The 72,089-nt window shown below is 39.5% G+C and overlaps 7 protein-coding genes across 7 annotated transcripts in view; 3 read left to right on the top strand and 4 right to left on the bottom strand.

Annotated features, from left to right (window-relative positions):
* The first annotated feature begins 1,699 nt into the window (after positions 1–1,699).
* On the top strand, positions 1,700–2,695 carry LOC117288004 (kappa-type opioid receptor-like). The gene has a single exon (XM_033768680.1). The coding sequence runs from the start codon at positions 1,700–1,702 to the stop codon at positions 2,693–2,695; it is 996 nt and encodes a 331-aa protein (XP_033624571.1).
* A 3,093-nt stretch (positions 2,696–5,788) lies between these two features.
* On the top strand, positions 5,789–6,781 carry LOC117288005 (melatonin receptor type 1B-like). The gene has a single exon (XM_033768681.1). The coding sequence runs from the start codon at positions 5,789–5,791 to the stop codon at positions 6,779–6,781; it is 993 nt and encodes a 330-aa protein (XP_033624572.1).
* Positions 6,782–8,497: 1,716 nt separating this feature from the next.
* On the bottom strand, positions 8,498–12,382 carry LOC117288006 (uncharacterized protein K02A2.6-like). Its single transcript, XM_033768682.1, has one exon. The coding sequence runs from the start codon at positions 12,380–12,382 to the stop codon at positions 8,498–8,500; it is 3,885 nt and encodes a 1,294-aa protein (XP_033624573.1).
* Positions 12,383–14,623: 2,241 nt separating this feature from the next.
* Positions 14,624–44,070, bottom strand: LOC117287932 (monoacylglycerol lipase ABHD2-like). Its single transcript, XM_033768568.1, has 9 exons — positions 43,869–44,070; positions 42,851–43,169; positions 39,836–39,997; positions 37,241–37,416; positions 22,425–22,592; positions 19,848–20,031; positions 18,639–18,857; positions 17,101–17,170; positions 14,624–16,632 (listed from the first exon to the last, which is right to left on the bottom strand). Exons 3-9 carry the CDS (start codon positions 39,991–39,993, stop codon positions 16,381–16,383), a joined length of 1,227 nt encoding a protein of 408 aa, XP_033624459.1. The 5' UTR covers positions 39,994–39,997; positions 42,851–43,169; positions 43,869–44,070; the 3' UTR covers positions 14,624–16,380.
* Positions 44,071–46,808: 2,738 nt separating this feature from the next.
* Positions 46,809–52,159, top strand: LOC117287933 (peptidase inhibitor R3HDML-like). Its single transcript, XM_033768569.1, has 5 exons — positions 46,809–47,023; positions 48,021–48,269; positions 49,096–49,193; positions 49,618–49,720; positions 52,083–52,159. The coding sequence occupies exons 1-4, from the start codon at positions 46,868–46,870 to the stop codon at positions 49,715–49,717; spliced, it is 603 nt and encodes a 200-aa protein (XP_033624460.1). The 5' UTR covers positions 46,809–46,867; the 3' UTR covers positions 49,718–49,720; positions 52,083–52,159.
* A 6,976-nt stretch (positions 52,160–59,135) lies between these two features.
* LOC117288007 (probable G-protein coupled receptor 83) lies at positions 59,136–60,140 on the bottom strand. Its single transcript, XM_033768683.1, has one exon. It carries the CDS (start codon positions 60,138–60,140, stop codon positions 59,136–59,138), a length of 1,005 nt encoding a protein of 334 aa, XP_033624574.1.
* Positions 60,141–71,177: 11,037 nt separating this feature from the next.
* LOC117288008 (neuropeptide FF receptor 2-like) overlaps positions 71,178–72,089 on the bottom strand; it is a 999-nt gene continuing 87 nt past the window's right edge. The window contains exon 1 of the mRNA XM_033768684.1: positions 71,178–72,089. This exon is cut by the window's right edge and continues 87 nt beyond it. Coding sequence (XP_033624575.1) covers positions 71,178–72,089 — 912 coding nt within the window.

Here is a 72,089-nt window from a genome sequence, read left to right on the forward strand (position 1 = left end):
TGTCCAGTGTCTTTAAAGAGCCAATAAAGGATGATCTCAACATGTCAACTATTACCTTTTTATGGCCAAATAGACATCGCAGATACAGGTTACTAACCATTTTACTCTCAAAATTTGCATTTAGTTATAAATAACTCGAGTCAAAAATGCACCGGGCCGCGCGGCTTTTTTAGCCGAGATTCAAAAACGGCTTATCTATTATATTGACCCTGGACGCCAGTGACGAGTTTCCCCTATTGGTTTTGAACAGAGTTCTCCAGCTTTGGCATTTCCACACCAAAATAGCCGCCACTGACGTCACGATTCCTTTGTCGCGCGGGTTTGTTTGACCCCACGTTTTTCAGAAATTTGGCTTGGAGCGTTCTGGAGAAAACACATTTTTACCATGTTTTAACGTGAGGTAAGAGACTCGCTATATATTTGTTATGTTTCTTGGATGGACCCCAGCTATTAGAAAACTGTGTAACATCTAGGTTTTCTCGGTCAATTTCAGAAAAAGAGCAGCCAATTTAACCATCAAGCTATTCTATTTCGCGCGAAATCGACAGCTACTCAAAAGGGTCATTCGATTTCGTTTTATGATTAGTCAAATGTAATGTTGCGTCATTCGATATAACAAAATAATCATTCAATTTAACAATTCATCAAAGCAGCATTCAAATTCGCAGTCGCTTCTTGAGGCGTGTGTGTCTCGAAAAAGAATGACGATACACTAAATTGAACATAGGGCTAAAGGAATTTGACTCGACTCAAAACGAAATTGAATGGCCGAATTCTGAATTTGAAACGCAGTAACAACTAGAGAGGCAAAACAGCTTTAATTCGAACGCATGAAAATGAAATTGACTGCTCATGTGCCGAATTTGACCGAGAAAACCAATATTATACTGCATGTTCCTTGGGCGTATGGTATCTTATAAAATGTTAAGTTTTTGTCTTGCAGATTATAACCACTTTGGAGGTCTTAAACAAATTTTCTTTTCAGACAGTCTGTCGATCGCGATGAAAAGCCAAATGGATTGCAATGGACATAATTGGTCCTTCAAGTTTCTTCTTTAGTATGGTATAACTTTCGATGGCGCCAAGTGACACTTTGACATTTCCATTCAACGTGATCATTTTATAATTCAACGTGATCTACATTGAGAGCGGGTTTTAACTCCCAACGGAATATTTACATAGATTCGCAAGGTTTTCTTCTTTGTTTCCGAGCTCGAGAAACAACACAAGGCTAACAAGCGGATTGGGGACATTGAATTAATACCGGCTTCATATGAGATGCCTTAACTTTTTCCCACACACTGGTGGCCTGGCCCTAAAGGATAAACAATAAATTCTAAAAGCTATCCCTGATAGAGCCATTGAATATCCTTTGGGAATATATGTTACTCTACTTAAATTCTTGTCATGTTCAGGGCGTCTTCATTTCATCTGTCAGTCTCTATTGGAGATTATTGATTGGCGTACACACCTGATATGGTCAGTCTGAAAGTTATATAAGATAAATTGATATTAAACAAAAGAGACTTGGGGTTGCTGAACCAACAATCTTTCTTCGACATATTCTTTTTGACAAACGTTTACTGTGATTACTTCTTGAATAGTTTGTTCATGTGGTGTGCATGACAGATTTATTCACACACATAAGCTACAGAGCTGTTTATTTTAAGTTTCCCTCTTCGAATTTGAACAATCTAAGATGGCATCAAATACCAGTTTAGCCACAGCGTTTAACGTCGCTATCGGATGCTCAGCCATTCTCGGAAACGGTTTGGTGATTTCCGTCATGATGGTCAGACGTAAACAGTTCAGCTCCTTCACTAACCGACTTATCCGTCACCAATCCATCATCGACTTCGTCTCTGGTTTGGTGTTTCTCCTCATGACAGGGATCAAACAAAGTTCGCTTCTGGAGAATGTGGAGAGAACATTTCTTGGTGTATTTCTTTGTAGGTTCATTTTCTCCAACTTTGTTGTTGTTGGTTTGACTGCGGTGTCCACGTACAATCTGGTGGTGATATCGCTGGAGCGTTTTCTTGCCACGTGCTATCCGGTCAAACATCGCAACTACTGCTCACTCTTCAAGATCAAAGTTTCAATGTGTGCTGCTTGGATCATCGGGTTCACGTATGCGCTGAGGTTTATTTTTGTGTACAAAATCACTGGTAATAAATGCAGCTTTGATTATTCCATTAGTCCAAATGCAATGCTTGGTATAATCAGTGTGAGTATTGCGATAGAGTACATTATTCCTGTGATCCTCATATCGATTTCGTACGTTAGAATACTCTTCGTTCTTCGACACAAACTTGACAATGCTAACGCCAATCAGCAAGATGGTGTCTTCAGTAAGGCTAAGAGAAACGTCATCATGACGATGCTGATCGCTGGTTCCGTGTTTTTCATTTGTTGGACGCCCGTTGAGATGTTTCGTCTACTCTTTGCCATTGGTGTCCTGACTGCCTCAACGCCTTCTCTAGATTTCTTATATCAAACATTTATAACATTAGTGATGTGCAACATGAGCGTGAATCCAGTCGTTTATTGCTTCAAGTACGAGCATTTCCGTACACAGCTCACGCAACTTGTACGGAGCCGATTTGGTCGAAACCGAGTGCGTCCCGGAGATGAGTCTACCGATGCGCCATCTTTATCAATTAACCCAGCACAGCAGACCGAAACCAGACCATTGTAACATCTTCATTATATGCAGCTTCATCAAAATACAGTGTTATCCGAGTCGAGTAAATAACACTAACTTGAAGTTCCGCAAATCACTGTTGCGTTTAACGGTTTCCGCAATAGTCACCGTTTTATGAAAACAAGATCTCTGAAACGTTGTACGTTAAGTTTCTTGAAACTAGAGACAGTCGTTAATGAATCTAGTCTTCAAAAAAAAAAAGAGAAGATTTACCTTCACTGCTTGTTTGATTTTGGCTAAAATTTTACGTCGGCTGTCTGTTCATCATTAATATTACGTGTCGTCGTTCACACGAAACTGATCTGTACCTGTTCCGAATTTGAGATGAGGGGAGGTTGACAAAACACATTTTTGTTGTAATTATCTTAACGTCAGCTGTTTGTTCATTTTGTTCCAGAATAACGTAACATGACAAAAAATGATTTGAAAAACGGACTGTTGAGTGTTTGACACTACATAACATTTGAGAATACCGGTGACAGAAACTGCATCATGATTAGAGAAAAAGCTGTCTGAGTAGCCCGCGAGAGAGGGCGTTAATAATATAGGTTTTCTCGGTCGAATTCGGTAAATGAGCAGTCAATTTCATTTTCATGCGTTCGAATTAAAGCTGTATTGCCTATCCACTTATTACTGCGTTTCAAATTGAGTTCAGAATTTGGCCATTCAATTTCGTTTTGAGTTGAGTCAAATTCCTTAGCACTCAGTACAATTTAGCGTATCGTCATTCATTTTCGAGACACACACGTCTCAGAAGCGTCTGCGAATTTGAATGCTGCTTTGATGAATTGTTAAATTGAATGATTATTTTGTGAAACCGAATGACGCAACATTACCTTTGACTAATCATAAAACGAAATCGAATGACCCTTTTCAGTAGCATTCGATTTCGCGCAAAATAGAATAGCTTCGTGGTTAAATTGACTGCCCATTTTCCGAAATTGACCGAGAAAAAAAATAGTTAAGCTGGTTGAAAAAATTTAAATTTGTAGTACTTTGTTCTCAAAATTCTTAACAATGTTTCGTAGAGTTCGATGAGAAAACAAATTATGATTTACATTTTTCGTCTCGAAATACAATTTTGCTAAGATATCTATATTGTGTCTAGTCGGTATAACGAGCACAGTTCTTTTGAAACAGCAGTATAAATCACGCTTTATTATTGGACCGTTTGGTGCACTACACATTAGAGAAAATCACGTGTGGAGACTCTTGACAATTTTATGCTCACCAAAAGGTTCTTCTTTAATTGAATTATTTGAAGACAATGAGCTGTTGCGGGTTGTTGAAAATAGTCCAAAGTTTTTTTGCCGGTGTGATTTTTTAAAATCAACCCGGAACGATTCGGGTACAAAGCCTTTAAAAGGATCACATATTGGTATAGAGTGTCGGGTCATTTTCCAGGATGGTTCATGTCTGGCCATTTTACTTGCCCATGGGTATTTTTTTAAGCAACAAATGCTCAATGCTAAAATATACCTCTCTTAATATTTATGCATAAGGTACGTCACAATGCTTATCCAAAACGAGGCTATGGGCGCAGTCTAGTCACTGCAAGTGGTGGCGAGCGTGCGCCCATAGCCCCATTTTGGGTAAGAATTATGACGTCATGCATAAGAGAGGCGTATATTAAAGGAACACATTGCCTTGGATCGGTCGAGTTAGTCTTTGAAAAGCGTTCTGTAACCGATTGTTATAAAATGCATATGGATAGAAAGATGATGTAAAAGCAGAATACTATGGTCTACACAAATATGCCTCGAAATTGCGTGGTTTTCTTTTTACCTCGTCGACTAACACGGTCGGCCATTTATGGGAGTCAATTGACTCCCATGAATGGCCAACCGTGTTAATTCGCGACGTAAACGGAAAACTGTGCAATTTTGAGTGATACTTGTGTGGATCTTTATATTCTACTTTTAAAACATCTTTCTAACCATATGCATTTCATAACAAACAATTCAAACGCTTTTTATAGACCAACTCGTCCGAGCCAAGGCAACGTGTTCCTTTAACAAAAGTTAAAAAACATTCACAAGTCTCTCATCAGCCTCCAATAATGCAAAAAAAAGGTTCAGCCGTATAGAGCGAAAACCAGTGACGTTTTATGAACTATAGTTTAAATGTGAGTCTAAAGGTGGTCGGACGAACACCCGGGCCCAAATTCATGGCTTTGCTTACCGCCGAATTTTGCGCTTACGATCAACATTCCCGTTTGCCCTGCAAGCACTGAATTTCTGCGCTAGCTGTGTAAGCTTAGTAACGTGGAGTACGCTAGCGCAGAAGCCAAACATTCCCGCTAACCCGTGAACTACGCTCGACGTAAGCAATGCTTTTGCAAGCGCCGTTTCCTTGCTTAGGGTAAGCAGAGCCATGAAATTTGGCCCAATCTGCTAACGAACGCCTGTGCGGCACCATATGTAGCCCGGGCCCTAAATGTAGCCTGACCTAACTGAATCGCATGGGAGAGGATTCGACCTTAATTTTTTTGTTTGCCGTCAGGTCGAGTTCGGCACGAATTGAAAAGAAGCTTACTTTTAAGACCCAAGATCATAAAATAATTTTTTTTTTTCCATCTGTCACGTTTCCAAAGCCAACAGTTTCGAGAAAGAAAAAAATATTTCGTTGTTGTACCTTGATAATCAAGGTACGACTAGAGCTCATTTCGGAAACGGATACCTTGGGTAAAGAAACAGGATCCAAACATCGAAGTATTATTTAACATGAATCTTTTGTGCTTTGAAACCCTGGATTTGCATTAAAGCCGGACGATGAGCAAGACCAAAATCGACAGTACGTCCATGAGTAAATCGCATTACATTGCGGTTGGCATTCACAATGGATGAAATTGCTTTTACTTAAATAGTTGCCTTGGCTGGGGCGGCATCATTCTCATGCAAGACGACCGAGACACACTCTCTGAATTTTATTTAATTTGAAAGCTTTGACGAACATTCCTTCGAGTGATTTCTTCAAGACGTTTTTGTCAACGTTAACGGTGAAATAACCAGACTTCGCCGTTAGAGACTCGAAAATCCACACCGAAACCGAGTTGTGTCCTACAAGTTTCTACTTCAATCTCAAAAGATGGCATCTAATATTGGTTTAGCCACAGCGTTCAATGTCGCTATCGGATTCTCAGCCATTCTCGGAAACGGTTTGGTGATTTTCGTCATGACGGTCAGACGTGAACAGTTCAGCTCCTTCACAAACCGACTTATCCGTCACCAATCCATCATCGACTTCATCTGTGGTCTGGTGTTCCTCGCAGTGACTGGAGTCAGACAGAGTTCGCTTTTCGAAAATGTGGACGAAAATTTCATGGGCGAAATGTTATGTAGGCTTATCTACTCTAACTGTATCGTGCTAGGCTTAAGTGTGACGTCCACGTACAATCTAGTTCTGATATCGCTTGAGCGTTTTATTGCCACGTGCTATCCGGTCAAACACCGCAACTACTGCTCACTCTTCAAGATCAAAGTTTCAATGTATGCTGTTTGGGTCATCGGTTTTACGTACGCGCTAGTTTTCCTTTGTGTATACAAAGTCAGTGAAAATCAGTGTAGTTTCAACCATGATATGGGAAGTGTTGCTGAGGCAACGCTGTTCTGTCTAAGTTTTGTGGTGGAGTATGCTATTCCTGTGACACTCATCTCGTTTTCATACATAAAAATACTCCTCGTTCTTCGACAAAAACTTGACAATGCTAACGCCGATCAGCAAGATGGTGTCTTCAGTAAGGCTAAGAGAAACGTCATAATGACGATGCTGATCGCTGGTTGCATGTTCTTCATTTGTTGGACGCCTGTTGAGTTGATGCGTTTACTGTTAACCAGCAATGTCGTAACGACTAAAACGCCTCAAGTTGGATACGTTCTCGGGGCATTTACTGAGTTAGTCATGTGTAACATAAGTGTGAATCCAGTCGTTTATTGCTACAAGTACGACCATTTCCGCACACAGCTCAAGCAACTTGTACGGAGCCGATTTGGTCGAAGCCGAGTGCGTCCTGGAGAGGCCGATGGGCCGACCTTGTCCGTACCCGATTCGCGCGGAACAGCACCGGTGAATTTAGATTGAAACTCTGCACTGCTTTGCATTAAACGCATTTTTCGTCGTATTTATTATACAGCACAACCTGATACATTTATCTTTTACGAAATCTTTTAACGAAATCGTTTTTTTTAATGTTATTTTCTTGTAGTCACTGTGTTGGAATGTCATAAATAGAAACACAAATCATGTACAGCTGAATATCCGTAGCACCAAAATGAACTTTACAAATATGTATGTTGTACTTGTTCTAAAAATAATTGCTCGTACTAAGTCATTTAAAAAAAATGAACAACGCCCTCTTGTGTCGGTGCAAAAAACCGGATGTCAGGACAACCAGGGCATTTCTGCTCACAGCTCAAGCAACTGGTACGAAGCCGAAAATGCCCGTTTGCGTTAATTTTGGATACCAAAAGTCCCCACTGTAAGAAAACTAATAGAAAATACCAACGAATTTTATAGGAAAGCTTGGTTTTTAAAAGCGTTCAACATAAAAAGGCTGTTTCCCGACTGCTACTTTTCACTGGTTATACGTGTGTCAGTTCATGGAGTCGGTGACGATTTGTCTAAAAGTCTTGTCGACAAGTGAAATGAGTGTTTAGCAACTCTTTCGAATGTGTGCGAGTAGTACAATTAGCGTCACACGTCCCTACTTTTCGGTGCGTACCATTATTGTCCGTATCTGTCGATAACCATTTTTTCGTGCGTAACAAAATGCAATTGAAATTATTCCAACGAGTTTTTCGAGAAAAAAAAAAAAACACCACACAGATTGTTTTGCATGATTTTAGGGGAGAAACAATACAAATTTTGACCGGTTTAAAAATACAATATATTTTATTTCTATAGAAGGCCAACTTAACTGTTTTTTAATTCGTGAATTCAAAGTAAACAGGAGTTGCCTTACATTTTTAATTTCACTCAAAATAATCGAGAAACAAAAGATTAATGCAAATAGGAATTTAAACCCGCTTTCAAACATCCGTTATAATTCTAATAATAATAAAAATTATTCTCTTAATCTTCACCAATTTATACAAAAATATGAAAATCTATTAATTTAGTTCACACTTAAATGTATAACTTATAAAGTGCATATAATAGCAGTACTGTAGTCATGAGTGTTGCCTTTTGGAAAAAATGTCATTCTGTGGTCTGTTTATCTGCTCACAGCTGTAATGTGCTTCAGAGACCCGCCATGTTTGTGTATCAAACTGTTTCGATTTATTGATCAATCTGTAATCACATTAACATTCACATGAGGGCGCTATAACAAAACTGTATACTTATAGTATTCAATAGTACATGTAGTTGAATACATGACATCCCCCTTTTACAGAATAGTGTTAACATTGAAACTACTGTTAAGTAAATAAAATTACATTTTTGACTCTCCCTGTCCTTGGATGTGCTGTTAAAATATCTAGTGTCTTCAACAAGTTTCTAATTTCAAACACTTTAAATTTCAACAATCATAATAAACAATTTTTTATGCATTTAAACAACTGGCTATTGTAGTACCATACTGTTGATTCTCCTTACTGCAACTTTAATTTAGATTTTAACATTTCTCTTAAATGACAACTCAATTTTCAATTGTTTTATCTTAACATTTAACTTTTATAAATTTCTCAAAGCTGTGTACTCACTAACAGTTACCTTGAAATCAACTTTGTTGTTGCCCGAAATGTTAACTCTGGTTTTACATAGTAGACAAGTCTGGTTTACATGTTTACTTATTTCTTAGCATTCTTCTACATATCTTCTTGGTTGTCTGATCATTCTACCACTCCTGCTCTGTTGTACAACTGTTTGGGGATTTTCGTCCAGCTGTTGTGATCTTTTGTGTGACACATGATCTAGGTCTGGCGGTTCTAGATTGGGAGGATCTTCTTTGGTTTTAAGAAGATGTTTTCTGTTTCTTCTTAGTTCTCCCATGGGTGTTCTCACAATGTACGATCTAGGTTCTTGTGTTTTCTGTGTCACAACAGCTGGTTTCCAAGTTCCATCTTTTTGTTGTACTCTGATAGTATCACCTATGTTCAGATTTGGTAGTTTGCTGGAGTTTCTGTCATGGTACATTTTTTGTACTGTTTGCCTATTGATCAGTTGTTGTTGGATATCAGTCTGAACTTTTGGTTGCAACAGTTTGGCATGTGTAGGTAGAATGCTCCTTGTTCTCCTACTCATAAGCAACTGACATGGTGACCCAAGGTGTTGATCTATGGGTGTGTTTCTGTACTCCAATAGACTTAGATATGGATCTTGGTTGCTTTTGTTTGCTTTCTTTAGCATTTGTTTCACGGTTTGAATGGTTCTTTCTGCCATTCCATTGGACTGTGCATACCCAGGGCTAGACTTCACATGATTGAATTGCCATGTATGTGCAAATTCCCTGAACGCATTGCTACTGTACTGCGGTCCTCCATCTGAGATCACATGATCTGGAATTCCGTGACGAGCAAATATGCTCTTTAGTACAGTTATGACACCTTTGCTGGTAGTGTCATCTAGCAACATTATTTCCGGAAATTTCGAATAGTAGTCCACTACTATCAAATATGTTCTTGAACCCAGATAAAATAGATCGGTTCCAACTTTGGACCATGCACGTTCTGGGGTCGTGTGCGGAATCATTGGTTCTTTCATGTTTGATTTTCTGTGTTCTAGACAGATTGCACACCTGCTGCACATGTCTTCTATTTGTTTTGACATCCCTGGCCAATATAGAGTATCTCGTGCCCTAGCTTTGCACTTGTTTATGCCCAAGTGACTACTGTGTATCTTGTTCAGCATTTCTTGCTGCAGTGCCTTAGGAACGATTAATTTGTCTCCCTTGAACAGTAACTCTTCAGCGACATGGATTTCTTCTCTAAAGTCCCAATATGGTCTTATCTCATCAGGCACTTCCTGTTTTGTGTTTGGCCAACCATTTAACACTGTGGTTGTGACCATCTGTAGTGTTTTGTCTTTCTTTGTTGTTTCTCTGAACTCACAACGTTTTACGTCACTCATTGGTAGGTTAGAGACTAGCATGTGTACCTGCATTTCTATTTCATTTTTGTCATCTCCAGTTTGTTCTGTTGGCAGGTATGCTCTTGATAGCGTATCAGCTATTATCATTTCTTTGCTTGTGCCAGGTTTATGCACAACTTTTATGTCATACTTCTGTACTGCTAACAGCAGTCTTTGGATGCGTGGTGGCGCTGTTGACAGAGGTTTCTTGGTAATTGCTTCCAAAGGTTTGTGATCACTTATTACGGTCACGTGCCTGCCATATATGTACTGGTGAAATTTTTGGCAGCCAAATGTAATGGCAAGCATTTCTTTTTCTATTTGTGCATAGCCTTTTTCCGCTTGTGTTAGTGCTTTGGAAGCATAGGCCACAGGATTGCCTTCTTGTGTCAACACAGCTCCCAACCCATCCTTACTGGCATCTACTGATAATTCTACTGGCGTATCTACATCAAAATACTTCAATGTAGGAGTCGATGTTGCAAGGTTTTTTAGTTTGTTGTAGGCATCTTCTTGTTCTTTTTCCCAGTGCCATTCTGTCTCCTTTTTCAACAGGATTCTGAGCGGAGCTGACATTGCGGATAGAGATGGGATGAACCTCCCTATGTACTGAATCATTCCCAGAAATCTTTCCAAGTCTTTTCTAGACTCGGGAGTTGGCATTTCCAGAATGGCCTTTACTTTGGCTTTGTCTGGTTTTATGCCTTCACGGGATAACTCACGTCCCAAGTACTGGATTTCTGTTTGTGCTATTTTGCACTTTGCTTTGTTCAGTTTTATATTTTTCGCTCTTGCTATTTCTAGAACCTGTCTCAACCTTGCATCATGTTCCTCCCTACTTTTCCCATACACAAGAATATCATCTATGTAGCATACTGCTCCATCAACATTCTCTAGTAATTCAGACATTCTCTTGTGAAATACTTCTGATGCACTATGGATACCGAATGGCAATCTCATAAACTTGTACCTTCCAAAAGGTGTGTTAAACGTACAGAGATCTGAGCTCTGTTTGTCTAATGGGACTTGCCAAAACCCATTGTTTGCATCCAGTATGGAAAAATACTGTGCCTTGTCTAGTTTACTGACCAACTCTTCAATCACTGGTATGTGATAGTGCTCACGTCTTATTGCCTGATTCAACTCTTTGGGATCTAGACAAAGTCTGAGCTTGCCATTTGGTTTCTCTACAATTACCAATGAATTTACCCAGTCTGTAGGGTAATCAACTTTCTCTACAATGTTATGTTCAACCAATCTGTCCAGTTCTTCTTTGAGTCTGTCTCGTAGTGCGAACGGTACTCGTCGCGGTGGATGTACTACCGGAGTAGCATTCTCATCAAGCTTGATGTGATGACATCTGTCGAAACATCCCGTTCCGTCGAAAACATCTGCATATTCTTTTGTGATGTCTGTTTTCTCCATGTTGTCTATACGCTTGATAAGCTGCATTTTAATTGCTGCATCCAGTCCAAGTAAGTTTTGTCCACTCTCGACCACTACGAACTCAAGTTTATGTGAGATTCCACGATGGCATACTTTGATTATACACTTGCCGACAACTGGTATTTTCTCACCACTATAGTTGATCAGTCTCACAGCAGTGTTTGTCACTTGCGGATTCCTTCTAATTTGCTTTAGGGTGTTCTGCGAGATGATGTTTGCTTGGGCTCCAGTGTCTATTTTCAGTTGTAGACGCTTGTGGTTCACCTTCAGATTTACGAACCAGTCTTTTGTCTTGTCTTCGTGTTTGTCTGTCTCTTCATGTGTACCCACAGGGCCTATGAAGAGTTCTTCCATCTGTTCTGAAGCCGCGTGTATAGCTGCAGTATTTGGCGTAGCCTTCCAACCACTGCGTGCCCTGCAGCATTTGGCATAGTGATTGGGTTTCTTACACTTGTGACAGGTCTGTCCATAAGCTGGACAGCTTCTTGGAGGGTGTGATGTCCCACATCTGCCACATGTCCTTTTCTTTGTTTCTATTGTGCTTTGGGTTTTTGCCTCCTTCTTCTTTTGTTTGGGCCTAACTCCAACTTTATGCACAGCTGTTGCCGCATTGTTATTTTCTCCTGTATTGCTCAGGCTTTCTATCTGTGTTTTGCTTGCTTCTGCAGCACGGCATATCTCTATTGCTCTGGTCAAGTCTATCTTGCTTTCCCTAAGCATTCGCTCCCGAACAACATCACTGGTCACGCCACATATTATGTTGTCGCGTATGAGGCTTTCTGTCAATTCCCCAAATTCACAATCTTTGGCCAGTGTTTTTAGTTCAGTTACAAAGTGGTCGACTGTCTCACCTTGATGTTGACTTCGCTTGAAGAACTGATGTCTCAGGAACGCTTGTGATGTGTTTGACTTGCAGTGAGCCTCAAACCTTTCTTTGATTTTTACAAGCTTTTCTTTGTCGTCCGGTTGTTCCCACTTGAACGTGTTGTACAATCGCAGCGCGTCTTCTCCCGCTATGGTTAAAAAGAGTGCTGTTTTCTGATTGTCAGGCTTATTGGTCTTTCCGGTGGCGAGCATGTACAGGTCAAATCGCTGCAAAAACCATTTGTAGTTGTCCGCTAGGTTTCCCTGCAATGACAACCCTTTCGGCAGCTCAATTTTGTCCATTTTTATGGACTTTTGAAGTGTTTCACTTCTGACACCATGTAATGTGCTTCAGAGACCCGCCATGTTTGTGTATCAAACTGTTTCGATTTATTGATCAATCTGTAATCACATTAACATTCACATGAGGGCGCTATAACAAAACTGTATACTTATAGTATTCAATAGTACATGTAGTTGAATACATGACAACAGCCTGCCAACCGAGTCCAATTTTATAAAGCTACTAAGCACAAAAACACGTTAAGCAGACCCCGCCTACCAGACAAACAACCATGTTAGGTATACTATTTGTCCCTGGTTCACTAGTTACGTCAGCTAAGCGGAAAACTATTGTGAATAATTTGTCATTGCTACGCGAATTTTGGCCAAGAAGTTTTTCGAGAGCTGTGAGTAACATACACTGTTGTGCTCAACTTTGTCATCACTGGTTCCCTGTGTACTTCTGCTTAGCGCCAAATGATTGTGACTTTTAACTGCTAAGCAAATGTACGGCCAAGAATTGTTTTGGAAGAGCTGTGTGTTACACTGTGCTCGTCTTGGTCAGGTCCCCTTTTTGCAGATAATAATGCTGTTTAGAAAACATTACATGATCAAGGTGTCAGACTACTTTTTGCCAGCGGGTGAGCAGATCACAGGTTTTTCATATTTGTTTCTATAAGTAATGTACAATGTACACATTATTAGGTAGAACTTAAATATCTATAAATTAAGGAATTTTGAGTTAAACTGAGTTTATAAATCTCCACAGACTGTGGTTAGTTCGTCTTAGTACTGAGTTGTAGTGTTAGTCACAAAACAACTGCGATAAACTGAATGTTTAATCAGTTATGTTATAAATGGTTAGTTTCTGATTTAACTTAAGGCACTGGACATTATTGGTAATTACTCAAAATAACTTGGTAACGAGTAAGGGTGAACTGTCGATAGTATACAGCCCGGTTCATACTTTCTGCGAATGTGAATGTGATGCGAATTTGACGTGACTTTGACGTCACAACTCTGCCCTCTCTGCGATATTCAGAAGAGAGTTGCCGACAACTCAACCCTTGCGAATTTGTGACGTCAACATTCGTGTCACATTTGCATGAAGTATGCATCGGGCTTGACACATTGTGAGAAAACGGCTCCCTCTGAAGCAACATAGAAAGAGGTAATTTCTCACTCAAATAATAAAAAACTTCAGCTAAAGCCTATTATTATATATCTGAAAGCAGACTATTCTCTTGCGAATTCGTTTACCAATTTAGCCCCAAATTTCTCAGGTTTGCAAGTGAGAACATAGGGAATTGACAGTAACCAAACATGTCCAGTGCCTTTAGGAGTACAGTGTGTTGTGTAGATAATATTAAAATGTCACCATCACTGTTTTTAAACGATACACATCAAAATTGCAGAATAATTTGGTTCGTGTGTTTTACAATAAGAAAGTCCTGAAGTTACATTCTGGAAAAAAAATGTTTCCTCCAACAAAACCCTCCTACACTTGTGACACTTTCCAGCAACTTGACCAACTATTTGAAACCTGCATAGTTGTTGTGGTACTGTGTAGGCCTATGGTGCAGCAACTATGCTGTTTTGTGGCTAATCTTTGCACAGCACTAAGCCTGTTCATGTATTTAGTACTGTTCATGTATTCACCACATGGTTGCATGTTAGTGTAGTGCATCTCTACTCCAAAACCACAGCAGATGATATTGATGGGTAAATAGTATAAGGGTTAAAAAAATTGCATTTTCAAATTTGGATTGGTAGGAGTTTTTTTTTTGGACAAGTGGATGTCTAAAACACATGGATGTACAACATGCAATAAAAAATGTTCAAATAGAAAAAAAAAAACTATTGGGTAAAGGCTACAAAAATTCGGAAAGACGCTGCATTTGTAATAAAATTGAAATTCCCTATAAAAGTAAGATATAATTTATTGTAATATACCATAATGATTTGTTCTCAATTTGTTTTCTATATAAAGATATAAATAGAAGCAGATTTTAAATGCAATTATTAATATTCACAATATAAAAAAGACAGATTTAAAGATGTGTTAAGGCACTGGACACTTTTGGTCATTACTCCAAATAATCTTCATCATAAAAACCTAGCGAGCAAATGGCGAGCAGTTGATAGTATAAAACATTGTGAGACGGATCCCTCTGAAGTAACGTAGTTTTTGAGAAAAAGGTAATTTCTCGCTCAAATATTAAAAGACTTCAGCTGATACCTTTTACAATGCATCTCTGTAAGCACACAAATTTGTGCAACAAGGGTGATGACCAATTGAGTCCACATTTCTAAGGTCTGTTATTTTATGCATGTACGAGTACATAAAGTGAGAATACCGCTCTTTGACAATCATTACCGAAGGTGTTCAGTGCCGTTAATAGTATATGGAGGTAATCAGTTAAAATTGGCAATTAAACTAACTAGCTGCAGATGAATTGCATTCTGTTCAACAATTTAAAGTACATAATTTGTGTCGTGGCCGAGTCGTCAAGCACACTGGTCTCGAGGTCTGGTGTTAATTTCTGAAAAATGGGTTTGGGAGTCTTGGTCTAGAAACTTTAAGCAAGACACTTGACCATTCATGCTTCATCATCCTTTGGATGGGACAGAAAGCCGTTGGTTCTATGTGTTGTGTAATGCCAAGTTACACTTTATCATTAAGAGAAGGGGGTTCGCCCCAGTGGTTGGCTGCAGGCTGTGCCACAACACCATGTAAATTGTTATGGTGCTTTGAAAATAAATTGGTCTTACATTTCAAACACAGCTCTGCATACCTTATAGAAAAACAATATTGAGCGCTTTGAGACAACCTCAGGTGTGATAAAGCTTTAAAAATTTTGTTTTACCCTTTCACCGATGTGTGTTAGCACTGTATACTCAGTACTTTCCCGAGTCATGTGGAAAAATTCACAGGCATGTTTTATTAAGTCATATTACTCGGGTGGGATTCGCTCCCATGACCCTTGCAATTCTAGAGCAGAGTCGAACCAACTAGACCACCGAGATTGCCCGGTAGCTGTTGGCTCGTTTGCAAAGTTCTGTTGACTTTAAACTGCAGTCCTGAATCCATCAAGCTCAAGAAAACCTTGCAGATTGATTTTATAAAAATAACTTTGAATTTGACAAAACTTGCTATACATGTTCTTGTGGCACTACTCCGTTAATTTGGCTGTGAAGTAAATGAACCATTTGGTATAAATACATGTATGAGATTAGGCAACCATTTTAAATCAACGACATTGCAAAAAATAAATCTTGTCTTATAAGAAAACTTTTAAATTTGTTTCACTTTTTTTAAACTGAACTAAAGACATGGTTTTCATCAAGTGACAATTTTTATATTTTATTGTACTGACGCAAACAATTTTTTCCTCTAAAGTTGAGAGAAAGAAGACCCTTGATGAAGATTGAAAATTGTTCATCACCACACACCATCCCCCACCCATCCATTTTACTTGCTCCATGAGCCAGTAAATTTCTGACTGCTTACGAAATTCAGTTACAATAATGGGTGTGGTGTATCGAGGCCAAGCGTGTGTAGACTCGAGCTCTTGTGTTTCTGATCAGCAGAGTGTGGATTCGAGTCTCGGACCTCACGTGTCCTTAAGCAAGACATTTAACAATTATTGCTTCATCATTAGGATGGGTTTTTAAGCCGCACGTCTACAAGTAATGCCCCTATCAAAACCCTGTACACCCAGTGTGGGTTTACTACCCCTATGCTAAAATTACTGGCTAGTGGTGGAGAGGGCTCCAATTTACACCATGTGCGTTTTGAACATTATGTATACATGTACCATGTACATATAACAAGGTATTGGTGAATTTTAAATTGTCAAATTTGATAAATTGTGAACTTATTTTTCAGGAAAGATATGTTTTTCCACAAATTTATTCCGAATGGAGACTTTTACCCTCATTTGGTCGAGCTGCTCAGTCTCTGAAAAGTACGGAGATACATTTTGCAAAAGTTCAAAGTAATAAAAATCACACACACATCACATATCTGCCTGACTTAGTTTTCGCGTCTCTATGACTGCGTTTGTGTAACTGATTACCGCCTTATCCATCCAAGACACCGTGTTTGGCACCAGGAGGCCTCCTTCAAAGAATCCAAGATGGCCGCCGTGTTTGGTCAGGACGTACAGGGCGTTGGGCGCTTCTTTTGCGTACTCGTGCGGGGTGAGGTTATACTTTTTTGGAATCAAGTGGTCATCCCCTGCGTTGAGGAGCAACAGTGGTAGATGAATCTGAAAGGGGAGGGGGGGGGGGGGAAATAGAGGAAAAATAGAGAGGAACTGGTTATCAGGAGAGAAACTAATAGATGGATTTCCCAGGGTTATGAGATGCTTATGAGGGCTTTGTGTTAGCTTATAGACTGATCGGAACCAAACTCAGTCAAGCTTCTTAAGTCTGCTTTAAGCCGCACATTCTCTCATTTTGCTCCCCACACCTGTATCGAATAACCTCTTTGTTGCTGTAAAAGTGGCCATAAAGTAGGGCAGGCTGTATGGGTGTCTAAATGCAAACAAAATTGAGGCTCGTTTAAAGGTCTTATTGTCCGTTGTAGATATAATGCCTGTCATGGTAGTGTGTTTCAGTCTTTAATAACTGTTTTGAACCCAACAGATTCCTCAGGTGGCCTTAGTATAAACACTTTAAACAGATTCCTTGTGTTTCATATTATCTAATAGATCTTCTAAACAGGTAAAAAGTACCTTTTTGATGTGACTTGCGCAACTGCATTCTTTATAAAAGTCTTCACAGCTCCTACTGCGAATCATTTTGCTGAAAGACAAATCAAACAATTAAATAATTCTTTACTTTAATAAGAATCCTTTTAATTAAATTAATTTTTTTCACTTAATTCTCTAACTATTTCTTTTTTATCTTAAAAATATTTACAGTTTACTCTAAAAGAAATACTTGTGTAAGTTTGTTTGCATTTTTTCGATAGTAAAGATATTAAGACTGCGACTGGAACCTCTATGTTTACAGTTTACTCTAATATTTACAGTTTACTCTAAAAGAAATACTTGTGTAAGTTTGTTTGCATTTTTTCGATGGTAAAGATATTAAGCCTGCGACTGGAACCTCTTAAATATCAAACAAGTTAAGATAAAGAGTTCAATAAACAAAACACAGAAGCAAAATGAACATTTTAAGTTTCAAACAAAGGGACATTTCACTTGGGGGCACTGCTTCTGCTGAGACGGTCTCTGACATGGTGCACCTTACAAATATAAGCCCATGAAAGACTTGGTAAGTTTCTCATTTCTAAGAATGAAAATCAAAGCGATCAGGCCCTTAAAATAAGAAAGTTAAACATTTTCATTCCTGAGTACTGAGTAGGTTACATGTAGGCCTACAAAAATTAAGAATATGAAACATTTATGTAATCATACATTTCAATAGTAAACGATTATAAAATAAAAAATACACGAAATGCATTTGGTTCAAACAGAGACATTTAAATTCAAATTCCCAGTCACCTATAAGAAGGTAACTAGACTTTTGTTAAAGTCTTTCCTTTTTTTTTTTTTTTTAAATGATTTACCAAAATCATGCCAGCCTGCAATACAAACAAAATCACACATACATGAAGTGAATGCATAATGAACATTATGCGAACAGTTAAATCACTCAAAAAATCATTTGCAATCTTTCATAGAGTGACAGAAAAAGGGATCACTGTCAAGACACATTTGAACATAATAAAACACATCCATAACAGTTGTGGTTAATAATGCAAGATCACCAAACAAGCAAATATTTACAAATAAATGACACACAAATGATGAGCTGTTGTTCTACAACAAAGAAGTTACAAATCTGAAAGGGGAATGTAATTTAATTTGATTTAACGTCATTGCACAAATTCAAGTTAAGCACACAAAAAGATGAAACACTACAAATAATATCAAGCAATTATGTCAAATATCAGTAATAAAAATGAGGGAAACCGACTCGGTAAATTTTAATAATTTTATGAAATTGGGCCCCAATTTTCATGGCTCTGCTAACCGCTGAATTCTGCGCTTACAATCATCATTCGCTACGCTAGCTATGTAGGCATAGAATGCCTGGTAATATGGACTACGCACACGAACAAGCCAAAATTCCCTGCTAACTGGTGAAATCTGCTTGATGCAAGCACAGAATTCCGTGCTTCTAGAAGCGCCGATTATTTGCTTATAGTAAGCAGAGCCATGAAACTGGGCCCACTCAGTGAGTACTTGTATGTGAGGAAACTTACTGCGTCAGATGTTCATCCAGGTGAACCAAACTAGTAGAATTCATGATTTTGTCCACGTTATACGTGATTGGTTCCTTGTTTCTTGACCTCCAGTAGGTGCGAGCCTGGTCACCAAACAACATGCTGCTGTTGCGTCGTATCTGCATCAACATATTCTGAGCCATCATGAAGTTATAGAGACGTCGGCAGTTCTCCCATTCATGTAGTACATCCGTTGCTCTGTGAAAAACAGGGTTGTGATGGAGAAAACAAATGAAATTGACTATTTCTCAAACATGAAAATAAGGCCAAATCCGAATTGACGGCTACGGCTTTGGCTACAGCTGTTGCTAAGGATGTCCTATACCTCAACACATGGTGACGCGGAAATCTAGCCATAGCCGTAGCTGTAGCCGCTAATTCGGACACGGCCTCATAACAGTGGCTTCTTATATAGTGTGCATATCCGTCACTCAGTGAAGCTCAAGGTGCTTTCTGTACACATGCTGTAAGGTATGTGGGACTATGTTTGAATTATGAGCTCAACTCATTTTAAACTAGCACCATGCAATGGCAAGGTGCTGTGACGCAAGCCAGGAACATCGTGGCTAACCCCTTCTCTGTTCGATAAGTGCACTGGATTCTTTTTTTGTGCATTACACAACACACAAGACCAACAGCTTTTAAGCTGTCCCATCCGAAGGACGAAGCATGCAGTGGTTACATGTAAGTGTCTTGGTTAAGGCCACAAGTGACACGACTGGGACTCAAACCCACACTTTGCTGATCGTAAACACCGGAGTTTGAACTCAGTACTCATAACCACTCAGCCACAATACTTCTATGTGAAAGGCATCGTCAACTCAATTAATATTTTGCTCACAGGGCTGTTTTTCTTTGAAGGCAATTGCTTGAATCAAATACATGAAAATCTTTGTATTTAAAGCAGTTGCCTTTTGTTTTTGGAACCGTTGATTATTTTTCTTCCAATAAATGTAGATGTTAACAAGAAAATTTCATTCCAAAAGGTGGTCACGTTTCTGAATAAACAAAAATCCAGCGAATTATGTCCGTATGTCACTAAACACCCACTTGTTAACCATTATCCCTGCGAGAACTTGACCCTGGGTTTGAGTCAAAATAATCAACCATTAGTTAATCGTGGTCAACACTCAAACTTGCTCCTTGCTTTTTGAATTCCAATGAAAATAATAACAAACAGGAGCTTACTTTGTAATGTCGTATCCCTGGCAGACAGACACCCCACACAGGAACATGTTCTGCCTCTTTGGTTCCTCCCCCAGGTACTTAACGATGATATTAGCTCCCATGCTGAATCCTACACTGATGAAACCACTGTGTGGAAACTTCTCTCTCATGTGGTCTACCATTACACTATACTCCTCCGTGTCTCCTATTTAACGCAATAATAATAATAATAATAAAATAATTATAATAATAAATCGGTTTTTATAAAGCACTTTATACACCCGAAGGGCATCTCAAAGCACTTCCCCTTGTACTCATCTCTGCCATAACAGGTACCCATTCACCCCTGGTTGGAGAGAAGCAATTAAGTGTGTTGCTCAGGGACATAAGTGTCAGAACTGGGACTCGAACCCATACTCTGCTTGAGTTTGGTGCTCTCAAATAAGTTTCATGCAAAACATTATTTTAAGTAATTACCAATATGCCAATAGGGTCTAGTGCCTTTACGTCACACTAAGAGAAAGTGATCCTATAGCATCCACAGATCAAAGTAGACCGAATCAAGACTAATGAAGCAGTTTTGTTTGCGGTCTCTGCTGCTTATTACAACATTAAATTTAGATATCTGTTCATGGTGAAGGTGGGGGGGGGGGGGGGGGTAGTCCTGGGCTCAAATCCCACACAAGCAGTCTGTGGGTTTTTCCATTTCCATACGGGACCTGAAAAGTAGTGATCATTAAGCCTGGCGAAAAGAAAAATTAACTACTCGAACAGTGGTGCCTCAAATACATTCGCTTTCAACACTGGTCACGAAGGAAAGTGTCACTCATGTCTGATTGTGTTTCATAAGTAAATTATGTCTTTGTGAATAGTCGTGGGCGACAAAATTAGTTCACCAAGCAGGTCGTCACCACTATGTTTGGAGTCAAGGTGGCACGTTAAATCAAGTAGCTGCATTACTCAACTTTAAGCAATCAATAATTGCGACTTTGACATTAGTCGCACTAGTCACCCAGGCTTTAGTAATTAAAGGAACACGTTGCCTTGGATTGGTCGAGTTGGTCTTTGAAAAGCGTTTGTAACCGTTTGTTATAAAATGCAAATGGTTGGAAAGATGTGTAAAAAGTAGAATACAATGATCCACCCAAATTTGCCTTGAAATTGTGCGGTTTTCCGTTTACTTTGCAAACTAACACGGTCGGCCATTTATGGGAGTCAAAAATTTGACTCCCATAAATGGCCGAACATGTTAGTCGACGAGGTATAAGGAATACCACGCAATTTCGAGTGAAACTTGTGTGGATCATTATATTGTACTTAGGCCTGATTCTACTTCTAACTTCTAATTTTATAACAGACAGTTACAACCGCTTTTCCTAGACCAAGTCGACCGATCCAAGGCAACATGTTCCTTTAAACAGTGCTTATAACATTGGTATGAGGATACAAAATATTCTATATCCCTGACCCATCCTTGATGCAAACAAAACCTCAATCAAAGTTGCCTTGATGGGTAATTCCAGGAAGTTTCTATATCCCTGACCCATCCTTGATGCAAACAAAACCTCAATCAAAGTTGCCTTGATGGGTAATTCCAGGAAGTTGTGACAATACCTTGCTCCCCATTTACAATTTCCTGATTGACATTTTGATAAAAAAACAAACCTTACACAGTGGTCAAAATTTGGTATATTTCATGGTAGTCAGGAGGGCTAGTAGCCCAGAATTTGTCAGTAGTTTTGATGATTGGTAGCCCGAAAAACATTACGCCTTGAGTCATTGGTCACCGAAAGTACTTCATTTTACAACACCACTAGCCCGCCGGGCTATCAAACTGGTAAAAATGGGTAACATGGCTGTTAAAGGAACACGTTGCCTTGGATCGGTCGAGTTGGTCTTTGAAAAGCGTTTGTAACCGTTTTTTATAAAATGCATATGGGTAGAAAGATGTTGTAAAAGTAGAATACAATGATCCACACAAATATGCCTCGAAATTGCACGGTTTTCCTTTTACCTCGCCGACCAACACGGTCGGCCATTTATGGGAGTCAAATTTTTGACTCCCATAAATGGCTGACCGTGTTAGTTCCACAGTAAGGAAAACCACGCAATTTCGAGGCTAACTTGTGTGGATCATTGTGTTCTTCTTTTAAAACATCTTTCTACCCATATGCATTTTATAAAAAACGGTTACAAACGCTTTTCAAAGACCAACTCAACTGATCCAAGGCAACGTGTTCCTTTAATCTGGTAGTCCCAAGCTAGCAGGCAAGTGGCAATTTCGACCCCAGCTTTAAGCAGGGGTAGAAGTTAAGCGCGCTTTACGCATTTACGCTGGTTGAATTAGGGCACCCCATACATCCAGTAACTACGCTTATCTCACATTATCTTGAATTATTGTTCACAAAATTATTGTTGCCAAGCTTAAATAAGGCATGTCAAGCTGATATAAGGAAACGCTTAAAAAAAATGTGGGAAAAAAATTATGAAAAGAAAAAAAAATAGAAAAAGAAAAAAAAAACGGGAAAAAAAATCAGCCTGATGAATAAAAAAGCAGATCTGTTTTAAAGCTAAGATTTCCCAGGCCTGTGTGCTTACCGTAAGTAAAAATCCGTGGAGACGTCAAAGGCACATTAGGTAGTGATCCTAGATGATTGAGGACTGCTAACCGGAAACCATTCGATTGTGCATAATCTACAAATGTTCTGATGTAAGCTTTCTCGCTGTTGTTGGCAATCCCTGGCACTACACATACTGTATAATCCTCTGCAAAAGACACAAGAACTCAAAGTTACTATCATCATCATAGTGCGCAGACAGCGCACAGGCGTTAGTCAGTGCTTACAAATTGTTTGATTTGTAAATAGACCCAGTTATAGTCAGTCCAGTATTATGGGGATTCAAACTGGCTAATAGAGTCACAGCCGGTAAAAATACTGTTTTAATGTATACAATACAGGCCATGGTACATGAGACCCACAATGGTACTCTAGAAAATGTTGAGGTTTATAATGCTCTAAGGTGCATTGTGAGCATGTACTAGGCTCATTTTACATGATTGTAATTGTACATTGTTGTTGCCAGGCATATATTAGGCTAACAAAAAAATAAAAGAAAAAGAAGACTATTTTTTTAAAAATTGTTTTTGAGTAGCGGTTATCATTAATAAAAAACGTGGAATTCCGCGGAATCGCGGAAGAGTTGCATGCCTGTTTATTAGGCTTCAAAATGGCTAACGTACGTAGCCAAAGCTGCTAAGGACCCTTTATTTATCTAGTCCAGTGTAGACAATGGTAGAGATTCAAACTGGCTGATTTATGTGTTATTGTAATATGGAGCTTCAAACTGGCTGATGTAGCCAGAGCTGCTTAAATTAAGAGCATTCAGTTATACAGTCTAGTGTAGAGATTCAGTCTGGCTGATAGAGCCATGGCCGGTACGGATACTGTGTTATTGTAATATGGACCTTTAAATTGGCTGATGTAGCCAGAGCTGCTTAAATAAGGAGCCTTCAGTTATTCAGTCTAGTGTAGAGATTCAGACTGGCTGATAGAGCCATAGCTGATACGGATACTGTGCTATTGTAATATGGAGCTTCAAACTGGCTGATGTAGCCAAAGCTGCAAAGGACCTACATGTAGCTGTGTTTAAATCCAGTCTCGTGTAGAGATTCAGTCTGGCTGATAGAGCCATAGCCGGTACAGATACTGTGTTATTGTAATATGGAGCTTCAAACTGGCTGATGTAGCCAAAGCTGCAAAGGAGCCTGTGTTTATCCAGTCCAGTAAATAGATTCAGACTGGCTAATAGAGCCATAGCCGGTCGGAAAAGATACTGTGTTAATGGAGCTTCAAACTGGCTGATGTAGCCAAAGCTGCTAAGGAGCCTGTGTTTATCCAGTCTCGTGTAGAGAATCAGACTGGCTGATAGAGCCACAGCCAGTAAGAATACTATGTTATGTAATATGGAGCTTCAAACTGCATGGCTGATGTACATGTAGCCAAAGCTGTGGTTACTGCAGGCATGAGAATGGGTGATGATAAAAAAAACAGGAAAAAATTCAGTTGATTGGAAATGTCAATATTCCATCATTTTTGTGTGCGAAGCGCGAAGTCCCTTATGGCCGGGGTCCAGGGCCCCCTTAAGGGCCCTGGGAGCTCTGGGTACTTTAGAAGCTCTGTGGTGGTCTCTGATGCATTTCTGACACCTATTTTTCCAGGTAGAAGTGAGCTACTTTTGTGTGATTTTTCCTTCTTTTTTTTTAATAATAGGTTTAAGGGAAAATAAGGAATGTAAAGCTCAAACAATTCAAACAATTTTGGGTTCGCCTGCGATTTTGTTACAATTCCGGAAAAAGAAAGGGGGAAAAAATAATAGCAACAATATTTTTTTATTTGGACGATCTTATCCCTTATTTCTGCCCTTGAAAATGCTTTTTTTCTCACCAAAAACCATTTTTATAGGTTCTTGATTTGAAATTCGGTTGTGTAAAAGAAATTCTTTTGCAATTAAATGTTTGCGATTTTAACGATCCGTCGGCGACGCACATTTTAAAATATATATAGGCCTATATATTTGGCGAGAGCGATGTGTTTTTGTGAAAGAGGTTGTTATTCAGCATAGGGTATAACTGGAACGAGGTTGAGATTAGACCCCAACATAGAAATAGAACCAATGAAGAAAGCACGTCGTCCGGATGTACAGTGTGTTCGCTGGTTCCCAATATATCTTTCGCTGGTTGTGAGGCAATAACAGGTACCAGTTTACCACGACCTGCCGGCGATCTCAGATTCGTGCCGCGTCGCTCATTGGTTCGTGTGCAAACCTGCACGTACACAGTACACAGTACACAGTACACATGGTGCAAACACGTGCATTGTTTTTTCAGTAGACTTTCAAAAGTCTCCACACGTGTTATCTTTGCTGCACCAGCAAGCGCATTACACGCAAACATTATTGAACCGTACCACTATAAACGAAGCAAGGAATGAGGCAAGTTTATACATCTGTCGCTGCTGCTGCATGCATGCGCGATGCCAGGAAGACAACAAGCCGTAAATTGGGCCAGCTGCTGGACGGCAATTTATTGTTTAGGTGCCGGTATTTCATGAACGACGTGTGGGGATCCGCGATAATAACAATTACAAAGGTAAACTATACATTGTCTGACTAGAGAAGAGGGAGTAGAGAAATCCAAATGTATACCCCCAAAAACCTACCCCCCGAATTTTATAGCAAATTCACATCGAACTCGGAGACCACAATTTTGAAAGGAAAAAAAAACGGAATTCCGGTTTAAACCGGAAGATTCTCATGCCTGTTACTGTGGTTACTGTGGTCAAGTGGTTAGACTGCAGGACTTGCAACCACAAGGTTGTGAGTTCGAATCCCCCAGCTAACCACTGATTTCACAATGACTAGAATAAATTTTGTTGTCTAGTAGGCCTAATGAATCACAATTTTTTGATTTGTGTATTTCATAATCATAGCGTAAAACCAATGTTTGTGAGAGAGATTGGCTGTTGCCAGCTTGGTGTTTATATCCCTTGTGGGAGTTTGTTGAGTTTCCTCGATGGGAAGATCATTCAAATAAACAAACAAACAAGCTGCAAAGGAGCCTGTGTATATCCTGTCTAGTATAGAGATTCAGACTGGCTGATAGAGCCATAGCCGGTACGGATACTGTGTTGAATGTAATAAGGAGCTACAAACTGGCTGATGTAGCCAAAGCTGCAAAGGACGTAGCTGTGTCTCTCCAGTCTAGTGCAGAGAGTCAGACTGGCTGATAGAGTCAAAGCCAGTAAGAATTCTGTGTTAATGTAATAGGAGCTATAACTGCCTGATGAAGCCAAAGCTGCTAAAGAGCCTTTATTTATCCAGTCCAGTATAGAGATTCAAACTGGCTGATAGAGCCATAGCCGGTACGGATACTGTGTTATTGTAATATGGAGCTTAAAACTGGCTGATGTTGCCAAAGCTTATAAGGAAACTGTGCTATCAAGTCCAGTATTGAAGGGATTAAACTGGCTGATTGAGGCATATCCACCCAGATAGCATCACAACATACTGTAGAACCAACGTTGGGCCAACGGAACACTTTCATTGGACCAACATTGGTTGTCAACATTGGTTGTCAACATTGGCCCAACATACTTTTGCTCAACTAACTTTTGCTCATTCATTGTCATTGGTCCGATTAGGCCAAAGTAAAAGTTGGCCCAACGTTGGCCCAATGTAGACATTGGCTCAACATTGGGCCAATGTCTTGCCCATGTATGTTAACACATTCAACCAATATCAGGCCAACGTAATCAAACATTGAGCCAACATCATTCTGCCAACAGAACAGTTTCATTGGGCCAATGTTGGCTGTCGACGTTGGCCCAACATACTTTTGCTCATAGGAGTTCCGTTGGGCCAATGTTAAAATTTGGCCAACGTTGGCCCAACACAAACATTGGCCAATGTAGAACCAATGAAATGTTCATGTTTGGCCAATGTTGATTACCAGTATTGGCCCAATGTACTTTTGCTCATACATGTAGGCATAACGTTGGGCCAATGTTAAAGTTGGCCCAACATTGGCCCCACTAATAATCTTTATGTAGGCTAAACATTGTCCCATCGTTGAGCCAACATATCATTTTTCAAAAATATTGACTTTGAGTTTATATTTCTGTTCATGAACTGAATGATCTGATTAATTCAAGTAGTAAGAGTCTGTAAACATCTACTTTTAAGTTACATTACTTATAAATACCAATAATCAAGGGAACTCGGCAAACTCCCACAAGGGATATCACCACCAAGCTGGCAACAGCCAATCTCTCTCACAAACATTTGGTTTAACGCTATGATTATGAATTGCACAAATCAAGAAATTGTGATTCATTACTAGACGACAATATTTATTCTAGTCATTGTGAAATCAGCGGTTGCAAGTCCTGCAGTCTAACCACTTGACCACGGTAACCACAGCTTTGGCTACATGTACATCAGCCAGTTTGAAGCTCAATATTACATAACATTGTATTCTTATTGGCTGTGGCTCTATCAGCCAGTTTGAATCTCTACACTAGACTGGATTTAAACACAGCTAGGTTCTTTGCAGCTTTGGCTACATCAGCCAGTTTGAAGCTCCATATTACAAAAAAACAACACAGTATCTGTACCGGCTATGGCTCTATCAGCCAGACTGAATCTCTACACTAGACTGGATAAACACAGTTACATGTAGGTCTCTTGCAGCTTTGGCTACATCGGCCAGTTTGAAGCTCTATATTACAATAACACAGTATCCGTACCGGCTATGGCTCTATCAGCCAGACTGAATCTCTACACGAGACTGGATTTAAACACAGCTAAGTTCTTTGCAGCTTTGGCTACATAAGCCAGTTTGAAGCTCCATATTACAAAAAAATAGCACAGTATCTGTACCGGCTATGGCTCTGTCAGCCAGACTGAATCTCTACCCTAGACATGCTAGACTGAATAACTGAAGGCTCCTTATTTAAGCAGCTCTGGCTACATTAGCCAGTTTGAAGCTCCATATTACAATAACACAGTATCCGTACCGGCTACATCAGCCAGTTTGAAGCTCCATATTACAATAACACAGTATCCGTACCATCTATGGCTCTATCAGCCAGACTGAATCTCTACACGAGACTGGATTTAAACACAGCTAGGTTCTTTGCAGCTTTGGCTCCATCAGCCAGTTTGAAGCTCCATATTACAAAAAAATAGCACAGTATCTGTACCGGCTATGGCTCTATCAGCCAGACTGAATCTCTACACCAGACTGGATAAACACAGCTACATGTACATGTAGGTCCCTTGCAGCTTTGGCTACATCGGCCAGTTTGAAGCTCCATATTACAATAGTACAGTATCCGTACCAGCTATGGCTCTATCAGCCAGACTGAATCTCTACCCTAGACATGCTAGACTGAATAACTGAAGGCTCCTTATTTAAGCAGCTCTGGCTACATTAGCCAGTTTGAAGCTCCATATTACAATAACACAGTATCCGTACCGGCTATGGCTCTATCAGCCAGACTGAATCGCTACAAGAGACTGGATTTAAACACAGCTAGGTTCTTTGCAGCTTTGGCTACATCAGCCAGTTTGAAGCTCCATTATTACAAAAAAATAACACAGTATCTGTACCGGCTATGGCTCTATCAGCCAGACTGAATCTCTACACTAGACTGGATAAACACAGTTACATGTAGGTCTCTTGCAGCTTTGGCTTCATCAGCCAGTTTGAAGCTCCATATTACAATAGTACAGTATCCGTACCGGCTATGGCTCTATCAGCCAGACTGAATCTCTACACGAGACTGGATAAACACAGCTACATGTACATGTAGGTCCCTTGCAGCTTTGGCTACATCGGCCAGTTTGAAGCTCCATATTACAATAACATAGTATACGTACCGGCTATGGCTCTATCAGCCAGACTGAATCTCTACACTAGACATGCTAGACTGAATAACTGAAGGCTCCTTATTTAAGCAGCTCTGGCTACATCAGCCAGTTTGAAGCTCCATATTACAATAACACAGTATCCGTACCATCTATGGCTCTATCAGCCAGACTGAATCTCTACACGAGACTGGATTTAAACACAGCTAGGTTCTTTGCAGCTTTGGCTACATCAGCCAGTTTGAAGCTCCATATTACAAAAAAATAGCACAGTATCTGTACCGGCTATGGCTCATCAGCCAGACTGAATCTCTACACTAGACTGGATAAACACAGCTACATGTAGGTCCCTTGCAGCTTTGGCTACATCGACCAGTTTGAAGCTCCATATTACAATAACACAGTATCCGTACCGGCTATGGCTCTATCAGCCAGACTGAATCTCTACACGAGACTGGATAAACACAGCTGTACATGTACATGTAGGTCCCTTGCAGCTTTGGCTACATCAGCCAGTTTGAAGCTTCATATTACAATAACATAGTATACGTACTGGCTATGGCTCTATCAGCCAGACTGAATCTCTACACTAGACATGCTAGACTGAATAACTGAAGGCTCCTTATTTAAGCAGCTCTGGCTACATCAGCCAGTTTGAAGCTCCATATTACAATAACACAGTATCCGTACCATCTATGGCTCTATCAGCCAGACTGAATCTCTACACGAGACTGGATAAACACAGCTACATGTACATGTAGGTCCCTTGCAGCTTTGGCTACATCGGCCAGTTTGAAGCTCCATATTACAATAACACTAGTATCCGTACCGGCTATGGCTCTATCAGCCAGACTGAATCTCTACAAGAGACTGGATTTAAACACAGCTAGGTTCTTTGCAGCTTTGGCTACATCAGCCAGTTTGAATCTCCATATTACAAAAATATAGCACAGTATCTGTACCGGCTATGGCTCTATCAGCCAGACTGAATCTCTACACTAGACTGGATAAACACAGCTACATGTAGGTCCCTTGCAGCTTTGGCTACATCGGCCAGTTTGAAGCTCCATATTACAATAGTACAGTATCCGTACCGGCTATGGCTCTATCAGCCAGACTGAATCTCTACACTAGACATGCTAGACTGAATAACTGAAGGCTCCTTATTTAAGCAGCTCTGGCTACATCAGCCAGTTTGAAGCTCCATATTACAATAACACAGTATCCGTACCATCTATGGCTCTATCAGCCAGACTGAATCTCTACACGAGACTGGATTTAAACACAGCTAGGTTCTGTGCAGCTTTGGCTCCATCAGCCTGTTCGAAGCTCCACATTACAAAGAAATAGCACAGTATCTGTACCGGCTATGGCTCTATCAGCCAGACTGAATCTCTACACTAGACTGGATAAACACAGTTACATGTAGGTCTCTTGCAGCTTTGGCTACATCGGCCAGTTTGAAGCTCCATATTACAATAACACAGTATCCGTACCGGCTATGGCTCTATCAGCCAGACTGAATCTCTACACGAGACTGGATTTAAACACAGCTAGGTTCTTTGCAGCTTTGGCTCCATCAGCCAGTTTGAAGCTCCATATTACAAAAAAATAGCACAGTATCTGTACCGGCTATGGCTCTATCAGCCAGACTGAATCTCTACACTAGACTGGATAAACACAGCTACATGTACATGTAGGTCCCTTGCAGCTTTGGCTACATCGGCCAGTTTGAAGCTCCATATTACAATAGTACAGTATCCGTACCAGAGCTATGGCTCTATCAGCCAGACTGAATCTCTACCCTAGACATACTAGACTGAATAACTGAAGGCTCCTTATTTAAGCAGCTCTGGCTACATTAGCCAGTTTGAAGCTCCATATTACAATAACACAGTATCCGTACCGGCTACATCAGCCAGTTTGAAGCTCCATATTATAACACAGTATCCGTACCATCTATGGCTCTATCAGCCAGACTGAATCTCTACACGAGACTGGATTTAAACACAGCTAGGTTCTTTGCAGCTTTGGCTACATCAGCCAGTTTGAAGCCCAATATTACAAAAAAAATAACACAGTATCTATACCGGCTATGGCTCTATCAGCCAGACTGAATCTCTACACTACACTGGATAAACACAGTTACATGTAGGTCTCTTGCAGCTTTGGCTTCATCAGCCAGTTTGAAGCTCCATATAACAATAGTACAGTATCCGTACCGGCTATGGCTCTATCAGCCAGACTGAATCTCTACACTACACTGGATAAACACAGTTACATGTACATGTAGGTCCCTTGCAGCTTTGGCTACATCGGCCAGTTTGAAGCTCCATATCACAATAACATAGTATACGTACCGGCTATGGCTCTATCAGCCAGACTGAATCTCTACCCTAGACATGCTAGACTGAATAACTAAAGGCTCCTTATTTAAGCAGCTCTGGCTACATTAGCCAGTTTGAAGCTCCATATTACAATAACACAGTATCCGTACCGGCTACATCAGCCAGTTTGAAGCTCCATATTACAATAACACAGTAACCGTACCATCTATGGCTCTATCAGCCAGACTGAATCTCTACACGAGACTGGATTTAAACACAGCTAGGTTCTTTGCAGCTTTGGCTACATCAGCCAGTTTGAAGCTCCATATTACAAAAAAATAACACAGTATCTGTACCGGCTATGGCTCTATCAGCCAGACTGAATCTCTACACTACACTGGATAAACACAGTTACATGTAGGTCTCTTGCAGCTTTGGCTTCATCAGCCAGTTTGAAGCTCCATATAACAATAGTACAGTATCCGTACCGGCTATGGCTCTATCAGCCAGACTGAATCTCTACACGAGACTGGATAAACACAGCTACATGTACATGTAGGTCCCTTGCAGCTTTGGCTACATCAGCCAGTTTGAAGCTCCATGTTACAATAACATAGTATACGTACCGGCTATGGCTCTATCAGCCAGACTGAATCTCTACACGAGACTGGATTTAAACACAGCTAGGTTCTTTGCAGCTTTGGCTACATCAGCCAGTTTGAAGCTCCATATTACAAAAAAATAACACAGAATCTGTACCGGCTATGGCTCTATCAGCCAGACTGAATCTCTACACTAGACTGGATAAACACAGTTACATGTAGGTCTCTTGCAGCTTTGGCTTCATCAGCCAGTTTGAAGCTCCATATTACAATAGTACAGTATCCGTACCGGCTATGGCTCTATCAGCCAGACTGAATCTCTACACGAGACTGGATAAACACAGCTACATGTACATGTAGGTCCCTTGCAGCTTTGGCTACATCGGCCAGTTTGAAGCTCCATATTACAATAACATAGTATACGTACCGGCTATGGCTCTATCAGCCAGACTGAATCTCTACACGAGACTGGATTTAAACACAGCTAGGTTCTTTGCAGCTTTGGCTCCATCAGCCAATTTGAAGCTCCATATTACAAAAAAATAGCACAGTATCTGTACCGGCTATGGCTCTATCAGCCAGACTGAATCTCTACACTAGACTGGATAAACACAGCTACATGTACATGTAGGTCCCTTGCAGCTTTGGCTACATCGGCCAGTTTAAAGCTCCATATTACAATAGTACAGTATCCGTACCGGCTATGGCTCTATCAGCCAGACTGAATCTCTACCCTAGGCATGCTAGACTGAATAACTGAAGGCTCCTTATTTAATCAGCTCTGGCTACATTAGCCAGTTTGAAGCTCCATATTACAATAACACAGTATCCGTACCGGCTACATCAGCCAGTTTGAAGCTCCATATTACAATAACACAGTATCCGTACCATCTATGGCTCTATCAGCCAGACTGAATTTTTACACGAGACTGGATTTAAACACAGCTAGGTTCTTTGCAGCTTTGGCTACATCAGCCAGTTTGAAGCTCCATATTACAAAAAAATAACACAGTATCTGTACCGGCTATGGCTCTATCAGCCAGACTGAATCTCTACACTAGACTGGATAAACACAGCTACATGTACATGTAGGTCCCTTGCAGCTTTGGCTACATCGGCCAGTTTGAAGCTCCATATTACAATAGTATAGTATCCGTACCGGCTATGGCTCTATCAGCCAGACTGAATCTCTACCCTAGGCATGCTAGACTGAATAACTGAAGGCTCCTTATTTAAGCAGCTCTGGCTACATTAGCCAGTTTGAAGCTCCATATTACAATAACACAGTATCCGTACCGGCTACATCAGCCAGTTTGAAGCTCCATATTACAATAACACAGTATCCGTACCATCTATGGCTCTATCAGCCAGACTGAATCTCTACACGAGACTGGATTTAAACACAGCTAGGTTCTTTGCAGCTTTGGCTACATCAGCCAGTTTGAAGCTCCATATTACAAAAAAATAACACAGTATCTGTACCGGCTATGGCTCTATCAGCCAGACTGAATCTCTACACTAGACTGGATAAACACAGTTACATGTAGGTCTCTTGCAGCTTTGGCTTCATCAGCCAGTTTGAAGCTCCATATTACAGTACAGTATCCGTACCGGCTATGGCTCTATCAGCCAGACTGAATCTCTACACGAGACTGGATAAACACAGCTACATGTACATGTAGGTCCCTTGCAGCTTTGGCTACATCGGCCAGTTTGAAGCTCCATATTACAATAACATAGTATACGTACCGGCTATGGCTCTATCAGCCAGACTGAATCTCTACACTAGACTGAATAACTGAAGGCTCCTTATTTATGCAGCTCTGGCTACATCAGCCAGTTTGAAGCTCCATATTACAATAACATAGTATACGTACCAGCTATGGCTCTATCAGCCAGACTGAATCTCTACACTAGACTGAATAACTGAAGGCTCCTTATTTAAGCAGCTCTGGCTACATCAGCCAGTTTGAAGCTCCATATTACAATAACATAGTATACGTACCGGCTATGGCTCTATCAGCCAGACTGAATCTCTACACTAGACCGAATAACTGAAGGCTCCTTATTTAAGCAGCTCTGGCTACATCAGCCAGTTTGAAGCTCCATATTACAATAACATAGTATTCTTATTGGCTATGGCTCTATCAGCCAGTTTGAATCCCTACACTGGACCAGATAAATAAAGGGTCCTTAGCAGCTTTTGCTACGTCAGCCATTAAGCCTTATATACAGGCATGCAACTATTCTGCAGAATGCCACGTGTTTTTGAAATGATAACCGCTAAAAAAAAACAATCTTAAAAAAATAAATATACACAATTTTACGTATATATTTTTTTATTTTTTGAAAGCCTATCATATGCCTGGCAACAACAATGTACAATTACAACCATGTAAAATGAGCCTAGTACATGCTCACAATGCACCTTAGAGCATTATAAACCTCAACATTTTCTAGAGTACCATTGTGGGTATCATGTCCCATGGCTTTTCGGCTGCCTCGCTGTAGTTAGGACAGAGGTTTGCCTGTACTGGCCAATACTGGTTTGTTTCAGTTATAGACTCCTTTCAATTTTTAATTTTTAAATTAATTTTTTCATTGCTGCTGTTTTTTCTTTTTTTATTTGTTTTGTTTATCATGGACAGCTACACTTTATTGTAATGGATTCTTTTATGGCATGTGGAAGTAATTTCATTTAAATTTAATATAATTGATATACTTTTTGTATTGTTATCTTATTAATAAAAACTTACGAGTTACATTGCTGGTTGAATTTTCGTCTGATAATTATTATTATTTTTTTTTTATGCACCGCACCTTTTTTTTCTTTTTTTTTTTCTGACATCTGTCTACTGTTTTTTGGTGGCACACCATTTTGGCAAAATTGTAGAAAAACTCTATTAGGCCAATACTGGTTTTGTAGCTCTGCACCATAGAAAATCTTTTCTTGGACAAGACTGTTTTTTTTAGCGCCACGCCATTTTGGCAAAATGGTATAGAAAACATTTTCGGGCCAACACTGGTTTCGAAGTGGCATGCTATTTTAGCAAATAATGGTATAAAAAACTGTTCTGTGCCAATAGGCCTACTGATTTTGTAACGGCGCACCATTGGGCCAACATTAAACTGACATTGGTCATAATATGCAATTTTCAAGGCAGGGTGTCAAATTGTGCCACAAGATGGCTTTAAAAGATTGTGAAAACAATTAAAAACTGACAAAGTAATGTAACTTGATGGGGTTTTTTTTGCTATAAAATACCCCCAAAATTGTAGATATTAATAAATCTTGATTGCAATAATGTAATAATTTGGAATAACTGATAATCAATATCACAACCATGGGTACAAATTCAACGGAAGTTTAGTTATATAATTATATATTATAAGTCTTCTCACTTGGTGTATCTCAACATTTCATAAAATAACAAACCTGTGAAAATTTGAGATCGGGCATTCAAGTTGCGAGATAACAATGAAAGAAAAAACATCATTGTCATACGGGGTTGTGTGCTTTCAGATGCTTGGTTTCGAGACCTCAAGTTCCAAATCTGAGGTCTCGAAATCAAATTTGTGGAAAATTACTTCTTTCTCGAAAACTACTCGACTTCAATTATTTTGAGTAATTGCCAATAGTGTCCACTGCCAACATTGGTTCTATGTCTGATACCAACACAATGCCGAATATTGTTTAATTACTAAAAAACAAAGTTGGCTCAACATTGATCGCCAGTGTAAAACGAAGGTGATTCTGCTGACCTACAGCCAACGTTGGCCAAATGTCAGAACCAAACATAGTGCCAATGCCGATTGTGGCGACATAGTGCCAACATGGGGCAAACGCCAACAGTGCCGACTAAACACCAACGTTGGCCAAATGTATGAATGTTATCTAGGCAGATAGGCGGTAAGAACATAAAGATTCAAACTGGCATTTAGCCAAAGTTGCTAAGGAGCCTATGTTTATCAAGTCCAGTAAACAGATTCAGACTGGCTAAATAAAAGGAAACTGTGTTAATTGAGCTTCAAACTGGCTGATGTAGCCAAAGCTGCTAAGGAGCCTGTGTTTATCAAGTCCAGTAAATAGACTCAGACTGGCTAATAGAGCCATAGCCGGTCAGAAAGGATACTGTGTAAATAAAGCTTCAAACTGGCTGATGTAGCCAAAGCTGCTAAGGAGCCTATGTTTATCCAGTCCAGTAAATAGACTCAGACTGGCTAATAGAGCCATAGCCTGTCGGTAAGGATACTGTGTTAATTGAGCTTCAAACTGGCTGATGTAGCCAAAGCTGCTAAGGAGCCTGTGTTTATCCAGTCCAGTAAAGAGATTCAGACTGGCTAATAGAGCCATAGCCGGTCGGAAAGGATACTGTGTTAATGGAGCTTCAAACTGGCTGATGTAGCCAAAGCTGCTAAGGAGCCTGTGTTTATCCAGTCCAGTAAATAGACTCAGACTGGCTAATAGAGCCATAGCCGGTCAGAAAGGATACTGTGTTAATTGAGCTTCAAACTGGCTGATGTAGCCAAAGCTGCTAAGGAGCCTGTGTTTATCCAGTCCAGTAAAGAGATTCAGACTGGCTAATAGAGCCATAGCCGGTCGGAAAGGATACTGTATTAATGGAGCTTCAAACTGGCTGATGTAGCCAAAGCTGCTAAGGAGCCCGTGTTTATCAAGTCCAGTAAATAGACTCAGACTGGCTAATAGAGCCATAGCCAGTCGGAAAGGATACTGTGTTAGTGGAGCTTCAAACTGGCTGATGTAGCCAAAGCTGCTAAGGAGCCTGTGTTTATCCAGTCCAGTAAAGAGATTCAGACTGGCTAATAGAGCCATAGCTGGTCGGAAAAGATACTGTGTTAATGGAGCTTCAAACTGGCTGATGTAGCCAAAGCTGCTAAGGAGCCTGTGTTTATCCAGTCCAGTAAAGAGATTCAGACTGGCCAATAGAGCCATAGCCTGTCGGTAAGGATACTGTGTTAATTGAGCTTCAAACTGGCTGATGTAGCCAAAGCTGATAAGCAGTCTGTGTTTATCCAGTCCAGTAAAGAGATTCAGACTGGCTAATAGAGCCATAGCCGGTCGGAAAGGATACTGTGTTAATGGAGCTTCGAACTGGCTGATGTAGCCAAAGCTGCTAAGGAGCCTGTGTTTATCAAGTCCAGTAAATAGACTCAGACTGGCTAATAGAGCCATAGCCGGTCGGTAAGGATACTGTGTTAATGGAGCTTCAAACTGGCTGATGTAGCCAAAGCTGCTAAGGAGCCTGTGTTTATCAAGTCCAGTAAATAGACTCAGACTGGCTAATAGAGCCATAGCCGGTCAGAAAGGATACTGTGTTAATTGAGCTTCAAATTGGCTGATGTAGCCAAAGCTGCTAAGGAGCCTGTGTTTATCAAGTCCAGTGTTATAGGGAATCAAACTGGCTGATAGAGCCATAGCCAGATAGGCGATAAGAACATGGAGCTCCAAACTTTCTTATGAATTTGATCTAATTTATAAAATAATTTGTGTAAATGAGATTTTGGGTTTCCAACAACAGATTTCAGTTCCAAACTGGAGAAATCACCTCTCTGTCGACTACATGTATTACAGAGCTTCATGTCAGCTAGTAAAGCAAAAGCAACAGAAACACTTGAAATTAAAATTATAAAGGAACACGGAAAAGCGTTTGAAGTCGTTTGATATGAAATGCATATGGTTAGAAAGATATTTTAAAAGTAGAATTAATAACTCACATAAGCATCACTCAAAATTGCACTGATGTTTTCCTTTTACGTCGCGAAGAATTTTCGAGAATTTGATTTCGGGAACTCAAGTTTAGAATTTGAGCTCTCAAAATCAACCATCGTAAAGCACACAACTTCGTGTGACAAGGGTGTATTTTCTTTCATTATTATCTCGCAACTTTGACGACCGATTGAGCTCAAATTTTCACAGGTTTGTAATTTTATGTTTATGTTCGGATACTCCAAGTGAGAAAACTGGTCTTTGACAATTACTAATAGTGTCCACTATCATTAAAAGAGAGACCCTACGTATACATTGTATATGAAATACCTCCAGAGGGATGGCTGGCAGTTGGCTCAAACACATCAAAGGTGCAGGTGGCTCCATCCGGCATAATGTAACTAAAGCGTTCTCCAACAGGTCTCGGTGCGTTGAACCTTCCGACCTTTGCATAGGTGGCAGTCTGTAGGTGGCCTGACTTGCCCCATAGGAAAGTAGGCACATACCTTGAAGATAGAAACATCAATACAAGCAAGATACAATGAGGGTCATTTGTGAAAGTTTCAGGTGAACACAGTGTCTACTTGTTGTATAAGCCATGTAGAAGTAAACTGCTCACAAAAAGTAAGGAAACTTTTTTCAATCCAGTATATTTGTTATTATTTAATACTTTCTTTGTATATGGTATATATCATTGCAAAGCTGAACTGTTCCTCTTTAAAATGATACCGTAATTGCAATGATTACATGTTGCTGGACTTGACCACGTTAATGAGAATGAGACAAAGTCACAAATCAAATGTGCCAAAATTAGCAATTTTGTGTTAACGTGTGAACAATCAAATGACACTGTAATTCAAACAAGCAAGACAACTTACTGATCTTAATCCACTTTACTGAGACAAGAAATTTGGTATAGAGCAAGACAACTTACTGATCTTAATACACTTTATTGATACAAAAAGTTCAGTAACAAGTGGATGATCCGAAGGCGTTGATGACAACCTGGCACCTTCTTCTCATGCTGCACACAAGTCCTGTGATGCGCTGATGATGAGGGATGGCGTTCCATTCTTTATTAAGGAACCTGGTTAGGTCAGCCACAGTTGATGTGTTGGTGGTTCTGGCGTGGACAGCAAGGCCAAGCTGGTCCCACAGATGTTCCATGGGATTCAGGTTTTGACTGTTAGCAGGCCAATCCATCCGTTGCACCCCAAAATTGTTCAGGTAGTCAGTCACCAGTCGGGCTCGATGGGGGCGAGGGTTGTCATCTTGAAAGATGGCATTTGGTCCAAGAGTCTGCAAGTATGGGACTGCATTCGGCTGTAGAAAATCGTCTTGCAAATACCCATCAAACAAGGTGTTTTTCATGAGATGAGGGTTTATGTCCGATGAGCTCACTGGTGCAAATCATTTTGTAAACCATTAATGGTTCTGAAAAGCTTGATCGGTTCGATTATTGAGCATTACCTATTGACCATTCACATAACAACGGTAATTTTGGCACATTTGATTTGTGACTTTGGCTCATTGTTATTCGTGTAGCCAAGTTCAGCAACATGTAATCATTGCAAATGTGGTATCATTTTAAAGAGGAACAGTTCAGCTTTGCATTGATATATACCATATACAAAGAGAGTATTAAATAATAACAAATATACTGGAATGAAAAAAGTTTCCTTACTTTTTGTGAGCAGTTTATAATGGACACATAGGGCCTACAATATAGGGCACTATTTGGTTTGGGTAAATCTGTACTTTAAAGTGCCCTTAAAGGCAGTGGACACTATTGGTAATTACTCAAAATAATTATTAGCATAAAACCTTACTTGGTAATGAGTAATGGGGAGCGGTTGATAGTATAAAACATTGTGAGAAATGTGCCTACTATATAGGGCACTATTTGGTTTGGGTAAATCTGTCCTTTAAAGTGCCCTTAAAGGCAGTGGACACTATCGGTAATTACTCAAAATGATTGTTAGAATAAAACCTTACTTGGTAATGAGTAATGGGGAGAGGTTGATAGTATAAAACATTGTGAGAAATGGCTCCCCATGAAGTAGCGTAGTTTTTTCGAGAAAGAAGTAAATTTTCCACGAGTTTGATTTCAAAATCAAGCATCATCGTGTGACAAGGGTGTTTTTTCTGTCATTATTATCTTGCAACTTCGACTACCAAATGAGCTAAAATTTTCACAGGTTTGTTACTTAATGCACAAAATGTTGAGATACACTAAGTGAGAAGACTGGTCTTTGACAATTACCAATAGTGTCTAGCGTCTTTAATATACCCAAACCAGTAAACTCTCCCTGCGTTTTCATTGCAAAGAGCGTGCGGATCCCTTTCCCTCCACCGTCCTCGGGTAAACAACTCCTTATAAATAAGGGAATGCTGTGGGCGTATCGCGTGATGTGGCACAATTGTTTCAGCCGTTGCTCTCGACCAATAGGAATGAAGAAACTGTCTTAAAAACACAGCTGCAATGTCGCGTGCCACGCCCATGAATTAACACTTTTTACCGGTCATAAACAAAGGTTTATACACACCCACGTGACGCGCTCTCCACCAATAGGAATAGCGAAACTGTCTGAGGTATTTATGAACGCAAAATAAATTCTGACGCCACTGCCCTGTCTTTGCTGTGAATGTTTTGCAAGAGTTGAACACATTTCAAACTGTTGCAAATTAATGTTGTCGCAATAGCAGGAAGTATGAACCAGCCTTTAAACAGGATAATAAAATATTTCGGATAGAACTAACACCCTTTTTGGGGGGTGGGGGTTGGGGGGGATATTACCAGTATGACTCTTACTTTAAGTATGACTCTACTTTAAATAATAACTAAAGTGTTTCTCTGAAGGCAAACAAAACAAATCTGAAATCAGATTATCAAAAGATCATTGACATATTGTGCTCATTACTTACGGCTCTTTCAACATGGGGCATGCCTCAAGGAGGCGGTGAACAAATGTGGAATTTGCATGGTAAATCGCGGGCGACTCGGCCCTCTCAATCAAACCTAGAAACTTGACTACGATGATGTAGATAACTGCCGTTAGGGATAAGATCAGCCAGGTCTCCATGATGCTTCAGAAGGAGGTAAGTAAAAAAATAAATAAAAAAGACAATATAAGTAAGATCAAGATTAGTTTATTATTTATTTTGGTTTTACTTGCAACACAAGCACTGTATACTCAGTACTCTATAATAATAATAACAACAACCAGTTTTTATAATGTGCTTTTCACACTGTCTCAAAGCACTCCCAACGTTATTGCCGTCGATTTCACCAAACTCATCAAGCTAAGGATTAATCTTAGGACTTGGGGCGAGTTAAAGACACTGGACACTATTATGGTAATTGTCAAAGACTAGTCTTCTCACTTGGTGTATCTCAACATACATGTACATGTACATACATGAAATAAGAAACCTGTGAAAATTTGACCTCAATCGGTCGTCAAAGTTGCGAGATAATAATGAAAGAAAAAACACCCTTGTCACACGAAGTTGTGTGCTTTCAGATGCTTGATTTCGAGACTTCAAATTCTAAATCTGAGGTCTCGAAATCAAATTCGTGGAAAACTACTTCTTTCTCGAAAACTACGTTACTTCACAGGGAGCCATTTCTCACAGTGTATTATACTATCAACAGCTCCCCATTACTCTTTACCAAGTTCGGTTTTATGCTAATAATTATTTTGAGTAAAGTTACCAATAGTGTCCACTGCCTTTAAGTTCCCTATCCAAAGACGTAGGCTACAGGACGCATTGAGCCCATCCTAAGTTTAGGAGGGTACCACTGCCTTTAAACATTGCATGCCAGCATTCAGACCACTTTAAAGAGAACTTGCTGAGCCGATGTAACCATCATCGACTGAGGATAATTTTATTTGAACCATTTTCTTCATGGTTAAAATTATTTGCTGTTATTTCTCCTTTAATGGAAGGGAACATTTTAAGGGAAACCCAAGGCATTGACCAGGGGCAACGGATGGGCCTCTGTTGCCTCCGGGGGCCTTACTGGGGCGCTGCTGTTTTCTTTCTTCGTTTTTTTTTTTTTTAGTACGACTGCAGAAGTGAAAATTATAACAAAAGGAGTGTCAAGTACTACAGTGCCTCAGTCACTGGGTCAAGGGTTAAAATTTCTTTATTTGGGGATTTCCTCCCACATCCAAAGCTACAATTTCTTCAACTTTGTAAAAAAAAACACAGAAAGGTTTGTGTGATGTTTCTATTTAATACGGTTGATTTGCTAACGAGTAAAATATAATTCAGGTTTGACAGATTGCACCTTTGAACATTGAAAGGGGGCTAGAAATAGTGATACTATAGATGGTGTTGCAACACATAATCCTCCACCAGCCACAGGGAGGATTACAATTATTGCAACTAGTGATAATGATGATATGATAACATTATACAGAGTCTAGGCAGTTACCTAGCCTGACTTCCATGGTCTGTAGTAGCTACATGTACATGTAGTAGTATCAACCAAATCAGTCATCACTTTCAAAACTCTCCTTGACAAACTAAACATTTCTGAATTAAATCAAGGGGGGCTCACTTTAAAATTTAAAAGCACTATTTAACCCATGCGTATGTAGGTGATAGCCACTCCAGGTGATTGTACAGTAACAACCAGATCCATAGGTTCAATGTTCAATGTTGGAGGGAACGGGGGAGAGAATGATTATTGTCAGTTGGAAGTGTACAGGGGAATGGCTTTATGTAACGTTAGGAATGGGTGGCCCAAGCATTTTGGCTGGAATTACTCCTGAAACTAGCTAGATGCGGTTCGTTCTGCTTTTGTATACTAGACCTCACGATACTATCGTTGATAGCAGACATAGCAGAACGAACGTCATTCATAGTTCGACATGTTGTAGGATAAGTCTGTGGTGGTCACCTTCCCCTTCCTACCGGCTAGACTATCATGGAGGTAGGCTATACAATGGACCTCCATGGCTATACTAGAGCAGAAACCTACTCTGGAATATTAGGGCCTACCGACACATTATTTTGGCTGGAATGCAAACTTTACACAGCAGGTGCAGCAAACAACATGGACAAAAGTCGTTCATTAAAACTATTTATGGTGCATTGTATTGTATTACAATACATTACAATTTGTAATGGGCGCTGTCAGTGTCACCATGTGTAGGCAATTTGGGAACAATTTTTATATGGAACTTTCTACTGTACAGTCCCTGACTAACCCAGCCATGCACCACTGACCACCACACACCGGTATACTGATGCTCCATCCATGGTAGGCATGGTAGGCGCGTTGCATGTACTGTACTGAAGTGAGTTTCACACATCAGGGCCCAATTTCATGGCTCTGCTTACCGCCGAATTCTGCGCTTACGATCACGATTCCCCGCTTACGTGCAAGCGCCAAATTTCTGCGCTAGCCTTGTAAGCCTAGAATGCCTAGTAACGGGGAGTACGCACGCGCAGAAGCCAAAATTCGTCGCTAACCCGTGAAATACGCTTGCCGTAACCGTAAGCACAGAATTCCCTGCTTCCGTAAGCGCCGATTCTGTAAGTTACGGTAAGCAGAGCCATGACGGTTTTCCATTGTAGTTTTACCATCAATCATTGGTAGTGGTGGTGGTGACAGCATGGAATGTGAAGCCGTATGGCGCCACCACTTTTTTCACTAGTTAGTACTTAGTTATTACCAGAAAGGATATCTCATTGAGGTAAAAAAAGTGGTGGCGTCGTACGGAAAGTTATCCTATTATTTCATATTGAATGAAAAAGTGGTGGCGCCGTACGGAAACTTTACCAAAAATTGTGGAGTGTCGATGTCCAAAAACAAAAACTAAAATAAAAACTAAACCTGACTTTTCTGCACCTATTCTTTCACTTAGCATACCTTATGACATGCTAAGCTATGGACTGAATACTGATGCCTCCAGGGGAGAAACTTACCTTGTGTATTAAACAGTCTGGTATTAAAGCTGGAGATGGTGGATGCTGGGAGCTGGTGTAGGAGAAACGACAATCGCCGCCGGATACGGATAACAAAAAACAGAGAGTACACCCACTAACTGTCTGCTGCATGACGAGGGATGCTCCGTACGTGATGGATGGCACGCTGCACTGTGCATCTACGCTGCATCCATCCATCCATCCGTATCCATACCACGGTCACTGGTTACCGGTGTATACGGGAATAAGTATCCGAACAAAATGTAGTGCTGTTCCGAGTGAGGGCGCTGGTCCTTGTTTTGAGGTGTTTATTTTAGTCCTTGAAAAAGTCACCATTTGCCATGGCATCCGGTTACAGAAATAACTAAATTTGATTATTATTTGATTAAACATGTACACGTTTACAACAAGTTTCCAATTGAGCGGTGAAAATAAAATGGCAATGCATGGGGGAGAAATAATTAAAAAGATAAAAGGCCGCAAAAATATAACTTCTCTTGCAATCAAAGCAGACAGTCAACTAAAGTATATTGGACCGAATTCTCATGTTAAAAATAGAATATACTATATCTAAAACAAATCTAAAAATTTTCCTGAATAATATGACGTGCAAAGATCAACAACATAAGCAGAAAGGGAGGTTCGCGGTACCATGTGAATATCTTTGCGGGTCTTCTGAAAAGAACCGGTGGTTTCAGCCAACAGAAACAACTTACAGATTATAAGCAAGTATAACCCAAACAGAGATTATTACTCAAACAGAGATGGGCATATTTACATGGTATTAGGCTTTACCGCAAACCTTTTATACCAATGCCACCGTGCAAATTCAGCCTGCTATAAGATAAGCAATTTGGGCGTGATGATGGCGAACGTTTTGGGTAGGCGCCTCGATCATTACAATTACTTTCCTACGTTATAAACATTAATGTGTCTCTCAATTACTGACTAATAAACAACAAAATAACCGTCGTGACTGTCTCATGTTAATGTCAGTACATTATTATTTTTCATTTACCTGCCATTCATCCTTGTCAGTTTTTACTTGCGAAACATAGGCCTACAACCCCCGCTTCCGGTGATCCATTTCAGGAGTTGTCTTCTTTTACAGAATGAAGTTTGTTGTGTTTTTTTTCAATAGTGACGCCACAGGACGTCAAAGATAATTTCAGTCCAATAGACATGTTGTTGTTTTGCTGACATCATAACTTCCCATCAAAGAGAAGCGAATGTGTGTTTACATCATTTACGGCATCACTGCATTCACACTGTGGATGGATCAAGAAACTGATAAAGTGACAACTTATGGGATGCAACAGGAAAACATGAAAGCGGAAAGAGCGAACGGATGATGGAAAGAGACAAATCCAATCTAGTATAAATATTACAATCACATTGAGAAAAACGAGACATTTTATTTTAATGTATGTGCTAATTAAGTTCATGAGTGCGAATTGGATTCCTTCCCCTCAAAAAACCAACATCTATGATTCTTGATCCCCCCTATAGAATATGAAATGGCCAACTTTAGGACATCAATGAATTTGTTATGACTCCCTGATGTCATTTTTACATTTTGGAGAAATGGCTAAAGATTGATTGAAAAAGATGTTAGCAACAATTTTGTTCAAATAAACTGGTTAAAACCTAATGCAGTACCTTAGGAAGACCTGTATACCTCATTTGCAATATGGATTCCATACTTTTTTGTTTCAAAACTAATAACCTTCCCAGATGTTGTCAAATTTGTTGCCTGTTTCTGTTCATTATTATGTTTTCACACCGTGAAACCACAGAATTTGTTATTGATTAATAAAAAAGCCTATAATATAAAGTGTTTAACTGAAGATTCTGAGACCCTTATAAACTGCCTAAACGGTATGTAGACTAAGTCAATCGACCTGTCTGTGTATAAAACTTGCTTTTGCTAAAACTGGACGATTAATAATTAGTCAAAAATTTGTTTCATTGGCTGCAATAACGGTGGGTCATTGGGGTTGATTAAGAAAATCCGTATTGATCCGTAATCCATATTTTTCGATTGTAATCCATATTTTTCGATTGGATCATTTGATATTTTACATTACATTTCAGTTGAATAGGCTACCATTATAATATGTAGCATAAAGGTATTTTAGAGGCGCAGTGGACACTATTTATTTGGTTATTACTTAAAATAATTGTTCGCATTAAAAATTATTTGGACAAGCAATTGAGCTGATAATTGTGAGAGACGGCTTCATCTGATGAAGTAACGTAGTTTGTGAAAAAGAGTTAATTTATCACTAAAATAATAAAAGATTTCGATAAACCTTTTTTTGCACAGTAATGCAACAAGGATTTTTTTTTTCATTATTCTCTTCGATTACCAATTGATCGCAAATTTTCACAGGTTTGAGAGTACTGGTCTTTGATATAATTACCAAACATGTCCAATGCCCTTAAACATGTTCAGTTAGGATAGCCCGCCAATATGAACTATAGCGATATCTTACATTTACTGACATTATTGATTAGTACATTTTATTTTCCAATGGGCTTCTTAATGACATCATGTGCAATGTTAACATACGCTGTAATGTCAATACCATTTATTTTTGTGTTTTAAGTGGGATCGGTAAAAACATGGTTGTCACGCAACTGCGTGCAGACTTATTGTTTTTTTTTTAATTAATGCACTAAGCATGTGCTAGCTTATGGAATTGGGAGAACTCGCCCCAATAATTGATGTCCAAAGGCCATTTTGAGATGGTGGACACAATACTATTACCAGGGATGAGATTGTTCACACTTTCGGGCTGAATTCAGTCTTTTTATGTCGGCCTGGTGAAGAAAATGAGACAATATTTTTTCCCACAAATAAAGAAATCCTGCTCATTGGTCTACTTCTCTAGTGCTTTGGATACTGTTCCCAAAAGCTCATTGGAATATATAACCCCAGGGGTCACCAAAAGGTAGAAATCCCATCAGTTCAGCATACCTTTGAATTTGTATCCAAGTTTCAGACTTTTTCGTTAGTAATGACTCTCACCCCTGTATTCTTATTAGGTTTGGTTACATTTAAACACCTAAACCAAACAGCAGTGCACAGAGTCTACCATATTATCTCAAAAAGGATAATGCCCCACCTCCCTAGCCTCCGACAGGCCGCTATAAATCCCATTATGAAATTTCAGATTAAACGGAGTGAAATGTTACTTTTCATTTTAGCATTCACAGTATGCATGTAATCATTATAAAACATTGTAAAACAGCTATTTTCTATTTACACGGTCCACCATAAGCCTCTGGCAATGCACTACTTTGGTTTACCTCCCAATTCAGACTATACAGAATAAAAAAAAAACCTAGAATTGGGCTTACCTGTCATTTCATGTTTGAGATTTAAAAAAAAAAAAAAAAAAAAAAAAAGCAAACGTGAAGGTTATAATCGGGCAAAATTTTCCATAGAAGAACAAAAGGTGTACCGCCTGTGTGCAACCTAACCTTGCTTTTCGTCCTTGCTGTGCAATAACCATCTTACATGCAAACTAGTTGAAGCAATTCTTTACCACCTATACGGTATTCCTTTAACTTCACTTTGATGTGTGTAATTTTTGAAATTGTTATTTCAACATTAATTTGTTTGCAGTTATTAAAACCACCTAATGATTCAGCGATTTTGATCAACATGAACATGATCATTTTTTGGCGTGACAGCTTGAACAATATTACTTGTCAAACTAAAAACATCGTCAAAGCTTTTCAAAAAAAACAACAACACAGTCATCACCTTAAGTGTGTATTATTTTTGTCAACTTGCTTGACAGCACAATTTTTTGTGTGAATATTAATTACACGGCGTACGTGTGGCAGCAAAAAAGACAATGCCGACTATAGGGGTGTTGGGTTTCCAGTGGGCGGGAACGCACCTCATAAAGACCCCGATCTCGAGATTATCCCGGACAAAGTAGATGTTCGTTTGCCGAGCATCAGACACGACTTCAACCCCGCGAAAGAACCCCTTGTAACGGCACGATGATGAATCGAAGAGGCATGCTGCTCGTTGTGGTGCTGGTCGTGTGGATGCATACTGCATCCGCTGGGTTGACCCGCAAGCAGGAAAAAGTCATTTTGGACCAGCACAATAAGTTCAGAAGCAAAGAAAAAGGAGCGTCCAATATGATGAAGCTGGTGAGTTAGTCTGTTTTTCACGCAAACTAAGATTCCTAACTGAAGTTGACACTCCATTAAACTCATTTGTGAAAAGGTTCCTGACGAAAGTTGTTACTAAAAAACTATTCTAGTGTTCTGTGGACAATTTCTTTAACTTAGACGACCCTGTTTAGTTTTAAACAACGAGAAACGGTACTGTTTTGCCCGAGTTTTTGGCAATCAAACCGTTTTTTTTTTGGCAATCGAAATAAGTGATGGTATTTTAGGGGGCCTTCAAAACAGAACACATTTTGTTCGTATTGATAGGCGTAGATGTAAATATTTCTCATTGAGAAATTTGTGTTGTATGAATTTGTTTTTCTTCGACAAGCAGCAATGCGATTTCTTTGTCATCTGAGTCTCGTGATAAAAGACCAAGAAGAACATAATGTAATGCAATTTCATTCTTTAATTCGCGAACAAACTACGTTGTCATATATTTTGCGATGAACTTTTACTTTGCGGCCACTTATTAGTCATTGCTAAAAGTTATTTTGCGAAGAGTAAATCCGTCGCAAAGTTTGATAAAGATTTTACTTACAATTGAAATCGTTATCAAAAATCCATCGCTAAGTTGCAATGGATTTTTAATTTAGCGATCGGGTTCGGCGTTTGCGATAATCAAAACTGTTTGTTTAGTGGGAAGTTTGTTGGGGCGTGCGTTTAGTCGGGGTGTAAGGCCGTATCCGATTTGGCGGCTACGGCTACGGCTAGATCGCCGCGTCATCATGCATTGAAGTATAGGACGCCCTTAGCAACTTCCCTGGCAACGGTCGTAGCCGCAGCCGTAGCCACCAATTCGGATACGGCCTTAGGGTGTTTATGATTGTTTGTTTGTTTGTTTGTTTGTTTGTTCGGTTGGTTGAGTTTTTTGGGGTGGATGTTTGTTAGTTTGTTTGTCGGGGCGTTGTGTTGGTTTGTTTGATTGGTTGCTCCCTTTTTGTGTACATTTGTTTTGCGCATTTGCCCGTTTCAGGTGTGGAGCAAAGAGCTGGCCCGCAAGGCTCAGGGTTGGGCCGACCGCTGCATAATGGATCACAACCCGGTGAAGTCGTCCTCCAAATGGAGCTGGGTGGGTGAGAATATGGCCTTCGCCAGTTACCGCAATCCGCTGGACATGGTGTCTATGTGGGAAGGGGAAAAAGCCATCTATAATCATAAGTCAAACCGGTGCAATCCAGACCCGAGGGACCCACTGCTCAGTTCCTGCGGACACTACACGCAGGTACGTGTTTTTTTAGGGTTATCTAAAAAAAATTAGCACGCTTATGTATTCAATTATAAACACCCTATTTTGTCTCGACACCGAACATTTTGTCCAATTGCATAAAGCTGTTAATGGCTAAGCTGAAAATACTGCTGGACAACTTTCTTTGTTAAACAAATATTTATTGGTTCACCAGCCAATGCTTAAGTGCTTTACGAAATTGGGCCCTGCTCTGTTTTAAATGTTGTTGTATAGAAACTGTTAGGTACCCTTTGTACGACACAAAACACAAACGTCCGACACGGTTTAAAGATGTTATAAAGCTTCCCTTAAAATATTAGTCGATGAGGTGCTGTAGTTTTTTGTTCTCGTCTCGTACGAAAGTTGTTTGGGCATGTGCAACGGAGTTACTCGTCTCTCCTGAATATTGCTCCCGGTTTTTAGTTTTTTTCTGAACGTCACGGTAGCCCTGAGCTGATTTATGATATTAATGGGAATTGAGCGAAATTAGGAATGTTGTTGGCCCACTAAATGTTAAGCGCAGTGTACACGCTGTTGTAAAAAATATGTCCTCTGATAGAACTATACACTGTACAAACAATGTTTAGAATTTTAACACATCCATAAGTTTTTTCCCCACTTCGTTACATGATAGTCTATAACCTAAAACATGTTCATATTCTTGTGTGTTTTTGAATTCTATACATACCATTGTTAACAGGTGTCAATATGATAAGCGTGTATATCATTTACAGTTGGTACAATATTGTTTATACTCAAAGCACTTTACACTGTAAAGCTATTATTAATTATCGCTAAACAAACAAATACACTTTTTTGTCAGATGATATGGGGCGATACACAAGAAGTTGGCTGTGGCTTCAAGACGAATTGTCCCAACAGTGGAATGCCAAACAGGCTCGTTTGCAACTACGGCGAGGGGTAAGCTGTTATAACAGATTCAAAGATAAAAACAAGTCTTATTATCGCACGTATCTACTAACAAAGTACTCATTACAAGACGCGAAGTGAACATTTATAATATTGTTTTTCTAGAAAGATAGGTTATTGAAGTAATGAATTCTGAGACCCAATTGTGTAGCACTTTAAAAGAGTTTACAAGGTGCTCCGGAGCAATACTTAAAAACATTGCATTGATTGATCAGACACAACATGAACACTGCATTGTCAACTCATCCCACGCGTAATCCCAAAGAGTGACCCCGTCAAAATACTTAATTTATGGTTGATACGAATCCCCCTTTCTTGCACAACCTTTCTTTTCTTTTTGTCTCTTACAAGTTTCAGCTATACCGAGTTTCACAATTTGTTTTCATCCAGAACTATCATCTTCTATTTTTTCTAGGGGTAACTGGCGTGGAGAAAAGCCCTACAGCACCGGGAAAAAATGTAGCGACTGCCCAACACAGTTCAAAAAGTGCTCTGGAGGTTTGTGCAGCAAGTAGACGGTAAGCTATTCAAACTTTATTTCAAAGTAATACCGATGTTTTAAATTGGTTGTAAGCAGTTTGTAAAAGTTTAAATTTGTGCGCAGCCTGTAAATTTTAGTCAAAACAAGTATTTCTTTCAGATGAGTTCCAAGTACTGCCGAGATATCGGAGTGTAACTCGAGTATGAGTAGTTGTGCAGCCATAATGTGTATTTTTTATGAGCTAGGTATGGGCACATATTTTTTGATGACAGTTTTATTTACTTTTGCCCTTCCCTGGACGGCCTGTGCTAGTTTTATTGTTTTGCTTGTCCGAAGAATTAAAATGAATAAATAAATAAAAAATACCATAGAATAGTGTGTCTGAGTAGCGAGAGTGCAGATATCTGAGTACCAGGGCCAAATTTCATAGAGCTGCTAAGCACAACAAATTGCGTAGCATAAAATGTCCTTGATAAAAACAGAATTACCAACCAAATTTCTATTTGTATTCAGCTGTTGTTTGCTTATCCTGAAAATCACTCGGAAACTTGGTTGGTAATCCTGTTTTTATCAAAGCAAAACATGTCATGCTAAGCAAATTGCTGTGCTTATAGCGGCTCAATGAAATTGGGCCCAGGTCAAACAGCCAAGTACCACTGATCTCCATGTTGGAGTGCGATGATGATATCAATTTTAAAATGAGGTATAACACTTTTGTTTCACAAAATGTGTGTGCTTTCAGATGCCCCCAAAAAGGCCCAAGGCCAAAAGTTTTGAGTTAAACAAATTGCCTCTTTCAACCAAAACTAGCTTACATCAGAGTAACCCGTTTCTCGCAATGTTGTATATTATAACACCCCTTACAAATGTTCTGCCTTTTCATTGGTTTAGAGCGCGTCACATGGTATGTCTTAGTTTTACTAGACGGCAGCCGTGTGATAGTGCATTGTTTGCCGTATGATAGTGAATCGTTTGCCGTGTGATAGTCCGACGACTGCCACACGGCGTTCAGTACCCAGACGTCTTTTTACCCACCTCGAATCCAATCAGTTGTGGCATCTGTGTATCTGAAGCGCGCGTACGAACGTTACGTGTACGAAGATGATAAATAGTCTGTTGGGGGTGTTGTACAACAAATATTGACTGCTTTAACTCGTGCTATGGTTAAAACTACGACTCTCTCGGTGATCCCCGGACCGTTCCATTTTCCCTCGGCTGCGCCTTGGGAAAATAAAACGCTCAGGGGATCACCTCGGGAGTCGTAGTTTTAACCATAGCACTCGAAGCAGTCAATATTTGTATGCTATCAACATCTCTCCATTGCTCGTTACCAAGTAAGTTTGAATGCTAACAATGATTTTTGAGTAATTACCAATAGTGTCCAGTGCCTCTAAGATGCCTGCCACTGATGGCCACCTGCCAATTACAACATTTGTTCATGGACACCAGAGCTGCCAATTTACGCGTCCCGTAAAAACAAAAACAAGGTCTTGTATCAGAGACAACTAATTGGATAGGAGAAATTATTATTTAGAATATAAAAAACGCATAGTTGCGGTGTACAGTTTCCAGATCCCGTTACAAACAAAACTATGAAATCTCACACCAGATGTCATAAGCCGAAGAGAGAGAAAACCCAGAACGTCGTTGTTGATTTTCGTTGCTATAATTGTGACATGATATAATAATCATCCGGGTGTTTGTTGTTTTCGTAACTGTGTGTTCAGAAACTCTACTCTAACTGACACTGTCAGCCAATTATTTGTTGTTTTTATGTAATTATAGAAACTCATAAGTTTACAGAACCAAACAAACTACTATACCAGCCGAGTTGATTACGAAAATTATCACAGAAGGTCATGTTTAATAGATGAAACAAAGACAAAAAAACAAGTAATTGAAAGTTATACATCTAAAGATATATGATAACACCATCGAAGTATGCCCATCTCTACCTTCTCAATATACGGCTCTTTCTTGACAAAACAGCATAACTACAAAGTTGTGGTGTATTTATATAACATAATTTCTGGGTACATTGTGTTGTTTTTTTTTTTTTTTTTTTTTAAGTTGCAAAATGCATGCCATGTATGGATGTGAATTTCTCGGCCTCTTTTTACACTTTCATCTGGTTTTATGGCAAACTTTTTTTCTGAAGGCCTACTTGCTTTGTATTTTTTTCGAGTTCGGCTGTTTTGCAACGGAAGGGCCGTGTATATGTGTTGAATGGGTTTTGTTTTCATCTTCCACACATCAACGTGTGGCAGAGTTGGGAGGGGGGGGGGGCTTTCTTGTGAAAAAGGGATACTTACATGACCCAATGGTTGACGGACATTGACTGATTAAAATTAAAAAGAATCTGTTTGTATTATTGTCATTCTTCTCTTCTTTGACCCCAGCTCGACGGGCGTTTATAGAGTATGCATCGTTCGTTGTTGCGGCGATTAATACAAGAACGCACAAACACGTCTAGGAACACCAAGGGAATATCGGGAAAGGGAGGCATTGGAGTCACCAGACTATAATGAGCACAATCTGTTTTCTTAGCAGTCGAGTTTTGGAGTCTGATTTTAAGGACAACTCTAAAGATAAACCCCCATTTAAACCCTTAGAATAAACTCCAATCTGGATTTCTCGTATGTGTGTGTAACCTTCTGCTATGCAAAAGGGCTCAGTCAAAAAAATTAACTACCCACATCGGTCTGCATCCCCCTCCTCATTCTCGTTGCCCAAGTTAAAACTTCTGTGTTCGCTGCAACAAGAACATCTCTATAAGGTTAAAGGAACACGTTGCCTTGGATCGGTCGAATTGGTCTTTGAAAAGCGTTTGTAACCATTTTTTATAAAATGCATATGGGTAGAAAGATATTGTAAAAGTAGAATACAATGATCCACACAAACATGCCTCGAAATTGCACGATTTTCCTTTTACCTCGTCGACTAACACGGTCGGTCATTTATGGGAGTCAAATTTTTGACTCCCATAAATGGCCGACCGTGTTAGTTAGCATAGTAAAAGGAAAACCACGCGATTTCGAGGCAAACTTGTGTGGATCATGGTATTCTACTTTTAAAACATCGTTCCAACCATATGCATTTTATAAAAAAAGGTTACAAACGTTTTTGATAGACCAACTCGTCCGATCCAAGGCAACGTGTTCCTTGAAAGCCTGTAGTGCATAATGACATCCCGATCATAACCAGAGCCTGTCAGTGGGAGACTTCGGACCCCAAGGTGGCATCAGACATTTCATAGAGCTGCTAAGCACAAAAAATTGCTTAGCATGACATTTCTTCCTTGATAAAAACTTGATTGCCAATTCCAAATGTCCATATGTTGCATTATGCTTGTTACTGGTAGTCAGCTGTTGTTTGCTTATTCCTGAAAATCACGTGGAAATTTGGTTGGTAATCCTATTTTTATCAAGGCAAAAATTTCATGCTAAGCACATTTTTGTGCTAAGCAGCTCTATGAAATTGGGCTCTGGTTAAGTCAATTTGTTAACACAGTTCGGAGCATGCGCACACCTCGAAATCATTCGATGTCTCTGACTGTGCTGCCACCTAGCATCATACAAAGTCCCATCTGGTCCCAAAATCGGGCGTCTGGAGTCTTTAAGGTGATTTGATTCATAAACGAATGTTATCGGGTTTCGACAATTAGAGAAATTTGAATGCTCTCTACGGTTTTTAAAAACATTAAAACCACTCAGTGATTTCATTGGCTCGGTAAGATTTTTAAAGGGCTCAACGCAATCAAGCATTACATCTTGGACCAAAATGACAAAAAGAAACAAATAGTTTAAAAACTAATTTTAATCAACTTTATCAATTCCTAGATACCACGTAGTGTCAGTTTCCATATTACACTGCCAGCATTCATATTTTCACTTGACCTCAAAAATGAAACGTGGAGAAAAAAAATCTTAATGTTTAGAACAGCCTGAATGTTTTTAGCAAAAATACACTAGTAATACAATGTTAATTAAAATTATTTATACTCTAATTAATTAAAATTAACTTTTGTCTTTGGCGTTTAGTGAAGGAGATTTGTAATTATAGTGCGCCCCTAGAGTATGATATTAATTTGGTAAATTATTTTGCCAATTATCATGAAAAGTCTTTAGCGGAAAAGTATTGCTTGACTAATTGCTGCTCTTGAAACTTTAGCGGGAAAGGGGTGGTGATAACAAAAACTCATTGTATGGTATTTGGGCTAGTAACCTTTTTATCTTGTTAGCAAAAGTTGTTGGTGTTTAGGTTATGTTTATACTAAACTGGATCTTTGTTAGCTGTTACTTAATTTATTACTGCTGTGTATGATAATAATATCAAACACTAGCTGATTCGCTTAATGCTCATCTCGTAATTTGTTATACCAGTAAACCTCTAGTTGGAGGCCTCGAAAGCTGTCAATAATAAACGTTTTATGGTGTTATGAATTCTATGTATAATAATGTAATTTCACAAATCCTCAGGAAGTTACGTTTAGCATTGTAACAAGGGTGGAAAGGGACCAATTCTTTCCACGCACTTACATTTTTTTCGTTGTTTGGGGAAAAGATAGTTTTGATTACGGGAGTTTTTGTGATTTCATTTACTTTTCTAATATTGCTGTCCTTTCCACCAAACAAACAAAATCGTAAAGTTGAAGGCGTTACCATTATTATTTACAGTGTTACTTACCAAAAAGCAAGGGCTGTTGGTTGTAGTGCTTGACCCGTTAACATTCTAACCTTTCTACTCGGATTCTCCACCACGTTGTTACCAAGGGAGGCACAGGACGGACGAACGAAAGGAAAGAAGTTGACCCATAAATTCTGGTCCAGAGGTTTGATTAATGAACTGTTTGTTGTACATGAGTGACAACATGAAATATGGAAGGTGTAGGACATGTTGACGGCATCACGCCGGAGAACCACCAACCCTGACCAAAAGCAGACAGCTATAGGTTATTGAATTGGTTACGTAACCCGTGAACGAGTTAGAGTCCAGCTGGAGGAATTTGTAATCCTACTGTCGGTGTCAGTAATACAATACAACATGTATAACAATGTCAGATTACCATTTTCCCTCAATGATCGGTTGTGTACGAATGAAGGGCTGAGGCTGAGGCTATGGCTACGTGTATGCTTAGCCAGTCCTTAAACGCCTATTCCGCTTTTTAATAAAGAGGCAACAACAATATTTCTGTATGGTTGGAGACTTGTTTTCCAAATTCAATAAGTTTTTTTGTCACAATAAAAAATCTCCTTTATCTTCGGATTTGCAAGTATTCATTTTTCGAACTTGTTTGTAATTATTATGCCCTTTGTGAATGGGAAATGTTGCTTGTTTTTAAGAGTTTTAGACTGATGTTAATTATGTTTTAAAATGCTGAATGGCTTCATTTCTATTTAACAGTTTATCTATTAAATGATTAAATGTGGTGTTTGAAAAAAATTACTTTGGGTGCATTTATACTTTTGTTTGTTTTCAAAAAAACTGTCTATCAGTAAGACTTCCACGCCCCGCACCACCCACCTCCAAAATGCCAAAAATTGAAGTGTTTTACACTGCTTACGTATAGATTATGCTTGTATTTGAGCTTAATGTGTAGGCCTATAGCTACCTATACTCTCCATATCCTAGGTTGCTTACTAACTGTTCTCATGTCACATGAGAGATGTCATTTTAAAGTATATAAGATTGGATGGGTAAAATCTTTTTGAATGAGTGAAAGTTGAATTCGGATTCTTCAATCTGAACTTCAAACAGATACTATTTCTTGAAAAAACGTTTTCGTTCCAATCAAATTGTTGAACAAGGAAACCAAAAGTATGTACATCTTAAAGGAACACGTTGCCTTGGATCGGACGAGTTGGTCTATTAAAAGCGTTTGAAACCCTTGTTATGAAATGCATATGGTTAGAAAGATGTTTTAAAAGTAGAATATAATGATCCACACAAGTATCACTCGAAACTGCACGGTTTTCCTTTTACGTCGCGAACTATCACGGTCGGCCATTTATGGGAGTCAAAAGGGAGTCAAAATTTTGACTCCCATAATGGCCGACCGTGTTAGTCGACAGGGTAAAAAGAAAACTACGCAATTTCGAGGCATATTTGTGTAGATCATTGTATTCTACTTTTACAATATCTTTCTTACCATATACATTTTACAACAAACGGTTACAGACCAACTCGACCGATCCAAGGCAACGTGTTCCTTTAACCTTCCATTTTGTTGTACATGACTTTGTATAATGTTTGTTTTCATGTTGGAAACTTAATACATTATATATAATGTCGATACATCACGATAATCATTGTATACACAACTTTTTAATAGCTTCCGCAGTGCTCATAAGTTACCGACTTTCTGTTTTTGCTGAAAACACAGCGTGAGGCTTTAATTGAGTCTGACAATGAATTGTCACCCGGCGAATGTTTTCATATCAAGCTCATGGTCACGTCAAGTTCTATGTCTAGAGTCTAATTGCTTTGGACAAGACGAGTCAGTGACAAGGCTGTTAAAATCGAGACGCCGTCCCAAGGTTACTCCGAAAGATCGATGATAAAACTGGGTTAAAATGTTACAGTTTTAATTTGATTCCGAGACCTCAGATTTAGAATTTGAAGTCTCGAAATCAAGCATCTGAAATCACACAACTTTGTGTGACAAGAGTGTTTCTTCTTTCGTTATTATCTCGCAACTAACGTTTTTTTAAACTAATAATGGTGAACTTTTCTGGAACTCTGCAGTATTCAAATTAATAAGCACAAGAAATGCACAGTCTATATCGAGTGTCTCTTAGGACGAAAACAATAAGCATCGATGGAACACAGGCAAACTGTAGTATTTTGTTACACACAAATATCTCGAAACTAAGGCGTGTACTGAGTGACTGTCTTTGTTTAATCAAATGAATGCCAGTAAGGCCGTGTCCGAAACGGCGACTTCGGCTACAGCTACGGCTAGATCGCGCGCGTCTGCCTATTCTTCAACACTGGTAGACGCGCTGATCTAGACGTAGCTGTAGCCGAAGTCGCCGTTTCGGACACGGCCTTACAATCAAAGAACTATTTATGCTTTATACAAGGACATGGGTGTAGCCATCAACTAAGATTACACAATAATGTATACTGAAAACACGATACTAGGTTTTAATATTTAATTATCTGATAAATAGTGTGTTGCAGCTTTAATTTCACAAAATTACTAACCTTTAGAAAATTAACCTTCATTTATTTCCTTTATCAATAACCTTTGCATTGACATCGTCCGGCCGCCATCTTAGAGGTGATACTATGACCCTTTTCGAAACTACTGCTTTGGCTTTGGATTCGGGTTCAGGCTTTGTTCTCTCGTCTGAAGCCCTCGATTGGTTGAATGAGCATGTGTGTTGTCAGCGTGGAGCAGTTTAAAGATTCTATGTCAGATTTTTTGCCGATTTGACCCAACAATTTTGATTTAAAATTCAATAGGTGTTTTTGATGGGAGTCGAGAAAGTTACAAGCTTTCATTTGAGCCATTCCTCGAAAAAGTCCGCCATTTTTTAGAAGCAGTGAAATAAAGTGCTCAAAATTAGTTTTTGTCGGGATCCCGATAATATATCACGTGACCAATTATTATGTGTTTTATAAGAAACGTTTTAAATTTTTGTCATGTTTCCTGACCATTAAAAGTAAAAGTTTAACCCTTTTTTCGTTAGAGCGATTTGTTTAATGTTTGGGGCCAAAAATCTGACACAGCATCTTTAACCAATCGAGGGCGAGCATTTTTACCTTTCTTCTTGTTTTCGTTCTCGTTATCGGGGCCTAGGCCTATACATGAAATCAGATGAAAACCCATTGTTATTGTATTAAATTATTTTAGAATTGGTGATTGCATGTTTCGTGTGATTTTTTACTCAATTTGCAAATCACAAGAAAAACAAAAACATTGGTATCACCACATACAACAACTAACAGTAGTGTGTTAAAAGAGTTATGGGGTGTATTCAAATTTCAATCTATTACATATTTATAAATACCTCACAATGACGTGCTCTGTGTCTGTGTGAACAAAAAATCGGTTTTGTGTAATTTACAAGATTTCCCTTAACAGTACTTAAAGCCATTAACAGACACACAAAAAAGTTCACAGATTTGCAAATAATTTACAGGGTTTACAGAAGGTAATGAGAAAGACTAATCTTGAAATATTTTCTCATGAAATGCTTTACTTCTTGAGGAAACATTAAAACAATACCAATTCTCGATAGCGAGAATTACGGATTTATTTTTTAGCACATGTCATGACGGAAACAAGGGTGGGTTTTCCCGTTATTTTCTCCCGACTCCGATGACCGATTGAGCCTAAGTTTCCACAGGTTTGTTATTTTATATATAAGTTGTGATACACGAAGTGTGGGACTAGGAAAATACTGTTTACCGAAAGTGTATAATGGCTTTGAGACGAATTGCCAGTATCAACATTATGATTTGCATTGTGACATCAAACTTTGCTTAGCAATAAAGATCGATTTGCAGTTATGATCGACCTTAGCTCTCAAATAAATCGAGCACTGACCTCATTGTATCATAGTGTTTAGAAGTCTGGAATTCGAAAATATTAACCTGTATTGTTTTTTCTCTCTCACCACGATCGAACATTAGTCTTAATTTCTATCAGCTATACAATCTCAACGATGATAATTTTACAAATTCATCTTTAAGTTCTCAGGAACGGGACTGTTAAATGGGTAGAGTGAAAGTAAAAATGAAAAAAAAAAATTGTTTTGGTTGACATGAAACTGTTTTTACTCTACCATGGTGATTGCAAGTTTATAATTTTCACACACAAAAAACCGAATCATGGCAAATATATTGTTCAGATAAATGAATTAGATTATATGTGCTGTATTTAATAAATAATGATATTACGCGCCAAGAACAACGGTAGCAAAACTGTCTTAAGTCGGCTGCAGGTCGACCTACGATTTTCTTGCGCCCGCATTGAACCGTCAGCAACGCGCAGACAATTATGCTCAGGTCACAACCACTGAGAAATCGTGCGCCTGCGATTGGTTTCCGACCGTCGGGATCTCGTCGTACAAGTTGAAATTGTTCTATTCTTGCGACTGTTTTTTTTTTGTCGAGCGGCGACTGTTTCAGATTGTCTTAAAATCATCGCAGTTACGCTCAGGTCGTAAATAATCGCCAACTGAAAAGTTCCCGGTGGTCTTAGCTCAGGCGCACTTTGATCCTGAAAAGTCAGTCGCCGACTGTTTTTTGTTAACACAATGTCGACCCGAGGCCGGTGTCAGATGCAATTGTGTCCGCCATGCAATACTATCCGCTCCGGACACTTTTGCATATGCACTCGTATCCGGGGCTATGCAAAAACCGTTCGGCGGACATTATTGCATATGCAACAATGTCCTCCGGATAGTATTGCATAGAGGACATAATTGCTTGCGACACCGGCGTTAGTTCACCGGTGCTGTTGATCGTGTAGCGGCGGGTACGGACAAGGTCAGCCCATGGTTAGACTCCTCTCCAGGACGCACTCGGTTTCGACCAAATCGGCTCCGTACAAGTTGCTTGAGCTGTGTACGGAAATGCTCGTACTTGAAGCAATAAACGGCTGGATTCACGCTCATGTTGCACATGACCAGTGCAGTAAATGCATCCGACGCGTACTTAACTGAGAATGTTTTCTGGTCAGTTACGATGACGCCAACTGCTAAGAGTAAACGCAACGTCTCCACCGGCGTCCAACAAATGAAGAACATGCAACCAGCGATCAGCATCGTCATGATGACGTTTCTCTTAGCCTTACTAAAGACACCATCTTGCTGATTGGCGTTAGCATTGTCAATCTTGTGTCGAAGAACGAGGAGTATTTTAATGTACGAAAAGGACATTAGGATCACAGGAATGATATATTCGCAAATGATTATCACGTAAGGGATCATAGCTACCACAAAGTTACGACTTATGGCATAGATGATAATGCAACGATTCCACTTGACTGTATATACAAAAACAAATGTCAGCGCATACATGAAACCAATGATCCAAGCAGCACACATTGAAATTTTGATCTTGAAGAGTGAGCAGTAGTTGCGGTGTTTGACCGGATAGCACGTGGCAAGAAAACGCTCCAGCGATATCACTACCAGATTGTACGTGGATACTGAACTCAAACCCCAAACAAAAAAGTCTGAGTAAATGAACCTACAGAGAAATACACCGAAGACATTTCCCTCCAAATTCTCCAGAAGCGAAGTTTGTTTGATTCCAGTCATGAGGAGAAACACCAAACCAGAGACGAAGTCGATGATGGATTGGTGACGGATAAGTCGGTTACTAAAGGATTTAAAGTGTTTACGTCTGACCGTCATGACAAAAATCACCAAACCGTTTCCGAAGATTGCCGAGCATGCGATGGCAACGTTGAACGCAGTTGCCAATCCGCCACTTGATGCCATTGCAAAGTGAACCGAAAAGAAAAACGTAGAAAAAAAACCACTTGGGTTTTGGAGTCTGGTATTACACGTCACCGACGTCCAAGTTTTACGAACAATTGTCGAGTTTCTACCGTGAAATCCTTCTGGTATGGATCTTCAATTAAAATGAAAACGCAATTACTTAGTTTGCAGTGAAATCAAAGCCCTTCTTCGATGTGAAATCTGACAAAATGTCGCTTCTACACGGAAGACCTCCGATGTTGCTGTCTTCTTCCTTCCATCAAGTGCAGTAATACTGGGGCAGAAAGCCAAAACGAAGCAGCCAAAGTGATCGAAAGTGTTTTTTTTAACAACTGCTTTCAGCAGCAAGGTGACCAATAAACGTGCCGCACTGAAGCTAAGGACCAATGAATAATTATAGGTGCGCATTTCTTTAATGAAGACGTCATACACAACAAGAAATTCAATAAATGTTTGACCCTTAATTACTTTTTTACTTTTTGAGGTGTGAAGAGTGATTCAATTAGAGCGAACAAACTGCTTGGAAATCAACTGACCAACGCGGTTGGTGTGAAAAACTACAATCAGGTACCCCGTTTTAGATTGAATTCGCTGATTTATTGATTGATTTATACACCTCCGTACGTGCGGCAGTATTCAAGATGAACTGGACCAACAATATTAAATACGGCAGTGGGTGAACAATATTGTACTTTTCAGAGCAAAATTCATTCAAAAGTGATCTATTTATAATCAATTAAACTCTGTACATTTTCCTTTTTTCTTTAATATTATAGGTTTTCCCGGCCGATTTCAGTAAAAAATCATTCAGTTTCATTAACATGCCATCAAATTCAAGCATTTTCCCCTAATCCTCTCAAACTAGGGTTTCTTTTTAGCTCTTAATACATTCATTTTCGTTTTCGTGCACACATGATTGCATTTTTTTCAGATTAACTTCAGTCATTCTATTTTATTTATAGGTATTACACTTTACACTTTGACCATTCTTCTGACCAAACACAACTGTGTTTGTATTTGTGTTGAGGAACCGATCGCATACGTCAGCCAGTCGGTACTGCATCTCAAAGGAAACGGAGGTTTTACGGCTATCATCTAGGATTGTCTCATTAAAGCCATTATACATTTTCGGCACAGAAAAAAAATATTAAAAGTTCACAGATTTACAAACAACTTACAGGGTTTACAGAAGGTAATGGTGAAAGAAGTCTCTTGAAATATTATTCAATGAAGTGCTTTACTTTTCGAGAAAACATAAAAACAATTATCAATTCTACTTGTCGAGAATTACGGATTTATTTTAAACACAAGTCATGACACGGCGAAACGTGCGGAAACAACTGGGTGGGTTTTCCCCGTTATTTTCTCCCGACTCCGATGACCGATTAAGCCTAAATTTTCACAGGTTTGTTATTTTTTATATCAGTTGTGATACACGAAGTGTGGGCATGGACAATACCGGTTACCGAAAGTGTCCAATGGCTTTAAATAAAATAAAAAGACACGGTCAGTTTCCCCTGTGGTACACGTTTGTACGTGTTCAATAAACCAAAACCTTCACGGGCCGTCCTTTGGAAGCAAAAAAGCAAAATGGCCACTTTTCGGCCAAATTTGATTTTCCGGGATCTTAAAGAAGAAACCGCTCCCTCTTGTTCTTTACCATGTTTAGTTTTTAAAGTAATAATTATTTTGAGTACAATTTGTGCATAGGACATGGAGTCACGTGATTAAGTAGATCATCATCAGCGTTAACCCACACAGTTACTGAAAACCTTGTGTGTGTGAGGACGAGTACAACTAACAAAGATAAATTTACGTGTAACTAATTATAATAACAACTGACTGCATCTGTATGTCTGAAAGCTGCCCTTCTATGTACATGATTGTTGTACTCCGCACAATAGTCAACATAAAACCTAGCCTTGTCCAAGGCTCTTTACGCAAGCACCGGCCCGCTCTGAATTCACGAACTGCATTGATGCTATACTGCACGGTACATAACAGTTCTTGATACCGTGGGGTCGAAGCATTGTTTTTCGAGGTTGTTAAACCTGGTACAACCGAAGCCGCAACAGATTCGGACCCGTTGTTTCGACCCCACGGTATGAAGTTCATGAATTTGGCCGTTGCTTGCGTAATGAGCCTAAGCGACACTCACTATTTACACATTTTAAACAGATAGATAATAAATATCAACATTAAACACATTTTCAAAGGTAAAGGTTATTTACAATACTATTTAAAAACATCACCCTCTTTAAAATGTACCCGCCGAGCCAGGCAATGTTTTGACCGCATAACCAACCGTAATGAGTACGCATTCTAGACGTGTGAACAAGTCGTTAAATGTCTCTACTGTGGTGATAGCCTTCCCATACACCACCACAACTCGACTATCTCACCGCGTGGGACCATTAACGACTTGTCCACAAGTCTAAAATCAAGTAGGCTGTACAAGTCTTTAAATGGGGCAGTGGTTAGGAGAAAGCACATTCGGTTTCACGGAGTAGCCTACTAGCGTGTGAGCAAGAAGTGCGTCAAATATACACATGACCTCAATTAGTCTAGTAAGTCAAACGAGAGCATAATCCGCCGATTGCGCAACATTTTCAATTCTTCAGGTATAGCAGGAGGTTCTAATCCCGGAGACTCTGTCCCTCATACGACGATATATAATTGTTATGCTTCCATCTTTATAATAGCGCCCTCGTTTGAATCAATTTTCTCAGTTTATCTTGCGGGAAGGGAAAGATCAATTTCGAAACCGGCTTCAAAGCCGACATTTTAATTAAACTCACCCGTTTAACCGCCCAAAAAGAAGACTTTTGGTTTTGCCACCGACAAAAGAGGACGCTGTCCATTTTAATTAATGAACTTGCACGAGCAATCTTTTTTTCACTTAATTTGTTTTGAAATCCCTTACGTATACACACTTTAAAGGCTGTGGACACTATTGGTAATTACTCAAAATAATTATTATCATAAAACCTTTCTTGGTGACGAATAATGGGGAGAGGTTGATGATATAAAACATTGTGAGAAACGGCCCCCTCTGAAGTGCCATAGTTTTCGAGAAAGAAGTAATTTTCCACGAATTTGATTTCAAGACCTCAGATTTAGAACTTGGGGTCTCGAAATCAACCATCTACACGCACACAAATTCGTGTGACATGTGTGTTTTTTTCTTTCATTATTATCTCGCAAGTTCGTTGACCGATTGAGCTCAAATTTTCACAGGTTTGTTATTTTATGCATATGTTGAGATACACCAACTATGAACCAATATTTGTTTCAAGTGAATTTGAAAATATTAAAATTACCATGGGTAGGACCACAAAACCATTGTCGTGTGCTAAAAACGTTTTGTGTTTTCAAATTTTCAATTTTTTGTTAACGGTAAAAACCTCTCAAGGACGTAAATCGGTTCTGTGTAAATAACAAGAGCTGGGCGCGATTTTTTAAAGCAGTAAGATTCATCTTCATGTGAGTTGTCACATTAAGTTGTAGGTCGACGTGAAAGTTTAGTTCAATCTTGGCTATTAATGAAATCGAGCCCTTAACTCCTGTGGTGGACATTTTACCTCGCATTTGAAAGTTTGGAAATCGAACTCATTCCTCGTAATTGAACGAAAAGCAGTCTTCATTTTTTAAAAGATTTGTTGAAGCTCAATGCCGGTTTGATATACATTATGAACATTTGTAAAATTAGTTTTTGGTGCTACAAAATTGTTTATATTTATTACATTTCGCCGCGGTGGCTATGATTATAATGGTCACAAAAAAAACAAATTCATGGCAAATTTACTTAATGACATAATGCGCCACGCAAAGCAGTGTATGACATTTCAATTTTAATTCACTGGTGCTGTTCCTCTGGTATCGGGTACAGACAAGGTCGGCCCATCGATAGACTCCTCTCCAGAACGCACTCGGTTTCGACCAAATCGTCTCCGTACAAGTTGCTTGAGCTGTGTACGGAAATGCTCGTATATACTTGAAGCAATAAACGACTGGATTCACGCTCATGTTACACATAACCAATCCGGTCAAAGTTGCTCGGACGAGATTGGTTGGTTCCCGCGTAATTCCAACACTATTCAGAAACCTCATCACTTCCAATGGCGTCCAACAAAGGAAAAACATGATACCAGCTATTAATGCTGTCAGTATGACGTTTCTCTTTGCTTTACTAAAGACACCATCTGCTTGCTGGTTGACTGTGCCATTAATCAACTGAAGGTTTTAGTTGACCGGTGCTGAAGCAGTCTGTTGTGTCGTCGGATCTAGGGCTCAGGTTGGCCTATCGGTAGACTCCTCTCCAGGACGCACTCGGTTTCGACCAAATCGGCTCCGTACAAGTTCCATAAGCTGTGTCCGGAAATGTTCGTACTTGAAGCAATAAACGACTGGATTCACGCTCATGTTGCACATTACTAGTCCAGTAAAAACTGCTCTTACCCGAGCAACCGCTGGTTCCCTTGTACTTATGACATCCAAGCTGAATAGCAACCGCATCGTTTCCATTGGCGTCCAACAAATGAAAAACATGATACCAGCTATTAACATTGTCAGTCTGACGTTTTTCTTTGCTTTACTCAAGACAACATCTGCTTGCTGGGTGACTGTGCCGTGCAGCTTGTGTCTCAACAAAAGTAGAATTTGAATGTACGAAAAATATATCAGAACTATACTGGAATAATATACTCAACTAACAACACCAGACAGAATATTGGCACTATAACACCGACTCCCAGATTGTGATTGAAACGGCATTGCTTCTGATTGACATGAAATAAAAATGTGTTGTTAATTGCATACGTGAAACCAACGATCCAAGCACCACACATTGAAACTTTGATCTTGAAGAGTGAGCAGTAGTTGCGATGTTTAACCGGATAGCACGTGGCAAGAAAACGCTCCAACCATATCACCACCAGATTGTACGTGGACGCAATAGTGACACTCCAAACAAAATAATCAGAGTAGATAAACCGACACACAATATCACTGAACAAGTTCTCTTCCAAATTTGTCAAAAGTGTCGACTGTTGACGGATAAGTCGGTTGGTGAAGGAGTTGAACTGTTTACGTCTGACCGTCATGACGAAAATCACCAAACCGTTTCCGAAGATTGCCGAGCATGCGATGGCAACGTTGAATGCAGTTTCCGAGAATGGCAGAGCACGCGATGATCGCACTGAACACTCTGCTCACACTGGTTGCCATGCTGTCGTTTATTAGTTTTGTTTTAATTTTACTCTTCTTGCCCAAACAATTATTCTGTTCTACGTTGAGCTCAGTTTGGTGATCCAAATACCACCTCTTCACTTTCAGTTCGATCTGTTAAGAGGTTGTTCAAAAGTTGACTCAAAATGTCAACCAAAATATTTAACACAATCTGTCGTCTGAGTTGAAGTGAATGCTACACCAAGAATGGAACGAAATGACTTTAGCTTCTTATCTTATAAGAGCCGTAGAAGAGAAGATTCAATTCATGATTATCCTCGAGGTGAGCATCATTCGTGGGAATGGCCCCCTGGCTTCGCCCTTGGGCAGTACCCAAGAGCGAGCCGAGTGGCAATTTTCTGTACCGAGTTATACAACAGCACTTGTGATCCGGAAGAATAAAAAAGTCACGCGACACTCAATAGCCTAGAGGTTGGTCCATCACTGCTCAGGTAATGGACCAAACCATGAGACCGCCCCAAACAAGACACTTAGATTTTCCCTTTGCGTTTCCTGGAGCGTCAATAAGCAGACTATTTTGCGTTAAAAACAATATAATCGTGAATCGTTTGTCTTGAGTGAAGGCTATCTACTGCCTCAAATACAATAACAAAGTTTGTGGTGTTTTGTTTCATTGTTACAAGGTTTTTGTTCATTTGTGGGGTGTCGTGGCCGAGCGGATAAGAGCACCGTATGTTTAAGCTCTGGTGCTTCTGTTCAGCAGAGTGTGGGTTCGAATCCCGGTCGTGACACTTGTGTCCCTGAGCAAGACACTTAACTATAATTGCTTCTCTCCACCCAGGGGTAAATGGGTACCTGTGAGGGCAGAGGTGGTTCTTGTGATTGATTTAGCCGAGTAGCGCATATTAATGTTGCACAGGCTGCATACGTGAATTAAGGCCCAGTGACCAGGGGTAATAATGTGAAGCGCTTTGGGACGTCCTCCGGGTGTGAAAAGTGCTATATAAAAACGGGTTATTACTATTATTATTATTATGAGTTGAACCAACGATCTCCGGATTTACGTACCGGTGTGCAAGAAGAGTTTGTCCCCCGGAGATTTTGTTCCCCACACGGCGACAAGGTGGCTGTGCTGAAGATGCGTTTCTTTGGACACGTCATGCGTCGCGGAAGTTTCGACACAAAAATAATACATGGGTCAGTGGAAGGAAAGAGAAGGAGAGGTCGTCCAGCAACATCATGGACGACCTACAAAAAGAGGTGGACCGGATAGGGAATGGCAGCTGCATCCAAATCAGCAGTAGACTGGGTCCCATGTCTTTATCTGCAAGGAGAAAGACATGTACTTACTTTTCAGAACCAGTGATCATTGGATACAATCATTTGATTGGATGCACTGACGTAGCTTTCTATATCTGTGTTTTGATTGGTCTGAGGTGACGTTCGGCAGCTGTACTTACGGTCGTCTAACTATGAATCTAGGTGAAAGGTGAAGATTGACGGGGATTGACCTAGGCTACCAGGTAGCTATGTAGCGGAGTTTGCGCCACCGCTCTGAAGAGAAACGGCAAACTGTGAACAAACTTCTTCTTAATATAGCGCCCTCTTTTGAAAAATCCTTTTTTAGCTCCTGCTAATTTCCCATCTTTGAGGGACAGAATCTCCGGCGGACAGATATCCCAACACCTGCACTCTACCAACTGGAGTCTTTTAATATTAGTTGGGTTAGAAATACTTCTTTTTTCAAAAACTACGTTGCTTAAGAGGAAGCCGTTTTTCACCATATTTTATACTTTTAACAGCTCTCTATTGCTCCTTATCAAGTAAGTTTGTATGCTAATAATTATTTTGAGTAGTTACCAATAGTGTCCATTGTCTTTAAGATACAAGTCTGTCCGAGTGTATTTATAAATTGTGCAGAAGTCTATGTTTTAAGCTTTGCAATAGCTCTTAAATATAAACCTGCAATATACATTTGTGTAGCTTGAATTAAACACAAAAAACACAAGTTTTCATACTCACGTGCAGAGTGTAAACTTCCTGTAACGACCAATGAAAACCGATTAAAGTTTCACGCTCCGTTTTCTTCAAACACAATTGTGAACAATGATTGCTCAAAACGCCATTTCTCCGGTAACTATTACTTAATACGTCCCTCATACGGGCACAATACGAATTGTATACATGTAGGCCTATGGTGAGTCGTGTGCCCGAATGTTCTAGACCTATATCTTATGCTATAAACACACTTATTATAATAGGCATTACACCTCTTGCACTTGTCAAAGACCAGTTCTCTCCAGTGCTCTCACTTGGTGTATCCCAACATATGCATAGAATAACAAACCTCTGAAAACTTACATTACATTACTCGTTACATTACTTTGTATGCTTTTAAATGCACGATACAATACAATGCTTCAGGTGAAGTCTATTATTATTTGAGTGAGAAATTATCTCTTTCTCAGAGAAACTACGTTACTTTAGAGGGAGCCGTTTCTCATAATGTGTTATGCTATCAAAAGCTCTCCATTGCTCGTTACCAAGTAAGTTTTTATTCCAAAGAAATATTTTGAGTAATTACCAGTAGTGTCCAGTGCCTTTAAAGCAATCATAGGCCTATACTTTTGGTTTTGTTTATCCATTGCTAATATAAACACAACAAGCTGTGAAAATTTCAATTTAAAAAGTTTTGTGGAGTAGTCCAGCTGCTAAGGCACATATGCGGAAAAATTGGGCACTTTGTGCTAAAAGCATGAAACTTCCTACAGTTGTTATAATTATAACCTAAAGATCATTTTAAGACTTGAACCCATCTAAGATCTCGCCCATTTTAGGGGTGGGGCTACGTTTTAAGAAAATGGGGGTAAACAGTTTAATATGTCGATTTTGACTATATTAAAATAAATTCTGCTCATTTTTTTTTAACTAAAATGCATAATGACAGTAAAATAATTATTAAAAAAATTAATAACTGTCCATAATTCTGCCCCTTTTGGGCGGACTCATATTTTTTCAAAAAGTGGGGATACAAAATGTAATATGTTTTTTTTTTAGTTAATTAGTTTTTCTCTGCTAATTTGTTTAGACTAAAATACATAATAACAGAAATAGTTATTTAAAAATTAATAATACATATTTAAAAATTAATAACTATATTTATTCCTGCCCCTTTTGTGGAAGGAGTCACATTTTTTTAAAGTGGGCCAAAAAACATGTCTTCTAGCCCCTCGATTGTTTTACTGATACATGCAAAACCGTGTAGATATAGACATTCTTAAAGTCACCTGGAAATATATATATTTTTTTTCAAATATAAGAGTATATGCTTACGAACAATAAAACATTTTTTTTAGTAAAAAGTTGTTTGGGGGGCTGACTCCGCCTACCCCTTTTGTGACGTCAATCGAGGCAGACTTTGCCTGCAATGCGTATAGTAAACACACGTGCAAAGTACATGTACGTCCAAGTCGTGAGTTGGTACATTTTAAAAAGTGTTTTTCTGCATTCAGCAGCAATACACCTGGTCGGCATTGCCGGGAAAATAAGTCTGCCTCGATTGACGTCACGAACAGCGCCCTCTCGGGTCGGGGTCTACTCTTAAATATTTGTAAATAACATAAGAACTGATTTTTTAAAACCTTAGTTAACTGTTTATTCACATTCCACTCATCAAAACACATATATTAGTGACAAAAGCTTTTTTTTGAAAAAATACCACCTCCAGGTGACTTTAATTATAACATTTCTACATTTTCAGTATGCCCTTAATTTGTTTTTTTGCAGTAACAGTGTTAAACAAAAATTCACAGCACTTCTTTGTTCCCGCTTGGAGAGTGAACGATTGGGTGCTTAACAAATTGAACCAGCAGTAATATCTTAATAATGAGTATTCTTATACAATGTTTGCCTCTCCAACTTCCCACAAGAAATGTATGGACAAATAATCTATACTTTGAATACACTATCTGAGAAACGTTTGTGGCATAAAATTTTCTCAGATTCAAAAGTTGTTGAACCCTTTCTCTAAAACCACAAACCTTTGAAAGAAATGTTTTGCCAACATTGTTGAGTTTGTGCTTTTTCACCAGTCAGTTTTATGGCCATTCATATTTTGAGATGTTACCTAGGGTGCATACCCTCCATAATTATAAAGAGCTTGCTTAAATCAATTTTCACGATATTTTTCAGCAATACTTTTTTTTTTTCGTCTTGGATTTGGCACTCAGGGCTGCATGTGTTTTACTTTGAAATTTATATGGTTGCAAATGCACTTCAAAAGTAGAATACAAGTATTCACCCAAATACGTCCATTGAAAAGGTGTAGTTGTGTGTAATTTCGTCCACTGTTTTGTAGAACAACCTTTTAGACTCTACAAAATGGCGGACCATATTTTCCGCTGTTTGTTTATCCAGTGGTAATGCGCTTTTATTTTATTTTATAATAACCTGTTACTAATTACAACATACTATGGGTGTTGTTTGTGCATGAACAACTCTTAAAAAGGATAAACAGTAATTCCAAATATCATAAGTTAAAGAGAGTGCAATGAAATGTGCTCCTCTAAGTTTAAGTTTGTCTCTTTCTATTTCCCGCCACAATATTCTTGACAACCGCGCAAATCAGAATCCCACATTAAAGTGACTATCACACGCAATGGGTATAACAATCTCGTTTAATTTGAGCTGTATAATGTATAGTGGCTACTTACAAAGCGTGCATATTCGGCACTCAGTGACACTCAATGCGTTTTAACATACAGTATTTAGTGTGGGACTACGTTTGAATCATGAAAGGAGACCTAATCCTGGTTTACAAGGTGCTGTGGCGCAATGTGCTACCAATCAAGCCAGGAACACCGGGCGAATCCTTTCTCTTTTCGATAAGTGCACTGGGTTCCTCTATACGTTCATTACGCAGCACTAGGAGACCAACTCCTTTACGTCACATCGGAAGGACGAAGCGTCAGGTTCAAGTGTCAGAGGGTTAAACTCGAACAGACACACTGCATTTCAGAAACACCAGAGTTTGAATCTGGTGCTGTTCACCGCTCGGGCCATTATGACACCCCACGAGCCGGCAGTGTATTGAATCGAAAAAGTTGCTCAACTAAATTTAGTACCAATTGCTGTACCTCTGTAGTCACTGAATATTCCAAAGTCACCGCGATGATGGCTGTATATTGTATATAGAGACACAGTTGGTACATTTGGTATGTCCTCTCCAGAACGCGGTTTCGACGAAATCGGTTCCGTGTACAAGTTGCATAAGCTAAACGCGGAAATGTTCGTACTTAACAGCAATACATGCGACTGGATTCAAGCTCATGCTGGAGACAACCCATCCAATCAACATCTTTGAATGAATGAATTGATCTCAGTTATAAATATCATAAGGTGTATAAACTGAGGGCAATATAAAGCCACCTACAACACCACTAGTTAAAGGCAGTGGACACTATTGGTAATTACACAAAATAATTATTAGCATAAAACCTTTCTTGGTAACGAGTAATGGAGAAAGGTTGATAGTATAAAACATTGTGAGAAACGGCTCCCTCTGAAGTGCCATAGTTTTCGAGAAAGATTTCGAGACCTAAGATTTAGAAGTTGAGGTCTCAAAATCAACCATGTAAACGCACACAACTTCCTGTGACAAGGGTGTTTGTTTCTTTCATTATTATCTCGCAACATTGATGCCCGATTGAGCTCAAACTTTCACAGGTGTGTTATTTTATGCATATGTTGAGATACACCAACTGTGAAGGCCAGTCTTTGACAAATACCAATAGTGTTCACTGCCTTTAAGAGCAAACTCAACTCATGCTCGGTTCTTTTTACGGAGATAACTCAAATCCCTTGTGTTGATACAGTGTTCTGTATCGGGTCTATGGCCAAAGATGTTCCGTCGGTAGACTCCTCTCCAGGACGCACTCGATTTCGACCAAATCGCTTCCGAACAAGTTGCTTGAGCTGTGTGCGGAAATGCTCGTACTTGAAGCAATAAACGACTGGATTCACGCACATATTGCACATGATGAAACCCAAAAATGCTTGACCTAGGATAGTAACTAATTCACTTGAGCTTGAAGAAACAACACCGATGGTAAGGAGCACCCGCAACGTCTGCATCGGAGTACAGCAAATGAAGAACATGAAACCAGCAATCAACAACGTAATTATGACGTTTCTTTTGGCCTTGCTCAAGATACCGTTTTGCTGATTGGCGTTAGCGTTGTCAAGTTTTTGTCGAAGAACGAGAAGTATTCTACCGTACGAAAACGATATCAAGATCACTGGAATAATGTACTCCACCAAAATAATCACAATGAATAGAACGATCCTAGCAGTGGGACTTATGGAATAATCAAAGCCGCACTTGTTATCAGTGATTATGTACAAAATAATAAACCTTATCGCATATGTAAAACCGATGATCCAAGCAACACACATTGAAACTTTGATCTTGAAGAGTGAGCAGTAGTTGCGGTGTTTGACCGGATAGCACGTGGCAAGAAAACGCTCCAGCGATATCACCACCAGATTGTACGTGGATGCTACGCTTAAACCCCAAACAAAAAAGCTGGAGCGAACCAACTTACAGAGAATCCACCCTGAGAAATTCCCCTCTAGATTGTCCAAAAGCGAAGTTTGTCTGATAACAGTCACTGCGAGGAACACCAAACCAGAGATGAGGTCGATGATGGATTGGTGACGGATAAGTCGGTTAGTGAAGGAGCTGAACTGTTTACGTCTGACCGT

The sequence above is a fragment of the Asterias rubens genome, chromosome 3 (assembly GCF_902459465.1).
Source record: "Asterias rubens chromosome 3, eAstRub1.3, whole genome shotgun sequence".
NCBI lineage: Eukaryota > Metazoa > Echinodermata > Asteroidea > Forcipulatida > Asteriidae > Asterias > Asterias rubens.

What these genes read in the sequence shown, in the direction of transcription:
- LOC117288004 (XM_033768680.1), top strand. Translation starts at nt 1,700, where the DNA reads ATGGCATCAAATACCAGTTTAGCCACAGCGTTTAACGTCGCTATCGGA.
- LOC117288005 (XM_033768681.1), top strand. Translation starts at nt 5,789, where the DNA reads ATGGCATCTAATATTGGTTTAGCCACAGCGTTCAATGTCGCTATCGGA.
- LOC117288006 (XM_033768682.1), bottom strand. Translation starts at nt 12,382, where the DNA reads ATGGACAAAATTGAGCTGCCGAAAGGGTTGTCATTGCAGGGAAACCTA.
- LOC117287932 (XM_033768568.1), bottom strand. Translation starts at nt 39,993, where the DNA reads ATGGAGACCTGGCTGATCTTATCCCTAACGGCAGTTATCTACATCATC. An exon ending in TCCACGGATTTTTACTTACG is followed by an intron (nt 20,032 to 22,424) that starts GTAAGCACACAG and finishes TGCGTTAAATAG; the next exon opens with GAGACACGGAGGAGTATAGT. An exon ending in CTGGATGAACATCTGACGCA is followed by an intron (nt 17,171 to 18,638) that starts GTAAGTTTCCTC and finishes TTTGTCTTTCAG; the next exon opens with CAAAATGATTCGCAGTAGGA.
- LOC117287933 (XM_033768569.1), top strand. Translation starts at nt 46,868, where the DNA reads ATGATGAATCGAAGAGGCATGCTGCTCGTTGTGGTGCTGGTCGTGTGG. An exon ending in CCTGCGGACACTACACGCAG is followed by an intron (nt 48,270 to 49,095) that starts GTACGTGTTTTT and finishes CTTTTTTGTCAG; the next exon opens with ATGATATGGGGCGATACACA. An exon ending in GTTTGCAACTACGGCGAGGG is followed by an intron (nt 49,194 to 49,617) that starts GTAAGCTGTTAT and finishes TATTTTTTCTAG; the next exon opens with GGGTAACTGGCGTGGAGAAA.
- LOC117288007 (XM_033768683.1), bottom strand. Translation starts at nt 60,140, where the DNA reads ATGGCATCAAGTGGCGGATTGGCAACTGCGTTCAACGTTGCCATCGCA.